This window comes from Sus scrofa, chromosome 16 (assembly GCF_000003025.6).
Source record: "Sus scrofa isolate TJ Tabasco breed Duroc chromosome 16, Sscrofa11.1, whole genome shotgun sequence".
NCBI classification, from domain to species: domain Eukaryota; kingdom Metazoa; phylum Chordata; class Mammalia; order Artiodactyla; family Suidae; genus Sus; species Sus scrofa.
In genome coordinates, this window is record NC_010458.4 from 37,306,553 (window position 1) to 37,378,641 (window position 72,089).

Here is a 72,089-nt window from a genome sequence, read left to right on the forward strand (position 1 = left end):
CCGTGGAATATAGTTAGAAAAAAGGGTTGTTGGCTGCAGTCCACCATTAAGTTTAGTTATGCATGGTATAAGTTAATTAGGTATGCGTGGTTTCAAAGACATTCTATCTAAAATACTTCCAACTTGATGTAGAAAAGCCATTCCTTGCCATTACTGAGTAGAAAGGGAAAATCTTCCTTTTTGATTCTGTGAACAGCTCAGGGCAAGCCCGGGCATGTTTCTCATAAGTGAAAGTGGACTTTACTCCAAGATTATCAGGGCAGGACTAAGGGGTGGACTTGGAGGTGGAAATGAAGAATTACCTAATCCTTCTCTTTATTCATAAACCCAAGGGTGACCTTTACTCACCAGGCTTATGCAGACGTATTTACTAGCCTGTAGTAGGCTTGCTGGTTTAGAAAATACTACCTAAATTTCCAGAATTAAATTTATAACTCGCCTTTATTTTATCAGCGCATAATGAATTTTTTAACCTGTATTTTTTATAACTTTCTAAGATAAAAGGAATGTGAAGAATGGTCATGACATTTTTCATTGTTATTTCCATTCTCTGGTTATCAGATACTACTGGTTATCAGCTTCTTTACTAAATATATTTAAGCTTTTGCTAGCCTGTTGAACAGGCCATGTGAAATTCATATCTATCCTGTAAAACATTTGAGCATTTAATGAAGTATTAACATGTGTATATATTCTGGGGTCTTCTCGCCAACTGTGAAAATCTCACTTTTTGGTTTGTAGTGCCATCGTGTGGACGGAATCAAAATTATTGCCCCTGGACCAAAAAAGGGAAATAAATGTACTTTCCAATGAAGATAAATCTTTAATTACAAAATATTTCTCTGTAATTCTTTAGATTTAATATAATTACTAGTAAGATCCCAATGTGATTTTCAGTTAAACTCGACAAGCTGATTGTAAACTTTATATCAAAGTGTAAGTGATCAAAAATAGCAAAGTAGAATTGGAAGAGAGGTCTTTCTCCACCAGCTATCACGACTTAGAATGAAGCTAAAGCAAGTAAGAAAGTTTAGTCCTCACAAAAATATATTAACCAGTGGAAGAGAATAAAGAGCTTAGAAATAAATGAACTTTGATAAATGGCAGAGGAGGAACATGATAGATCAGTGAGAAAAGGAGACTATTCAGTAAATGGAACTAGAAAAAAAAAAGCTTTTCCATATTTAAAAAAATGAAATCCGTATCTCATGTTGTATTAGTTTTCTCTGGCTACTCTAACAGGATACCAAAGACTGGATGGCTTAAACAACAGAAATATATTTTCTCACAGTTCTGGAGGCTAGAAGTCCAGGATCAAGATGTGGGCAGGCTTGGTTTCTCCAAAGACTTCTCTCCTTCACATGTACACGTCTGCCCTGCCTTTTCACCTTGTCCTCTCATGATCTTTGCTTTGTGAGAGAGCATCCCTGGTGTCCTCCTGTGTATCCAAATTTCCTGTTATAAGGGCAGCGGTTAGATTGGGTTAGGGCCCACCTGGATGACCTCTTTTAACCATAATCATGTCTTTAAGGCCTTAAATACAGTCACATTCTGAGGTACTAGGGGCTAGAGCTTCAATATAAGAATTTTAAGGAGAAATAATTCAGCCCATTACACACACTATGTACAGAAAATCTACTGCAGATGGAGTAAGGACTTAAAGATTAAGGATGAAACAAAATGGCAGTAGGAAATACAGGCAAGCAACTTTCTGAGCATAGTGTAGGGAAAGATTTTTTTTCTAATTGAGCTAGTGTTGACATATAACTACATTGGTTTTAGGTGTACAGCATGATTTGGGATAGGTATATACTGTGAAAGGGCTAACACAGTTTACCTTACACATATGGTTACAAATTGTTTTTTCTTGTGTGATAAGAAATTTTAAGATCTGCTCTCTCAGTATTGTTAACCAGACTCTCCATGTTGTACAATACTTCCCTTGGGTTTATTTTTCCTATAATAGGAACTTTGTACCTTTTGACCCCCCCCCCCTTTACGTATTTTGCCCACCCTCTCTGACTTCTGTTAACTACCAATCTGTTTCCTGTATCTATGTGTTCGATTTTTTATTTTAGATTTCACATGTAAGTGAGAATATACATTGTCTTTCTCTGTCTTATTTCACTTAACATACTTCCCTCAAGTTGCATCCATATGGTTGTAAATGGCAGTTTCCTTGTGTTTTATTGCTGGATCATATTTGTGTGTGTGTGTTTGCCTTATCCATTCATCCATTGATGGACACTTTGTTCATACCTTAGATGTCATGAATAATGCTGCAGTGAACATGGGATATGGATATTTCTTCAAGCTTATGATATCATTTCCTTTGCTTATATACCCAGAGTGGGATTGCTGAATATGGTAGTTCTGTTTTTAATTTTTTGAGGAATCGCCATTCTCTTTTCCATAGTGATTACACCAATTTATATTCCCATCAACAGTGCATAAGGGTTCCCTTTTCTCCACTTCCTTGCCAATGCTTATTATTTCTTGTTTTTTTAATAAATAGCCTTTCTAAACAGATGGGAGGTGATATCTCATTGTGGTTTGAATATGCCTTTCCTTGATGATTAGTGATATTGTGCATCTTTTCATGTACCTGTTGGCCATTTGTTATGTCTTCTTTGAAAAGTGTCTATTCAGTCTTCTGCCTGTTTGTTTTAAAATTGAAGTATAGTTGATTTACAGTGTTGGATTAATTTCTATTGTACAGCAAAATGATTTTCTTATATACATTACATACCTTTTCATATTCTCTTTCATTATGATTTGTTATAAGATATAGGACATAGTTTCCTGTGGTATACAGTAGGTCCTTGTTGTTTATCTATTTTTTTATATAGTAGTTTATATCTACTAATCCCAAACTCCTAATTTACCACCTCCCCTTCTCCCCTTTGGTAACCATAAATTTGGTTTCTATGTCTGTAAGTCTGTTTGTTTTGTAAATAAGTTCATTTGTATCATACTTTAGATTCCCCATGTGTTATCATAGGTTATTTGTCTTTCCCTAATTTACTTCACTTAATTATCTCTAGGGACATACATGTAGTTGGATGGCTGAGTAGTATTCCATTGTGTATATATACTCATCTTCATTACCCATTCATGTTTCAATGGACATTTAGGTTGCTTCCATGTCTTCACTATTGTAAATGGTGCTACTGTGAATATAGGAGTGCATGTATCTTTTTTTTTTTTTTTTTTTTTTTTTTTTGTCTTTTTTGCCTTTTCTTGAGCCGCTTCCTTGGCATATGGAGGTTCCCAGGCTAGGGGTCCAATCAGAGCTGTAGCCACAGGCCTACGCCAGAGCCACAGTAATGCACACCACAGCTCACGGCAATGCCAGATCCTCAACCAGGAATGCATGTATCTTTTCAAATTAGGGTTTTCTCTGGATAAATGCCCAGGAGTAGGATTGCTGGATCATGTATGTTTTCTTCCCCTTTTTAATCAGATTGTCTCTCTTGATTTGTATGAATTCTCTGTACATTTTGTATGTTAACCCCTTATCATATATACAATTTGAAAATGTTTTCCTTCATTCTGTAGTTTACCTTTCATTTTACTGATGATTTTTCCTTCATTGTGCAGAAGATTTTTAGTTTGATATATTCCCACTTGTTTACTTTTTGCTTTAATTACCTTTGCTTTTGTTGTCAAATCCAAAAAAGTCATAGCCAAGACCAATGTCAAGGAACTTGCACCTATTTTTTCTTCTAGGGGTTTTACGGTTTCAGATCTTACACTTAAATCTTTAATCTATTTTGATTTTTGTGTACAACATAAAGATAGTGGTCCAGTTTCATTCTTTCATATGTGGCTGTCTGGTTTTCCCGGGACCATTTACTGAAGGGACTATCTTTTATATATGTCCAAAAAAATATTATGAAGAAAGGATAGTCTCTTCAGTAAAGGCAATGATTTCTTAACATGCAAAGCCCATTAACCATGTAACAAGAGGTTGATAAATTGGGGTAAATTAAAATTAAGAATCTGAGGCTTCAATCTGGAAGGGTAAAAGAGTCCAAACCTCATTTTATATTCATCACAATGTATCTAATTGATTGGACATTTAAATTTAATCCCTATCTTTTTGAGAAATAATTTAATGAAAATAAAAGGTTAATTTTAGGATTTAAGTTTAAATAGTAAATATGTTAAGTATCTTTTGTGTTATGTTCATTTTGACATTTTGTAAGTGAAAAAAAACTGGCAATTTCTGTCAGTAATCTTTGATGAAGGTTTATATAACACATTAACTAAAATAGTTGACCAAAATTTTATTCATTCATCTGTCAGTCTAGCTACCTACTTACCTATCCATCTCTTTGTTTGACATGATACTAACTGTGCTTGAAAGCAACTCCCCTTCCCACTCATTTCCTTTTGCACAAACTGAAACTATTTCGGTGGACTTAGATCTCCCTCTACTGGTAGAAAATGATGATGGCAATCAATGCTGTAAAGTTTCAAAAGCTGCTTAATATGTAGCTGTTCCTTGAAGTCATACCCACCATTTCATTGTGTTGTGTAGCACCAGCATAAGAAATAATCTCACTTTTGAATCTGTCTTAAAGGGTAGAATTATTTTCTAAAATGATTAAGTTAACATATTTTAAAATGATTTTTATTTTTCCATTATACTTGACTTACAGTATTCTGTCAGTTTCTACTGTATAGCAAAGTGACCTAATCATACATATATATATATTCTTTTTTTCCCATTATCCTCCATCATGTTCCATCACAAGTGACTGGATATAGTTCCCTGTGCTATACAGTAGTATATCATTACTTAAGATATGAGATCTCATTGCTATGGCATGTCAAATGCCATAGTTTGCCTATATTAACCCCAAACTCTCAGTCCATCCCACTTCCTCCCCCTCCCCTTTGGCAACCACAAGTCTCTTCTCCAAGTCCATGAGTTTCTTTTCTGTGGAAAAGTTCATTTGTACTGTATATTAGATTCCAGATATAAGTGATATCATATAGTATTTGTCTTTCTCTTTCTGACTTATTTCACTTAGTATGAGAGTCTCTAGTTCTATCCGTGTTGCTACAGATGGCATGATTTTGTTCTTTATGTGGCTGAGTAGCATTCCATTTTGTATATACATCACATCTTCTTAATCCATTCATCTGTTGAGGGACTTTGAGGTTGTTTCCATGTCTTGGCTATTGTGAATAGTGCTGCAGTAAACATAGGGGTGCATGTATCTTTTTCAATGAAAGTTTTGTCTGGCTGTATGTCCAAGAGTGGGATTGCTGGGTCATATGGTAGTTCTATATTTAGCTTTCTGAGGTACTTCCATACTGTTTTCCATAGTGGTTGTACCAATTTATATTCCCACCAATAATGTAGGAGGGTAACCTTTTCTCCATACCCTCTTCAGCATTTGTTGAATATAACATAAATAAAATAGAGGTGTTTTAGTTTTTCCTCATTCTTGGAATTGAATGAGGAATTTTTCCTCATTCTTGAGGAAATTCTTGAGAATTTTTCCTCATTCTTTTGTCTCATTGACATCTTTAAAAAATTTCTTTTGAAGAACAGCTTTCTGTCTTTGTGAATTCTTGCAGTTTGCTTGTCCTCTAACATGTACTTCTGAATTTCTTCTTCATTTAAGACCTTTTTAAATTCCTCTTTTACTGAGATATACAGTACTGTATAAGTTTAATGTTAACAGCATAGTGATGTGACTTATACACATCCTGAAATGATTATCACAGTAAGTTTATTGAACATTGATCTCACAGAAACAAAATTAAAGAAAAAATTCTTCTTTGTGGTAAAAAAAATCAGGATTTACTTTTTAACAACTTTCATATATAACAGCAGTGTTAATTATATTTCTCATGTAGCTCATTATACCCTTAGTATTTATCTTATAACTGGAAGTTTCTAGCTTTTGACTGCCTTCATCTAATTCCCTTTCCCCCTACTCCCTACCTCTAGTAACCACAAATCTGATCTCTTTTTCTATGAGTCATTTGTCTTTGAAGTATAATTGCTTTACAATACTATGCTAGTTCCTGTTACACAACATATTGATTTGATATTTCCGTATGTTACAAAATGATCACCGTAAATCTAGTTAGTCTGTCACCATACAAATTTATTACATACTTATTGAGTATATTCCTCACATTGTACACTTCATTCTTGTGATTCACTTACTTTGTTTACCTCTTAATCTCCCTCACCTGTTTCTTTCCTCCGCCCCCCCCCCACGCCCCCACGCCCCCACGCCCCCACGCCCCCACGGCAACTATGTGTTTGTTCTCTGTATCTTATGTCAGCTTCTTTTTGCTTAGGCTTGTTTGTTTTGCTTTTTAGATTCACATCTAAGTACAATCATAACAGTATTTGTCTTTCTCTGACTTATTTCACTTAGTATAATACCTTCTGCATCCATCAGTGTTGTCGCAAATGGCAAGATTTCATTCTTTCTGATATCTGAATAGTGTTGCATATGTATGTTTATACCACATCTTCTTCTTCCGTTCATCTATTGATGGAAATTTAGGTTGCATCTGTGTCTTGGCTTTTGCAAGTAATGTTGCAGTGACACAGGAGTACATGTATGTTTTCTGTTTAGTGCTTTCGTTTTCTTTGGATAAATACTCAGGAGTGGCTTGCTGGATCATATTGTAATTCTGTTTGCAGATTTTTGAGAAACCTCCATATTGTTTTCTGTAGTGGTGGTGCAATTGAAATATTGCATGAAGTTTCTCCTTTCTCCACAGCCTTTTCAACACTGCTTACTTGTTGCCTTTTTGCTAATAGCCATTCTGACAGGTATGAGGTGCTATCTCATTGTGTTATGCATTTTCCATGATGATTAATGATGTTGAACATCTTTTCATGTGCCTGTTGTCCATCTGTATATCTTCTTTGGCGAAATGTCTACTCAGATACTCTGCCTATTTTTCAGTTAGGTTATTATTATTATTTTTTAATGTTGAGCTATGTGAGTTCTTTGTATACTTTGGATATTAACCTCTTATCAAACATATCATTTGCAAATCTCTTCTTCCACTCAGTAGGTGGCTTTTTCATTTTGTTGATAGTTTCCTTCACTGTACAAAAGCTTTTCATTTTGATGTAGTCTCAAATTGTTTATTTGTATTTTTATTTTCCTTGCCTGGGGAGACATATCCAAAAAATATGTTACAAAGACCAGCATCAAAGTGCATACTGCTTATGTTTCCTTCTGGATGTTCAGTTGTTTCAGGTCTTACATTTAGATCTTAAGTCCATTTTGAATTTGGTTTTATGTGTGGTGTGAGTGATCCAGTTTCATTCTTTTGTATGTAGCTGTCCAGTTTTCTTTCCCAACACCATTTATTGAAGTGACTGTCTTTTCACTACTATACATTCCTATCTCTTCTGTCATAGATTAATTGCCCATATAAGTGTGGGTTCAGTTCTGGGCTCTATATTCTGTTCCATTGATCTATGGGCATGTTTTTATGACAGTACCATACTGTTTTGATGACTGTAGGTTTGAGTATAATTTGAAGTCAGGGAACATAATACCTCTAAATTTGTTCTTTATCCTCAAGATTGTTTTGGCCATATAGGTCTTTTGTTTCCATGCAAATTTTAGAATTATATTAGTTCCTGAAAAATTCTATTGGTGTTTTCATAGGGATTGCATTGAATCTGTAAACAGACTTTGGTAGTATGGTTATTTTAGCAATATTAATTTTTCTACTTCACGAACACAGTGTATCTTTCAATGTGTGTCATCCTCAGTTTTTTAATCAACATCTTATAGTTTTTTAAGTACAGAATTTTTAAAAAAAACTTTTTATTTAATTTATACCTAAGTATTTTTATTCTTTTTAATGTGATTATAAATGGAATTGTTTTCTTAATTTCTTTTTCTGATAGTGCATTGTTAGTGTACAGAATTATAGCAGACTTCTGTATATTAATTTTGTGTCCTGTAACTCTACCAAATTCATTGATTTTTGATGATTGGCTTTAAGATTTTTTTGTATATAACGTCATGTCACCTGTAATAATCTGTCAATGGATAGATCATCCAAGAAGAAAATCAGTAAGAAAACACTGGCCTTAAATGATTAGACCAAATGGACTCGGATATATAGAACATTTAGGGATATGTAGAACATTTCATCCCAACACAACAGAATACACATTCTTTTCAGGTGCACATGGAACGTTCTCCAAGGTAGATTTTAGATGCTAGGCCACAAAACAAGTCTCGGTAAATTGAAGAAAATTGAAATCACATCAAATATCTTTTCTTTCTCTCTCTCTCTCTCTTTTTTTTGAGGAAGACTCGTTTATTTTATTTTATTAATTTATTTTGCTTTTTAGGGCTGTACCCACAGCAATTAGGCTAGGGGTCTAATTGGAGTTATAGCTGCCAGCCTCTGCCACAGCCACAGCAACATGGGATCCAAGCCACATCTGTGACCTACGCCACAGCTCATGGCAATGCCAGATCCTTACCCCACTGAGCAAGGCCAGGAATCAAACCCACATGCTCATGGATCTTAGTCAGGATTGTTAACTGCTGAACCATGGAGGGAACTCCCAAACATCTTTTCTGACCACAATGTTATGAGACTAGAAATAAACTACAAGAAAAAAACCACAAAAAACACAAATATGTAGAGTCTAAACAATAAACTACTAAACAACCATTGGATCACTGAAGAAATCAAACAAGAAATTTAAAAAATACCTGGAGAAAAATGAAAACAAAAACACAGTGATCCAAAATCTACAGGCCACAGCAAAAGAAATTTTTTGAGGGGAGTTTATAGTGATAGAGTCCTATCTCAGGAAACAAGACAAATCTCAAGTAAACAAGTTAGCTTTACACCTGAAAAAAAATTAGAAAAAGAATAAAACCCAAAATAGTAAAGGGAAAGAATCATAAATGCCAGAGTAGAAATAAAAAGAAACTGAAAAAATAGCAAACAACAATGAAACTAGGAGCTGGTTCTTTGAAAAGATAAACAAAATTGATAAATCTTTAGCTAGATTCATCAAGAAAAACAGACAGCCCAAATCAATAAAATCAAAAATAGAAGTTCAACTAATACCACAGAAATACAAAGGATCATAAGAGATTACTATGAATAGTTAGATGCCAATAAAATGGAAAACATAGAAGAAATGGACAAATTCCTATATGTGTAGTCTCCCAAGACCAAACCAAGAAGAAATAGAAAATATGAAGAGCTCAATTACAAGTAATGAATCTGAATCTGTAAAAGTAATGAAAAGTTCAGGACCAGACAGCTTCACAGGTGAATTCCATCAAACATTTAGAGCAGAGTTAACACCTATCCTTCTCAAACTATTCCAAAACAATTGAAGGAGAAGAAATACTAGCAAATCATTCTATAAGGTCAGCATCATCCTGATAACAAAACCAGACACACATAATCACTTTAAAAAAGGAAAATTACAGGCCAACATCACTGATAAATATCAATGCAAAAATCCTCAACAAAATATTAGAAAACTGAACTTAACAATTACATTAAAAGTATCATACACCGTGCTCAAATGGGATTTGATCCAGGAATACAAGGATAGTTCAGCATCTGCAAGTCAATAAATGTGATATACTGTATTAAAAAATTGAGGAATGAAAATCTTATGATCATCTCAATAGGTGCATAAAAAGCTTTTGGCAAAATTTAACATCCATTTATGATTAAAAACTCTCAACAAAGTGGGTATAAAGGAAACATAGAGGAAGACTCCAAAATATTTATAATGTCTCAAATACAACATAGTTGTTGAGAATTTGTATTTAAAAATCTGTCTTAAATAGCAATTAAATCCCATAAAAATGCAAACCTAAATCTTAGAATATACAGAAAAAATATATATAAAACACTAGCTATCAGGACAGTCAAAGCAGTATTCTTAACTGGAACAGTTTTGTCTCCCATAGTGGGACTTTTGTCTCCCATAGTGAGACTTTTGACATTTTTCATTTTCACATTTGGGGTAAGGCGTGTTGTTGGCATCTAGTAGGTATAGACCAGTGAAGCTGCTAAACATCCTGTAATGCACAAGAAAGCCCTTCACAACAAAGAATTACCTGCCCTAACATGTCAGTAGCCCTGAGGTTGGGAAACTCACTTTTTAAATAGATGTTAATGCTTGAGCGAAGATGATAGATTACTTATTTAGAAATAACATTTACTAATATTTTTAATATCAAGATTCAGCTCCTCAAAGAGGTGTTCCTAGTCTACCCTCTCTCTCTTATTGTCTTTTATCTGAACAAGATTTCTGATGCATACTGTGCTTTGTCTTATTTAATTATTTGGTGGTTATTTTTCTTTTCTACAGGTGTGAAAGCTCCATGAAGACAGGTTCATTACTTTCTTCAGTTCTGTATTCCTTGTGTCTACAACAGTACATGGCACAGGATAGGACCTCAATTATTTTTTGGATAAATTTATAAATGTAAACTTGTTGAGGAGACTAGACACTTTCTAGATCTGATCATGTGTAAGTTACTGAACCTCTCTGTGCCACAGTTAACATGGGGATTACAATGTTTTAATAAGGTGATTGTGATTAAATAAGCCAATACCTGGAATGTGTTTAGAGCAGTACCTGACATACAGTAAGAGATCAATAATATTTGTTATTATTTAACATTCAGGAGAAAGGAAAGGGCAAGACAAAGAACTAACAGAGGCAACAAGGATAGACAAGGAGTTTAACCCAAGACCTAGTGGAAAGATCTTCACTCTGGTTTACTGAGTGGAGTTGAACAAAAATGAATGAAACTAACAAGGAGGAAGAGTGAGCATATAAGCACTGTTTCTGTTTACCTTTTCGGTTTGTTTTTGCCTTAGGGATGTGTAAAGAGAGAACCATCGAGGAGGCTCTCACCACCAGCCAAGGGAGAAGATGTCCCAGCTCTGGACCCAGGACATGACAAAACCCCAGTTTAGCTGCTCTGAAGGATTCCACTATGGGCAAGGATGTTTTCATTTGCATGTTTATATATTTTAAAATATAATTGTGGTCTCATGAATTTTACAAGTTGAAATTACATTTACTGTAATTTTAAAATGCAGTTCTATTCAGGCAAGAGGTAGGAAATATATTTTTTAAATCGGGATTTAAATTGACATTTGTCAGTTCAAATTTGGCTTATAGGGTTTTATTTAATTCTTTTGATTTTTATACTCATCTCTTAAAATGAAAATTTTACTTTATGTGGATAATCATTTGTTTTGGCTGTTTAATGTACATAAAACAACTTCACAGTAACAATGCCAGCATTACTATTAGCAATAGAACCACTGAATTTGGAACCCTTTTTGATTTAAGAATATATCCTTCCAAAGGTTTTCAGCAAGAATACAATATTCTAGCATGATCTAAAGTAATTCTTTCTTCTATCTGGTTATATTAAGTTTATTCTTAGTATAATATTAAGTTATATTAATAGTTATTAAAAATAGAGTTAGTATATTTCCTTTTAAAATATTTTCATTTTAGGGATTATTTTTTGAAATGTAAAACATTTGCATGATTCAAAAGTCAAAATTACATAAAAGCATACTCCAAGAAGTCTTGCTTCCATTTCTGTTCATTTAGTATTATAAATTAACAGCCCCCCATCCCTAACCAGTAGATATTTTCATTATATATGTTGGCTTTACCTTTCAGATTCTCCTCTGAAAATAGAAGCAGATATGTCTGTCTATCTATATCTACTTACATGCTTAACCTATATATTATCTTCAAGTCCAAATACTTTTATTTTTTATTTCTCCTCCTTTCTCACACAAAGTGTAACACACCCAGTCCTAACTTTGAATCTGCATAAGGCTAATTGAATCATCCAGCAGTTAGGCAGACAGAAGAACCTGCTAGAAGATTGTTATTTTGCCTTGGGCTCCAGCCAGAGACACGTAGGTTGTTTTTTTACAGCAATTTGCTTTTTAACAATTTGATTGAGGCATAACTAACCTACAGTGAACTGCAGATATTCAAAGTGTACAATTTGATAAGTTTTGATGTATGTGCATAGTCATAAACCCATTACCACAATTATATGATGGAACATATCATTCCTCCCAAAATGTTCATCTTGCCCCTTATAGGTCCCTTCTTCCCATCCCTTCTTAACCCCTTCACTTCCTCAGATAACCGCTGATCCGCCTTATTTCACTATAGGTTAGTTCACACTTTAAAGAATTTTATAGAAAGGGAATCATACAGTATATTCTCGATTTTTTTCTGGTTTTTACTCATTGTGTCTATTTTGAGTCTGTCGATAATTTGTTTCTTTTTATTGCTGAGTCACATTCCATTGTTTGGCTGCATCACAATCAATTCATTTACCTGTTGATATTTATTCATTTACCTGTTGTTTCTAGAATGGGGCTTTTGAAAATAAAAGTTTCTAAGAACACAGTATAAAATCTTTATGGACATATGCTTTATTTTCTCTCTGGCAAATACCTAAGTGGAATGGCTAGATCATCTAGTAGATATTTGTTTGACTTTATATTTAAAAAAAAATTTTTTTAAACACAAACTGTGTTCTAAAGTTATGTAATTTTAAATTCTCATCAGCAGTGCATGAGAATTCCAGTTCTTCCACTTCCTTATCAACACTAATATTAACTAATATAGTTACATGGTTCACTCCTTGTGTTGTACATTCTACAGGTTTAGACAAATTGTAAGGACATTTATCCATCATTATGGTATCATAAAGAGTATTTTTACTGCTCTAAAAATCCTCTGTGTTCTACAAATTCGTCCTTCCTTCCACCATCCTTTACCTGGCAACTCCTGATCTTTTTACTATCTCTATAGTTTTCCAGAATGTCATATAGTTGGAGGCATATGGAATATAACCTTTTCAGATAGGCTTCTTTCATTAGGTAATATGCATTTAAGGTTCCTCCGTCCATAGCTTTTCATTACTTGATGGTTTTGTTTTGTTTTGTTTTTTGCTGAATAATATATCAAACAATGGTCTGAATGTACTATATTTAAATTTTTTTCATTCACCTGCTAAAGGACATCTTGGTTGCTTCCAGATTTGGCAGTTATGAGTAAGGCTGCTGTAAATACTCATGTGCAGGTTTTTTTCTGTGGACATAAGTTTTCGTTTACTTTGGGTAAATACCAAGGAGCATGAATGCTGAATTGTATGGTAACAGTATGTTTAATTTGGTAAGAAACTGTCATGTTGACTCCAAAGTTGCTGTACCATTTTTCATTCCCACCAGCAATGAATGGGCATTCCTGTTGCTCTGTAATATTGCCAGTGTTTGGTGCTGTTGCAGTTCTGGAATTTGGACATTCTAATAGGTGTCTAGTATCGTTATTTTAATTTGCATTTCCCTGATGTCATATGACATAGAATGTCTTTTTATATGCTTATTTGCCATCTTTGTATCTTTTGTGAGGTATCTTTTAAGATCTTTGGCCTTTTTTGGGAGGTGGAGGGGGACTATGGAGCTACAGGCTTTTTAAAAAGTTTTATTGAAGTATAGTTGATTTATAAGGTTGTGATAATTTCTGCTGTACAACAAAGTCTTCCATGTCTTGACTATTGTAAATAGTGATGCAGTGAACAATGGGGTGCATATATCTTTTCGAATTATGGTTTTCTTCGGATAGATGTCCATGAGTAGAATTGCTGGATCAAATGGTAGTTCTATTTTTAGTTTTTTGAGGAAGTTCCATACTGTTTTGCACAGTGGTTGCACCAATTTATATTCCAACTGACAGTGTAAGATGGCTTCCTTTTCTCTGCACCCTCTCCAGATGATGGCCATTCTGGCTGGTGTAAGGTCATATCTCACAGTAGTTTCGACTTGCATTTCTCTAATAATTAGTGACATTGAGCATCTTTTCATATGTTTTTTGGCCATCTGTATGTCATCTTTGGAAAATTATCTATTTATATCTTCTGCCAATTTTTTAGTGGGGTTGTTTGTGTTTTTGATATTGAGTGGCAGGAGATGTCTGTATATTTTGGAGATTAATCTCTTGTCAGTTGTTTCATTTGCTAATACTTTCTCCCATTTTATGGGTTTCCTTTGCTATGCAAAAACTTTTAATCAAATCCCATTTGGTTTTTGTTTGTTTTTTCATTACTCTAGGAGGTGTATCTGAGAAGATACTGCTTCAGTTTAGTCAGAGAGTGTTTGGCCTATGTTTTCCTCTAAGAGTTTTATAGTATCAGGTCCTACATTTAGGTCTTTAGTCCATTTTGAGTTTATTTTTCGTGTATGGTGTTAAAGAGTGCTCTTTTACATGTAGCTGTCCAGTTTTCTGAACACTACTTATTGAAAAGGCTGACTTTCTTCTCTATGGCCTGTTTTTTAATCAGGTTTTTTTCTTTGTTTTTTCTTTCTTTCTTTCTTTCTTTTTTTTTTTTTTTTTTTTTTTTTTTTTGTCTTTTTGCCTTTTCTAGGGCTGCACTTGCAGCATGTGGAGGTTCCCAGGCTAGGGGTCAAATCGGAGCTGTAGCCACCAGCCTACACCAGAACCACAGTAATGTGGGATCTGAATTGCGTCTTCGACCTATACCACAACTCATGGCAACACTGGATCCTTAACCTACTGAGCAGGCCAGGGTTCGAACCCACAACCTCATGGTTCCTAGTCGGATTCGTTAACCACTGTGACACGATGGGAACCCCTGTTTGTTTTCTTATTTTTGAATGTTCAGAACTTTTTGCAAGTTTTACTTGGCAGTCCTTTATCAGACGTGTATTTTGCAAATATTTTCTCCCAGCCTGTGGATTATCTTCTCATTCTCTTTACATTGTCTTTCAGAGTTAAATGATTTTATTTTAATGAAGTCCAGCTTATTCTTTCTTTCTTTCATGGATTTTGCCTTTGGTATTGTATCTAAAAAGTTACCACCATACCCGAGATCATCTAGGTTTTCTCCTATTTGTTTTCTAGGAGTTTTTAGGTTTTGCATTTTACATATAGGTCTGCAATTTATTTAGTTATTTTTGTAAAGAGTATAAGATCTGTGTATAGATTTTTTTTTATGCAGGTGGATGTCCAGTTATTCCAGTACCATTTGTTGAAAAGATGTTCCTTGCTCCGTTGTATTGCCTATGCTCCTTTGTCAAAGATCAATTGACCATGTTTATGTGGGTTTATTTATGGGCTTTAGTTGCTCTCTATTGCATGCACGTACTCACTCTCTCTATATATATATCTATATATATATACATGTACATACACACACACACACTTTGGCAAAGTGTCTTTGAAACTTTTTGCCATTTTATTAGTTTTTAAGTTTTTTTCTTATTGTTGAGTTTGAGAGTTTTTATATTCTCTGTAAATCACTCTGTAAAGAGAGTGATTTTTATCATATATAGGCCTTGCAATAATTTTTCCCAGATTATAGCTTGTCTTTCAAAACTTTCGTCCATTTTTATTAGTTTTTAAGTTTTTGTTTGTTTTTCCCTTTAACCCTCTTTATTCCCCAGTATGTCCTAGCTGGAGACAGAATTATTTGGTTGCCCTATTTATAGTGCACTGACTATGTGTAAAGTTCTAATATAAAACCTATGATCCAGAAATAAACTAAACAGACTCACTGCCTTTGTTTGACTTAATCTTCATGGGAAGAAAAAGATAGTAAGTAGAGCAAAGAACTTGTAACCTCTCATACAGAAATAACTGCTGTGTTCAGTGGTAAGGCAGAGAGAGAGAGGGAGAGAAAGAGTTTGAGTACGAGTCTCTATTCATTTTTAAGTCTTTTTCTGTGTGTTTTTTTTTGTTCGTGTGTGTGTGTTTGTTTATGTACACGTGCTGCCAGGATGGGATGGATCACCTCCTTCTGGGGTGTGGTTAAGGCTCCTATGCCTTGGAGAATTTCCTTCAGATGTATTTTTTGGGGACCTTATTCATGTGTATCAATCAGTAAGGCTTCACTAGAAAAACAAAACTAATGGAATATATACTGTGTAGAAGAGCTTTATTTAGGAAAACACCCACATGGTTATGAGGCTAAGAAGCACCACAGTCTGCCATCTGCAAGCTGGAGAAGCAGAAAAACCAGAGGTATAATTCAGTCCAAAACTATCTGAGTCTACAGGAGGGAAAAGATGGATGTCCCAGCTCAGGAAGAAAGAGTGGATTCCATTTTTTAAGTTTCTATGATTATTCATTGCTAGTGTTTATAACTCATTTTTTATGTTGAACTTAAAACTGTGGCTTGCCTATCTCATTTATTAGTTCTGGTAGCTTTTTTGGAGGTTGAATTGAATGTCAGGCTTGGGGTAGTTAAAGAATCACCTTCACACAAAAATTTATAGATTTTACTGTCACACTGACTATGATGTGAAAATCTAGTTAAATGTGAGATCGTCAAATAGAAACATCTGGTTGGTGTTTCTAAATGCAAAAAGAAATCAATAGGTTTCTGAGTCATATAGCTAGAGGTGATAATTGGATTTTTTGAGTCAATTCTCCAAGAGAAGAAAATGTAGAGAAAATAACAAGTAGCAATTTTGTAGAAAAGTCAATTCAAATGAGGATATGCATATACTGGAATATTTCAAGGAGTGCTGTGGCACACAGATAGTTTCAAGGAAATAAATTTGCAAATCCCCTAATGTTACATGAACTCTTTCCTAAAACTCATCTGCTTGCAATTACCCCCGTCTACTTGTTCTCCTTCCCCAATTTCTCTTTTACAATTGCCCTTTTCCCATTCTACAGTAGAAGAGCATACCTCTCATCTGTGCATCCATCCTTCCATCCATCTATCCAGAATTGTACTCTTGTGCATTTCCTACAGGTGTAAATGTTACCAAACCAGGTTCATCTGCCTGATGGACAGCAAGGTTTGAAGCAGAGAAAGGGTTTATTCATGAGGCCGCCAAGCAAGAAGACAGGAGAACAAGTCTCAGATCAGCTTCCCCAAAGGTAAGGAGCTTGGGATATTTTAGGACAGAGAAGAAGAGTGATCCCTAGGCAAAGGGAAAGGTGGTAGGAGATAGGGAAAAGATGAGCTAGTAGATGTTCTGTGCAGGGCATATCTGAGTTACATGTTTTCCATAGGATGCATGATCAGAAAATGGTGGCATTAGCATGATCTGAGGGTGAAGTTTTTGGCCCTCTGACATCAAAAGGTCATCTATGGGACACTCATGCAGACCTAGTTAGAGGGCCAGTGGTCCCAACCAGCCTTAACCAGCTTAAATTTGAATTGAACAAAGGGTGACTCCAAGTTCCCGAGAAACAACTTAAGCAACCATTACCATAGCAGGCAATTAAAGGAGTCTGTGCTATATTGTGTAGGCTAGGTGAAGCTTGGAGGGTATGGAACAATTAAAGTGAGCTTAGTCAATGAAGACATGTTACAGGGTATCATTTATTAAACAAGTTAATAGTTTATGGGATCTAATTGATGACTATGCTCAGTTAAATAAATACCTCTGGGGTCCCCAGAACAAACAGAAAACTTGAGACTATAGACTTTTGCAAGAAGCTTCTTCCAAGTGGCAAACCTGTGACAAGGCCTCATGCCTCATCATGTCCTTTCTTTTTCCTTTTTTACTTCTTTTTTTCCCCTCTAAGAATTTAGAAGCAGACAGTTGTCACAGATACAGGTATTAACACATTTATTTGAGTTAAAACACAGTTTTCCTTTTTTTTCCCATTCTTCTTTTTGGACCACAGCTGCCACATATGGAAGTTTCTGGGCTAGGGGTCAAATTGCAGCTGCAGCTGCTGGCCTACATCACAGACACAACAATGCTGGATTCAAGCCACATCTGCAACTTATGCTGCCGCTTGTGGCAATGCCAGATCCTTAACCCACTGAGTGAGGCCAGGGATCAAACCCGCATCCTCATGGACACTGTTGGGTTTTTAACCCATAGAGCCACAACAGAAACTCCCAAAGTCAATTTTCTGATTGATTGAGTTGGCTGTGAGAACTGTTTGCCAATTAAATTATATAGTGGAAGTTTTCCATAAACTGAATGTGTAGGTCCATAGTTTTGGCAAAAATGTGTTTAAGGCACATATACAATATTGACTGTGTCAGATGTTATATTCCTTGTGACCCTTAATCTTATTAAAAAATTTACATATCAACTTAAAAATTTGTGAGGTGGTACATAATTTTCAAAATTATTTTATTAAGGAGTACATGGACCAAAACATCTGAATTAGAGGACCTAAAGGAACAGAAAAGGACCAGAAAAAGTCATGGTCAAGGAAAAGAACCAGAAGAGAAGACCAAAGAGACTCCTGTCCAGGAGGTAAGTATGATGGCAAAAAAGAGAGGAGATGAGAAGTGCTGAGCACTGCAGAAAGGTCAAGGAAACTAATAACTAGATACAAATGTTTGTGAGTACAGTTTCTGCCAGTGTGATAGTCAATAGTCTGTTTAGATCATTCAGAAAGTTTTGGGCTGTGATGATGAGGAAACTATAATACTATTTGCCAGATCATTGAGGTTAAAATGGCTTTTGTAACTGAAACAGCAGTTCAGGATATTGGACAGTGAAGACTATTTGCCAGAATACAGTGGGGGAGGGGAGAAGAAGCTTGACTTCAGGTTAAAGAAGACCCCTCTTCCTCTAAAACTGTCAGGACTGAGGAAAAGCTGTGAAAATAGCATGAGAGGAGGGAAACAGCCAGAGCTTCTACCTTCAGGCAAGGGGCTCAGTGAAGCAGTAAGTGAGGTCTTGTGCTGAGAGCAGCCATCTGAATGGAGTCATCTGGGCGGAGGAGTCAAATGACTGCGTGGATGCTATACCAGGAAATCCACAAGAGAAGAGTAGGAAAGAGGGCAACTTTAGGATTATTGCTCATTGTATTTTTCTTATGAATTCTTAAGTTACCGTTTTTATCAATACTCTCACCTTTAAAAAAGGCTTCTAGGAAGTTCCCATTGTGGCACAGCAGAAATGAATCCGGCTAGTATCCGGATGTGGGTTCAATCTCTGGCCCTGCTCAGTGGGTTATGGATCCAGGTGTTGCCGTGCGTGAGCTGTGGTGTAAGTTGAAGATGCAGCTTGGATCCCGAGTTGCTTTAGCTGTGGTATAGGCTGGCAGCTGTAGCTCCAATTTGACCCCTAGCCTGGGAACTTCTACATACTGCAAGTGTGGCCCTAAAATGCAAAAAATAAACATAAATAATAATAAATAAATAAACAAAAAGGGTTTCCGTATTTTTAAAATTTCCTGCAATGAATAAGGAAGAAAAAATTTTTTTTCAAAATAAGTGTTTAAAAAATAAAAGATCAAGGAAAGTACAGATAAACAATGTCCTTAGCCTACATCATACTAAAAGGCTTCTGCACAGCAAAGGAAATTATCAATAAAATGAAAAGACAGCATATGGAATGGGAGATAATATTCAACAACCATTTATTTGGTAAGACAATAATAGTCACAATATACAAGGAATTCATATAACTCAGTAATTAATAATAATAATAAAAACCCAATTAAAGGTAGGCAAACAAACTTAAATAGACTTTTTTCCAAAGAAGACATACAAATATCCAGCAGGTACATGAAAAGGTGCTTAAAATCACTAATCAGGGAAATGCGAACCAAAACCACAGTGTAATGACATCTCACACTTGTAATGATCTCTGTTCTAAGAAAGGCAAGAGACACCAAATGCTGGCAAGGATGAGGAGAAAAGGGAATTTTTATATACTCTTGGTGGATGGTACAGTCACTATGAAAAACAGTATGGAGGTTCCTCAAGAAGTTAAAAATAGAACTGCTTATATGATCCAACAATCCCACTTCTGGATATATATCCAAAGCAAACAAAATCATAATATTGAAGAGATATCTGTATTCTCATGTTTACTGCAGCATTATTCATGATAATCAAGGTGAAAATGTGGTATATGTAGGCAATGGATTGTTAAGTGCCTTAAAATAAAGAAGGAAATCCTGTTCTTTTTCGATAGCATGGATGAACCTGGAGGTTGTAAAGCTAATTGAAGTAACTCAGACAGATGAAGACAAATGTTGCCTGGTATCGCTTATATGCACAATCTAACAAAAATGCAAAACTCATAGAAACAGTTAAATGGTGATTCCCAGGGTATGGGGGTTTGTGGGGGAAGTGAGGAGAGGTTGGTAGAAGAGTACAGACTTTCAGATATAAGATGACTAAGGTCTGAGGATCTAGTGTATACTGTGGTGACTATAATTGACAATACCGTATCATGTAATTGAAATTTTCTAAGAGAGTAAATCTTGTATTCCCACAAAAAATAGTAAATATGTGAGTGATGAATGTGTTAATTCAATTGAAGAATCCTTTCACAATGTATTATAAGATGTCAATTACACCCCAGTAAAGCTAAAAACAAAAAATTTTTAAACAGTGTCACCAGCACACTCCCTTGATACTGGAATGCTATAATGTAAAGGACAAGTCATTGCATTTGTGTGTTTTGTGTTTTATCAGTCTAAGGAGGCTTTGTCAGTCTAAGGAGGCTTATATAGATGGTTTTTGAAATGGTAGGTGAGTACTTTCAAGCAGTCTACTCATAGCTGAGCAGACCAGTTGGAATAGACAGCTATACTACCTGCTCGAATTTTTCTAACCCTGAGTATGATAGTTTCTAATAATCAGTTGCGTAGAAATCATGTTTATAACAAAGTTAGGGATAGCTTGGCATGTATACAGGAACTGGGTGTGGGAGAGAAAAAAGAAGTTCATTACCAAACCAGATTTTTGGCCAGTAGAGGGCAGTCTTGTCTAGGTTCTTGGCTCAACAGCATTTGTTCCAGGAGCATGTTGGCTCTTAAGCTCTGGTTTCTTCCTAATGGTGATATGGGTATCAAAGACAGCTAAAGCCAGACACTGGGTAAAGTGATAAGGACAGATTATAATCAGTAATATACTACTGCAGCAGGGAAAGGAGTTCATCATGAACTAAACTCAACTTTGATTTTTACAGAAGTAACTGGGTGTTTTAAAGGGAGAATAAGAATGGAGGAGTTGGTGAGCAGAGACTCAGAGTCAGAAAGGTGAAAGCTTACAAAAATCAGGAAGGTGGGAGTTTCCATTGTGGCTCAGTGGTAATGAGTCCAACTAGTATCTATGAAGACGTGGGTTCAATCCCTGGCCTCACTCAGTGGGTTAAGGATCCGCTGTTGACATGAGCTGTGGTATAGGTCAAAGATGCAGCTCAGATCCCGTGTTGTTGTGGCTGTTGCATCAGCCAGAAGCTACAGTTCCTCTTCTACCTCTAGCCTGGGAACTTCCACATGCTGCAGGTACAGCCCTAAAAAGGAAAAAAAACAAGGAGTTCCCATCATGGCTCAGTGGTTAATGAATCTGACTAGGAACCATGAGGTTGCAGGTTCAATCCCTGGCCTCGCTCAATGGGTTAAGGATCCGGTGTTGCCGGGAGCTGTGGTGTATGTCACAGAAACAGCTCGGATCCCACGTTGCTGTGGCTCTGGTGTAGGCCAGTGGTTTAGACCCCTAGTCTGGGAACCTCCATATGCCACGAGTGCGGCCCTAGAAAAGACAAAAACAAACAAACAAAAAAGCAAACACAGCAAAAAAGGCAGAAAGGGATGGGGGTGGGGGGGTTGGCCCATGTGAAACCTCTGTTTTTATTAACTGGCTCTTATCAAAATTAGGCCCTACCCTCCCACAGAGACCAGGAGAGGGGTTCTATTTTCATGTCTTGGCTGGAATAAACAATAAATTCTTTTGGCAGCCATGAGTTTTCCCAGCAGGTACTTTAAGAGGGCATGAAAGTCATTCTAGGAGTTCAGTCTTAAGCTACTAGAAATGTTGGTATTTGTTCAACCTTTATAGGCTAAGGTTGAAGCCTCCTTGCAGTTGGGCTTGACTGAAGCCTGACTAGAGTCTGGTCAAGGAGTGAATCTTTGTCACAGGAAATGGTATTAATACTAGATTTACTGACAAAAATATAACTGAACACTTCCTCCTACCAGTGGGACAATGTTGGTACCTCTCAACTTATTGAAAAGAATTATGCATTGGAACCACCTTAAGATCTCAACAGAATTTGGAAGTTAACTTGAGACATAGTTCTTTGTCCTGAGAGAACTGTTGTCTTGTCCCTGTCCTTTTTCTCTTCAAGAAGAGAAAGAGTCACTTGTGTTTCTCCTTTCTGGCACCCATTCCTCTTCTTGTAGGCAAAACTCCATGATGTCCTTTCTTATACTATGCATCAGCTGTGGAAAAGAAGCGATTAGCTTCGTTTGTCAGCTCCACTCCAGGGGCACATGCAAGCCTGGCCTAACCCATCAGAGCATATCACACCTTGAATCAAACAGTTCTTCCAGGAATTGGCTTGAAACCTGACTCAAGCCAGTGGTCAATTCTGGGTCTTCTGGAACTGTTGAGAAATTAGGCACTCTTTCTACTCAGCTGCCAGCTGTAAATAAAGCAGCCCTGGAGCTGCAGGGCTTCTGGCTGCAGTGGGAGGAAGAGGGAGTCAACCAAGGAAAGGAGGGGCCAGTGCCAATAACATTTCTTGGGCTGCTGCACCCAGCCACTTCATGTTTGCTTTATTTTGGTTTGATTTATTTTGAATTATTTCAGATATTCTAGACGACACGAGCATTTTTAAATGATTTTTATTTTTTCCATTACAGTTGGGTTTTAATATGAGAATTATTATAATGAGCATCCATGTACCCATCAGGCAGTTTGAGAAATAAAGGATTACCAGTGAAATTGAACCGATGGACTATTCCACTATATAGGCCAACAAATCTATTTTTTGTAAGACACTTTGAGTTGTGGCTATGTCCCCTGCAACAGGAAGGTTCCAATGTATGTCCAGTAAAGTATGTCTTGAGATAATCTGAAAGTGTAGGGCATAAACAAATATTAAAAAAATTAGTAAATGTACAGTGTGTCAGTCACAGTTTTAGTTGACTGTAGTAGATCCTGTTGAAGTTGATTTTTCACCTTTTAAAAAAATTAAGGCTTTCTTTTTTTAGAACAGTTTAAGGTTTATAGCAAAATTGAGGGGAAGGTATAAAGACTTCCTACATACTCGCCCCACATACATGAGGGGCCTCCCCAGTTATCAACATCCCCCAACAAATGTGCAATGTCATTTATCTATAATTAGGGTATCATAAAGAGTATTTTCTTTGCCTTAAAAATCCTCTGTACTCTGCCTATTCATAACTCCCCCCTGCTCTAACCACAAACACTGATCTTCTTACTATCTCCACAGTTTTGCCTTTTCTAGAATGTCATGTAGTTGGAATCATAAAGTATGTAGCCTTTTCAGATTGGCTTTTTTTCTCTTTTTAATTTTATGATTTTAATGTTTTCCTCCATCATGTTCCATCACAAGTGACTGGATATAGTTCCCTGTGCTATACAGTAGGATCTCATTGTTTATCCACTCCAAATGCCATAGTTTGCATCTATTAACCCTAGGCTCACAGTCCATTCCACTCCCTCCCCCTTCCCTCGGCAACCACAAGCCTGTTCTCCAAGTCCATGAGTTTCTTTTCTTTAAAAAGGTTCATTTGTGCTGTATATTAGATTCCAGATGTAAGTGATATCATATGGTATTTGGCTTTCTTTTTCTAACTTGCTTACTGTGAGGATCTCTAGTTCCATCAGTGTTGCTGCAAATAGCATGATTTTGTTCTTTATTGTGGCTGAGTAGTATTCCATTGAGTATGTGTACCACATCTTCTTAATCCATTCATCTGTCAATGGACATTTGGGTTATTTCCACATCTTGGCTATTGTGATTAGTATTGCAATGAGCATACAGGTGCATGTATCTCTTTCAGTGAAAGTTTTGTCTGGATATATGCCCAAGAGTGGGATTGCCAGGTCATAAGGTAGTTTTATATTTAGTTTTCTGAGGTACCTCCATACAGTTTTCCAAGGTGGTTGTACCAGTTTACATTCCCGCCAGTAGTGAAGGACGGTACCCTTTTTCTCCACACCCTCTCCAGCATTTCCTATTTGTTTATTTGTTAATGATGGACATTCTGATGGGTGGTTTTGATTTGCATTTCTCTAATTATTACTGATGTTGAGCATTTTTGATTTACATTTCTCTAATTATTACTGATGTTGAGCATTTTTTCTTGTGTTTGTTGGCCACTTGTATATCTTCTTTGGAGAAATGGCTATTCACATCTTCTGCCCATTTTTCAATTGTTTTTTTTTTTCTTTTTTCTTTTTTTTCCACTGTTCAGTTGTATAAGTTGTTTGTATATTTTAGAGATTAAGCCCTTGTCCATTGCATCATTTGGAACTATTTTCTCCCATTTCCTAGGTTGTCTTTTGGATTTTTTTTTAATGGTTTCCTTTGCTGTACAAAAGTTTGCCAGTTTGATTAGGTCCCATTGATTTATTTCTACTTTTATTTCTGTTGCCGTGGGAGACTGACCTAAGGAAACATTTGTACAATTGATGTCAGAGAATGTTTTGCTATGTTCGCTTCTAGGAGTTTTATGGTGTCTTATCTTAATGTTTAAGTCTTTAAGCCATTTTGAGTGCCTTTTGTTCATGATGTGAGGGTGTGGACCAGTTTCATTGATTTATATGTGGCTGTCCAGTTTTCCCAGCACTACTTGCTGGAGAGACTGTCTTTTTCCCATTTTATATTCTTTCCTCCTTTGTCAAAGATTAATTGACCATAGATGTCTGGGTTTATTTCTGGATTCTGTATTGTGTTCTTTTGGTCTGTATGTCCATTTTGATACCAGTACCACCCTGTCTTGCTTACTGTAGCTTTGTAATATTGTCTGAAGTCTGGGAGAGTTATGATCCCTGCTTGGTTTTTGTTCCTCAGGATTGCTTTGGCAATTCTAGGTTGTTTACAGTTCCATATAAATTTTTGGATTGTTCGTTGTAGTTCTTTGAAAAATGTCATGGATAATTTGGTAGAGATTGAATTGAATGTGTAGATTGCGTTGGGTAGTATGGCCGTTTTTACAATGTTAATTCTTGAAACACTGGAGCATGGGGTATCTTTCCATTTCTTTTAATCTTATAGTTCTCAGCATAGAAGTCATCTCCTTGGTGAGATAGTCCTAGGTATTTAATGTTTGGGGGCGTGATTATAAAGGTATTGTATTTTTATATTCCTTTCCTAATATTTCATTGTTACCATACAGAAATGCAGCCAATTTCTGAATGTTAATGTTGTATCCTGCTACTTTGCTGAATTCATTGATCACTTTGAGTAGTTTTTATATGGAGTCCTTAGGGTTTCCTATATATAGTATAATGTCATCTGTGTAGAGTGACAGTTTTATCTCTTCTCTTCCAATTTGAATACCTTTTATTTCTTTTGTTTGTCTGATTGCTGTGGCTAGGACTTCTGATACTATGTTGAATAAAAGTGGTAAGAGTGGGCATCCTTGTCTTTTTCCAGATTTTAGTGGGAAGGCTTTCAGTTTCTCTCCATTGAGTATTATATTTTCTGAGGGTTTATCATAAATGACTTTTATTATGTTAAGGTATGTTCCTTCTATACCCACTTTAGTAAGAGTTTTCATCAGGAGTGGATGTTGGACTTTGTTAAATGCATTTTCTGCCTCTATTGAGATGATCACATTGTTTTTGGCATTTCTTTTGTTAATGTGGTGTATGACATTGATTGATTTGCATATGTTAAACCATGCTTGAGAGCTTGGAATGAATCCCACTTGGTCATGGTGTATGAACTTTCTTACATATTGTTGGATTCATATAGCTAACATTTTGTTGAAAATTTTTGCACCTATATTCGTCAAAGATATTGGCCTATAATTTTCTTTTTTGGTAGTATCTATGTCTGGTTTTGGTATTAGGGTGATGGTGGCTTCATAGAATCTCTTCAGGAGTGTTCCTTCTTCTTAACCCTTTTGGAAAAGTATAAGAAGGATGGGTATAAATTCTTTGTATGTTTGGTAGTGTTCACCTGTGAAGCAATCTGGTCCTGGACTTTGTTTGTAGGGAGTGTCTTTATTACATATTCAATTTCATTTCTAATGATTGGTCTGTTCAATTGGTCTGTTTCTTCTTGATTCACTTTTGGCAGACTGTAGGTCTCTAGAAAGTTATCTTTTTCTTCTAGGTTGTCATATTTGTTGGCAAATAATTGTTCATAGTATTCTCTTATGGGTTTTTTGTATCTCTGCATTATCCGTTGAGATTTCTCCTTTTTCATTTATTTTGTTTATGTGAGTTCTTTCTGTCTTCTTCTTGGTGAGTCTGGCCAGAGATTTGTCCATTTTGTTTACCCTTTCAAAGAACCAGCACTTGATTTTTATTGATTTTTTTCTATTGTTTTTTGAATCTCTATTTTATTGATTTCCTGTATGATCTATCTTCCTTATGCTAATTTTAGATTTTGTTTGTTCTTTTTCTAGTTCATTTAGATGGTTGGTTAGGTTGTTGATTTGTGGTTTTTCTTCTTTTTTGAGGAAGGCCTGTATTGCTATGTATTGCTTAGAACCTCCCTCTAAGCACTACTTTTTTGGCATTCCATGTATTTTGAATAGTTGTGTTTTCATTATCATCTGTTTTGAGTATTTTTTAATTTCCCTTTTGATTTCCTCATTGATCCATTGGTTTTTTAGTAGCATGTTTTGTAGTCTCCATGTAGCCAGTTTTTTGTCACTTCTTTTCCTGTGGTTGATTTCTAATTTCATGCCATTGTGGTCAGAGAAGATACTTGAAATAATTTCTATACTCTTAAATTTGTTGAGGTTAGTTTTGTGCTCCAGTATGTGGTCAGTCCTTCAGAATGCTCCATGAGCACTTGAAAAGAATGTATATTCTGTTTTTTAGATGTAATGTCCTGAAAATGTCAGTGAAGTCTAACTTTTCTATTTTGTCATTTAGGATTGCTGTTGCCTTATTGATTTTCTGTCTAGAAGATCTGTCCATTGATGTGAGTGGGGTGTTAAAGTCTCCTACTATGAGTGTATTCCCAATGATTTCTCCTTTTATGGTCTGTTAGTATTTGTTGTAGGTATCTGGGTGCTCCTATATTAGGGACATATATATTAATGATTGTAGTATCCTCTTCTTGAATGGATCCTTCTATCATTAAATAGTGCCCTTCTTTGGCTTTCTTTATGGCCTTCATTTTAAAGTCTATTTTGTCTGATATGAGTATTGCAAACCTACTTTCCTGTCTTTTCCATTGGCATGAAATAACTTTTCCCATTGCCTCACTTTCAGTTTATATGTGTTCTTTGCCCTAATGTGAGTCTCATGTAGACAGCATATTGTAGGTTCCTGCTTCTTTTAATCCAGTCTGACACTGTATGTCTTTTGATTGGAGCTTTCAGTCCATTGATATTCAAGGTAATTATTAATAAATACGTATTTATTGCCATTTTAAACCTGTTTTCCAGTTGATTCTGTGTTTCTCCTTTGTTCCTTTCTTTCTTTCATTATATGATTTCCTTTTGTTTTTACTCAATGAATTTATTACATGTATAGTTGTACAATGATCATCATAATCCAACTTTATAGGATTTCTACCCACAACCCAGCACATCCACCTACCCCCCTAACTGCCTCCTTTGGAAACCATGAGTTTTTCTAAGTCTGTGAGTCAGTATCTCTTCTGCAAAGAAGTTCATTGTGTCCTTTTTTCATATTCCACATCTCTGTGAAAGCATTTGATGTTGGTGTCTCGTCTGACTGACTTCACTCAGCATGATAATTTCTAGGTCCATCCATGCTGCTAAAAATGCCAGTATTTCGTTCCTTTTAATGGCTGAGCAATATTCCATTGTGTATATGTACCACATCTTCTGGATCCACTCCTCTGTTGATGGACATTTAGGTTGTTTCCATGTCTTGGCTATTGAAAAGAGTGCTGCAATGAACATCGGAGTACATGTGTCTTTGCAAGTCATGGTTTTCTCTGGATAGATGCCCAGAAGTGGGATTGCTGGATCAAATGGTAATTCTAGTTTTAGTTTTCTGAGGGACCTCCATACTGTTGCACCACTTTACAATCCCACTAACAGTGTAATAGGGTTCCTTTTTCTCCACACCCTCTCTAGCACTGATTGTTTGTAGACTTTTTGATGATGGCCATTTTGGCTGGTGTAAGGTGGTACCTCAGAATGGTTTTGATTTGCATTTCTCTAATAATGAGTGATGTTGAACATCTTTTCATGTGTTTTTTGGCCATCCATATGTATTCTTTGGAGAACTATCTGTTTAGATCTTCTGCCCACTTTTTGATGGGGTTTCTTGTTTTTTGGTATTGGGCCATAGGAGGTATTTATAAATTTTGGAAATTAATCCCTTGTCAGTCGATTCATTTGCAAAGATTTTCTCCCATTCTATGGGTTGTCTTTTCATTTTGTTTAGGATTTGCTTTGCTGTGCAGAAACTTTTAAGTTTAATTAAGTCCCATTTGTTTATTTTTGTTTTTACCATCATTACACTAAGAGGTGGATCTGAGAAGATGTTGCTGTCATTTATATTGGAGAGTGATTGGCCTATGTTTTCCTCCAAGAGTTTTATAGTATCTGGTCTTATATCTAGGTCTTTAATACATTTTGAGTTTATTTTTGCATGTGGTATTAGGAAGTGTTATAATTTCATTCTTTTCCATGTGGCTGTCCAGGTTTCCCAGCACCACTTATTGAACAGGCTGTCTTTTATCCATTGTATATTCTTGCCTCCTTTGTCATAGATGAGTTGGCCGTAGGTGCGTGGGTTGAATTCTGGGCTTTCTATCCTATTCCACTGACCTATATTTCTGTCTTTGTGCCAGTACCATATGATTTTGATGACTGTCGCTTTGTAGTATAGTCTGAAGTCTGGGAGCCTGATTCCTCCAGCTCCATTTCTCTTGTTCAGGATGTCTTTGGCTATTCTGGGTCTTTTGTGCTTCCAAAAAAACTTTAAAATATATTGTTCAAGTTCTGCGAAAAATGTCTTTGGTAATTTGATAGGGATTGCATTGAATCTGTAGATTGCCTTGGGTTGTATAGTAATTTTGATAATATTGACTCTTCCAATCCAAGAGCATTGTATATCTTTCCACCTATTTGTGTCATCTTTGATTTCTTTCATCAGTGTCTTATAGTTTTCAGAGTACAGGTCTTTTGTCTCTTTAGGTAGATTTACTCCTATGTATTTTATTCTTTTGGATGTGATGGTAAATGGGATTGCTTCCCTAGTTTGTCTTTCTGATCTTTCACTGTTGATATATAGAAATGCCATTGATTTCTGTGCATTAATTTTGTATCCTGCAACTTTGCCAAATTCATTGGTGAGCTCCAACAGTTTTCTTGTAGAGTTTTTAGGATTCTCTAGGTTGATTTCCTTTTATTTTATACTTGCGTCCTTTTCTTTTTAGTTTTTGTGAATGTATCATTTGGTTTTGATTTGTGGCTGCCCTGTTTTTCAACTATGTTAACTCCTTCCTGTATCTGCTTGCTTTAACCTGATAGTCATATAGGCTCAAAAAAATTCTAAAAAAAAGTCTAGATTTTCTTACTTTCTTTCCCCACATTCTATGATTTTGAAGTTCATTTTTAAACATCTTCATGTTTGTCTTTTTGCTGTTCCTTGAATTTATCATCACTTTTACAGTAGGTTTTTTTTTCTTCTAGATCTGTGTACTGGCTTATATAAGTGATTACTTTCCAATTGTGATTCCTCCATCCTATTTATTCTTATTTATTCTTTATTTAGAAAAGCCCATTCAGTATTTCTTTTAGAACGGGTTTAGTATTGCTGTACACTTTTAGTTTTTGTTTGTTGTAAAATTCCGTATTTCTCTTTCTATTTAAATGATATTCTTTCAGGGCAGAATATTCTAGGCTGCAAATTTTTCCCTTTTAGAACTTTGAATATATCTTGCCACTCTCTTCTGGCCTATAGTGTTTCTGTAGAGAAATCATCTCATAGCCTCTGGGGCTCCCTTATAATTCACACTTTGTTTTTCTCTTGCTGCCTTTAGAATCCTCTCTTTAGCTTAACTTTTACTATTTTTATTATAATGTGTCTTGGAGTGGGCTTGTTTGGATTCAACCTGTTTGGGGCCTTCTCTGCTTCCTGTATCTTGATATCTGTTTCCTTTAGATTTGGAAAGTTTTCAAACATAAGTTCTTCAAATGTATTTTCAATCCCCTTTTCTTTTTCTTTTTCTTCTGGAATTCCTTTTACGTGTAGATTGGCCCGCTTCATGTTATGCCATAGATCTCTTATATTCCTTTCCTGTTTTTTCATTTGGTTTTCTGTCTTTTGTCCTTATTACATGATTTCCATTATTATGTCTTCCAAGTCACCAATTCCTTCCTCTGCATTATTCATTCTGTTCTTTAGTGCCTTTAACACAGTTTGTGTCTCTGCAAATGAATTTTCTTTTTTCTTCATTCCTCTTTATATTTTTTAGTTCCTTTCTGACATAATCTGCATTACTGTTTATATCCGTTTTTAATTCCTTCGTAGTCACCCTTCATTCCTTCAGTATTTTTACTATCTCACTTTTGAACTCAGTGTCTATTAGACTGAAGAGGTTTGTTTCATTGTTTGCTTCTTCAGGTGAATCCTCCTGTTCTTTTAACTGGGAATGGTTCCTGAGCTTCTTTATTTCCTTTATATTTTTCTTTCTCTGTGAGTTTAGGAAAACCAACTACTGTAGTCTTGGAGGACTATTTCTATGCTAGAGCACCCCTTTGTGTTTTTAGTGTGGGATTTTGGATATTTGCTGTCTCTTTCTTCAGTGTGAGCAGGCTGTTATCCCCTTGATAGGGTGCTGAGTGTGTTTCCAGAGAGAGGGAAGCAATCGGCAGGGCTAGTAATCAGTGCCTGGTTCCTGGGCTCTTGACAGAAGCAAGGACCTGCAGGAAGATGGAACAGGCTACTCCTAGTTGCAGGGTCATGGGAAGTGGTGATGAGCCTTAGGCAGATTTAGGCAGTGGCAGGGTGTGTGCATTCCCAGAGGAGTGAGAGCAACTACAGGTGGTGTTCAGTTACAATGCCCTCCTCTCTGGTGCCCTCTGAGGTGATTGGGGCCTGTTCACAGACTCCTAGTGGTGGTGGGCTATGCCCACCTCTACAGTCAGAGATACTATGGTGGTTTTCCCCTACCACCTGTAGACCACACAAGAAGCACCCCATTGTGCTTAGTTCATGCAGGAGGTGCTGCACAGGCTTCTCCTAGTTGCAGGGTCCTAGGGGGTGACAGTGATCAAGCATGTGTGGTCACTGCCTAGAGTTTTGGCACTAGCAGCAGCAGGGTGGTTGTGTTCCTAGGGGAGTGAGAGCATCAACAAAGTGGTGCTTGGTTGCAGTGCCCATTTTTTTGCTGACCTCTGAGGTGACTGGGGTGAAGGTGGAGCCTGTTCACAGACCCCTAATGATGGCAGGCCACCCCCTCCCACCCCAGTTTCCAAGATGACTGCTTTGGTTTGTTCCTGCCACCTGTAGATCACACAAGAGGTGCTGCATCACACTTAGCCCCCCACTGCCCTTAGGGCATGCAAGGGGCACCTGGTCTCCCATTGCCTGAGGAAGTGGCCTTTTGCCACCCATAGCCTGTATCAGAGCCATCCTACCCTCTGAGAGCCTGTGCATGCACAGAAAAAGAGATTCCTATGGCAGTTCTCCCCTCCTCCACTCACCCTCCCCAAGAATTGTGCCTTGCTTCTCCTAAAGGCCCAGGCCTCCTCCGGGTTCCCTCGGCTATGGTGCTTAGTTCCCCAGCCCGTGGCACACTGCTCCCTAGCCCCTCAGTCTCTCTCCACACAACCGACCCTAGTCCACTCCCCAGAACTAACCTACAGTGCCTGAATCTCAGCTCCCAGCCCACACAAGTGTCTCAGGCTGTGCCATCTGGGGTGGTGGTGCAGATGATATGTGTGGCTCCCATTCTGCTTTGCCTTTCTCAGTCTAGCTGCTCCACTTTTCTCAGTGACTTTGAGGTCCCTATGTCTCAGCTGATCTCCTTGTCAGTTATGTGGCTCCCCAGGGTGTGGGTTCCTTTTCTCTTTCACAGCTCCCTTTCAGAAGTGCTAGTCCTGTCCTGATTCCTTTTCTCTCTCTCTCTCTTTTTTTTTCCCTTTTGTTCTACCCAGTTATGTGGAGGGTTTCTTGTACTTTTGGGGGTTTAAGTTCTCCTGTCAGCATTCAGTAGATATTCTGTGCAAATTGTTCTATATATAGATGTGTTTTTTTGATGTGTTTTTTGGAGAAGGTGAGTGCCATGTCTTACTCCTCTGCCATATTGATCCTTCCTCCCAGATTGGCTTTTTTCACTAACTGATATACATTTAATTTTCCATCATGTCTTTTCATGGCTCGATAGCTCATTTCTCTTTAGCACTGAATAGTATTCTACTGCCTAGCTGTTTATTTATCTGTTTAGCTACTACAGGACATCTTGTTTGCTTCTAATTGGTTTGTTGTGTTTTTTTGGCGGGGGATATTTTCATATTTTATTCTTTAAAAATTATCTTTATCAAATGAAAGATTCTTTAAATCTGTAGTGCTTTACAATTTTCAGAAGTTTCACACACGTGATTTCATATAGTCCCATCATAACCTTTTTCCCCCTACTCTTATATTGCCCCTCACTGCTTCACTCTTCCCACTGGTAACCATTAGTTTGTTCTCTGTATTTGTGAGTCTGCTTTGTTTTGGTTTTGTTCACTAGTTTGTTGTATTTTTTAGATTCCAGATATAAGTGATGTACAGTGTTTGTCTTTTCTCTGTCTGACTTATTTCACTTAGCATAATACCCTCCAAATCTATCCAGGTTGCTACAAATGGCATAATTTAATTCTTTTTATGGCTGAGTTTTATTCCATTGTGTTTGTGTATAGATATATCCACATCCATACACACACACACATACACACACACAGACACACACACCCACATCTTTATCCATCCATCTGTTGATAGACACTTAGGTTGTTTCTGTACCTTGGCAATTGCAAATAATGCTACTGTAAACATTGGCGGTTCATGTTTCTTTTCAAATTAGTATTTTTTTTTTTTTGGATATATACCCAGGAGTGGAATTGCTGGCTCATATGGTATTTCTATTTTTATGTTTTGAGAAATTGCCATCTGCTTTCCAAAGTGGCTGCACCAATGTACATTATAATAATAGAATAAAGCTTCTATAAACATCTTTATACAGGTTTTTTTTTTGTGGCCAGAAGTTTTTAACTCCTTTGGGTAAATACTAAGGAGCATGATTTTATGGTAATTGTATGGTAAGAGTTGTTTGGTTTTGTAAGAAACTGTGAAGATTATGCACCCTTTTAAGCCTAAGCCCAGTGAACCTAGCCCTGATATTTTCCTAAACTTGCCTTGTCTTGAAAATATGCTTCCAGGATACTTGAAGCCCTCTTTTAATCCACAGAAATGCACTATTTTGACTTACTCCTAAAGCCCATATTTTAGAAGCAGAAAATAGAAAGTACTCTCTGTCTCTGGCCTTGTCTTCACTGAACATCCATGTCTTGTCCACACTAGAGCCCTACCAGCTGCCTGATGACGAACTGTGTATTTTCCTGGCATTTTCTAGACTTGTCCTGGGGACTGCCAAGCCCACCAAAAGGAGCTTTGCATTTACTCAGGGAGGCTGAGGCAGCCAGTGATCTTGAGGCTCAATGTAGCTTCTCCTCTGGAGAGCTTTATCTAGCTATGAAGCTTTTGCCATGTTTCTGTGAGCTAAGTCTGTGCTTGTTTTGCAGGTTTCCAAACTATTTAAGGATATGTAGGTATGTGGTAAAACTATAAATAAAAGCAGGGAATGGTTAACAGAAAAACCTGGATTGTTGTTACTCAAGAGATGAGGGAAGACACTGTCTGGGGTGGGGTAAATTGGGGGCTTCCAAAGTAGTGGTGATTTTCAGTTTCTTTACTTGAGTGCTGATACATTGGTGTAATATCATGCTAAAGGGAGCAGCTGATGCAGGCCCTAAAGGCAAGGACGAACTGGATGTATTAGAAGATTAGAAAGATGGTGAAAGTGTCTGGGGTTTACTGAGAAAGGGAGGATGAAAGAACCAGATTATGAAAACCTTTATTGGAAAGGGTTAGGTTAATTCCAAGACTATAAGAAGTCACTCAAAGGTCTTAGGCAGAGAGTTGATGTAATCTGATTTATATTTGAGAGAGATTACTCTGACGGCCTTAAGGACACAGTATTGTAGGATGACCAGGGTAGGCTAAAGAAGACCAGAAAGAGGCCATTGCCTTTGTTCAGGCAGAGATGGTATAGTCTGGAATAAGGACATGTCCTTATACATACAAGAAGAGGAAAGACTTTATTTGGAACAGCTTAAGTCCAGTCAGACTAAACATGAGGTCTTTCTGTCACTCTCCACAGTAATAAAAGAGTCATTAGACTCTGGCCTCATTTTGAGCATGTCATTTCCCTTCTGTGAATTGTACAGAAGAAAGATTCTTAATAATGAGCTTCATGAGCTTCCACTTCAGTCTCTTATTTTTAACCTCCTTTAGCACTTAGAAAACCCCCTCAGACTTCATTAAAACCTAGGTAAGAGCTTTGCACCAGCCCTCAAGCCCCCTGCAGTCAGGGTCACCATATTTAGCTCAGGTCAAATATTCTGGATTCAGATGTACACCATTTGGAATAAAGAAAATTTTATCTGGGATATCACAGGCATTTGGTTACATGAAGAGTAAGTGGGCAGTTTATAAATACCATAGAGCACTTGCTCTAGATTCAGGTAACATGGTGTGAGTTCGAATTCAAGTTCTGGAAAGAGCTATGTGGACTTGGATAAGCCTCAGTTTCTTCATTTCCAAACTAGTGAGTGAAAAATACCCATCCCTGTCCTTGCAGCAATTTTTTTTTAAATTTAAATAAAAAGATTAGAGAATGGTCTGACACATGCCTAAGTGTGCAGTTAGTGTGTACTATTAGTGCATTATGTCCAACATGAAAATTCCTGGCAGTTTTTAATAACATATGTTTTTTGATGAACTTTGAGCACTTTGCAGATTTTTTTTAAACACTGTATTGGCTGCACCCTTGGCATTTGGAAGTTCCCAGGCCAGGGATTAAATTCAAGCTGCAGCTGCAACCTATGCCACAACTGCAGAGACACTGGATCCTTTAACCCACTTCACTGGGCCAGGGATTGAACCCCCATCTCCCCAGCAACCCAAACCTCTGCAGCTAGATTCTTAACCCACTGCACCCCAATGGAAACCCCTAAAGTTTTCTTATAATGAAGAAAAGTGAAGTAAAGAGTTAAGTGGTTCTCACAATCATATAGCATAGAGTTCATAGAATATTTATTTGAAAGAGGCCTAAGTGTATAGTACTGGCTTGCCTAGGGACTTTAAGTACCTAAGGCCCTTTTAAAAATTAGTAATGCTTGAGTTACACCCTTAGATATTTTGCCCCACTTTTTGTGGCCTGGAACTCAAGCATCAGTATTTTTAAAAGCTCCTTAAGGAGATTCCAATGAATAGCTACAGTTAAGAACCATTAAACCATTAAAATCCATTTTACAGATAAGAAATTGAGGCTGCGATGGAATGACTGGTTCAAGCTAGTTAATGTTAGAGATAGGATAGACTCTGAGGACAAGAAGGAGATGGTCTTCAATTGCTGATAAATTAACTGATAAAAAGAACATATCATGGTGATACTTGTCTCTTAAGAAAGATCAATAGGACTTAAGCCTGGTCTGCTGAAGAGAAGCCAGTGGTCTGCAAGGGAACATAAAAAATGGGTTTTGGAGATGCTGGCTCAGCTGGGTCATAGCACCGGCCTGTCTGAGACAATGAGCAATTTATGCCTCACACACTAAATGTCCTTATGCTCTGGGTGCATATTCACCAATATTTACCTGACGATGAATTGGCCTCCAAGATCTTTTTTCCCCAAAGGGAGAAAGAGAGGCCTTCATTATCAAGACCTTTTTAGACAGGTCCCTGGCCCCACCCACTCTTTTTTGTGTTTGTTGTTTTCTTTACCCTCTATTCCTCCTGGGAATAAAGTTATACAGGGTGATATCTCAGTTTGGAGGGAAAAAGTGACTCACAGTCTATGTAATCCCTTATTCCTGTAACTCAGAAATTCCTTGGTATTGTTCTTAACTTTTAAAATGAAGATCCCTGGGCTCTGCTCCAGACATAATGAAGTAGAATCCTCAGGGCTGTAGGGATTTATATTTTTTAAAATTTCATGAGTTATCCTAATAGACCTCCAGGTTTGGGAATGAATTCCTTGACTGGATCATATCTTAAAACTCTTCTAGTTAAAATCCATCCCCACCCCCTCAAAATTATATGATATAAATTTGCCAGCTACTGACAGAATTGACCCTAAGCAATACCATTTTGGTATTCCACAGAGATTTTCTCTGAGAGATGCTCTTAAGTAAGAGTTCCATGTTGGACACTTGTCATTCAACCTGACAAGACCGCTGGTACGGTGGCTTTAGCATACAGGTGCTGGAGGCAAGCTGCCAGGCACACAAGGGGAGTGATTATCTCATCACCCTGCCTTCATTCCCTCTTTTGTGAGGGAGGACACATGGAGGCCTCTCTCTTCAGCTTGTTGTCAGGATTTACTGAGTAGCACACAAGGGGTTTAGAGTACATAGTAAGTGCTCAGAAAATGCTGGCTGCTATTACCAGAGAAAGTTAAATGGTTTTTCTTTCATATTTGGTTTTTGGTTTTTTTTTTTTTTTTTTGTATGCTATAGGACTGCCCACAGCCTTTACTGTGCTGAGTGCCTGCAAGTCTCCAGGTAATTAGTGTTTCCTTGTGAGTCTCTAGGTAAGTAGGTTTACTTGATGCAAGACCTACTAGAAAATCCCAGAAGCAGCACACTTCTAAATCCTGTCTTATCAGTTTAAAAGAATATTAACATACTCTGAACCAAAACTGGGACACTTATTTGTCAAATATAGATGTAACCTGGGGCACTGGGACATAGTATTGGAACAAGAGCTGTTGTTCCAGCATACAAGCAAATAAATAAACAAAACCTATGCATTACTGTATTTTAAAATATTCCTTTGGAAAAACTTTGCAGTGCAAGTAAAATGACACATTGATTTTAAAGTGAAGACTGCCTGACAATTACATACAGCATAAAACTTTTAAAAAGTTATAAAAAGTACAAGGTAAAAATGCATACTCTTTCAGGTATTGTGGTGGGTTGAGTGGTGACCTTCTGAAAGATCCTTTCACAACCTAATTTCTGGAGACTGTGAATAGGACCTTATTTGGAAGTAGGGTCTTGACAGATGTAATTAAGTGAAGGGTCTGAGAAAAGATCATTCTGGACTATCTGGGTGGTTGTACATCCAAGTGTCCTTATAGGAGACAGACAGAGGAAAAGACAAGCAGAGACGCCATGAGACAATGGAATGGAGGTGGATGTGGTGCAAAGTGATGCAGGGATCACCAGGGATCAACAGGAAGCACCAGAAGCCAGAAGAGAGACCTGGATGGATTCTCCCCTGCAGCATCCAGAACTGCCCCTGCCCACACCTTGATTTTGGACTTCTGGCCTCCACAATGTGAGAGAATAAATTTCTAATGTTTTTTAAAAATAAAAAGTTTTAAATAAAAAATGTTAAAAAGTGAAGGCTGCAAATATCGCTTAAATAAAAAACCACCGAGACTGTATGTGTTGTTTTCTGATACAGTTAGAGAATTATTACTGGATGAAGATGAAGGGCTGGACTTCCTTATTTAGAAACTCTTGCAGTTTATCTTAATTCTGGTGCATCTGATAAGCACTTCCTTTAGAGCCAGGAAGCTTTGCAACTGTGAAATAATCTGAAAAGAGGGAGTAAAGAAGGAAGTAACTGACCTCCATAAAAAGAGGAACAAGTTCTAAACCAAAGTGGGTAACCAAAAGAACAAGAGAGAGCTCAGCATATCAATCTCAAGGTAAGTAAGAACCTGATTTAAAGTGTTTGGGTAGTTAAAACTATTTTTTAAAAAAAATCTAGTTCATTAAAAAAATTGATGTTTTTTTTTTTAATCTTAAAGCAAAATCTAGTTCATTTAAAAAATTGATTTTTTTTATCGTATCAAACACAGCTTGTAGAAACGTTGCCTTATGTGGCTATATGGTGAAAAACCAGCTTACAAACTGAGAGTGAGGTTAATGTTTCTTTATCAGTATAGTCTCACAAGTATAAAATTATGCTTTGTTGTTGCCTTGTTTCCAAAAGAAAAGGCAGTACCTTACTGAAAATTTCATAAGTTTGGCAACAATTTGTGATTTTAAGACAAATGAATAATTGTTAGGTAACCTGTTGAAATTATCTTCCAGCTCAGAAAAAAAAAAAAAAAAAGTGTTCTTTCAAACTGGGGTAAATGAAACATGTATTTGAAGGACTTTTGTTTAACATATGTCTCCCATTCTAGTGGGATTTTGTTTATGTCTTGCAGGGTTTTTCTTCTTATTTTGAAGAAAGGAAAGGGATGCATTTATTTTTCCTGTAAAATGTCTTCTAGTCTTTATGTCAGTGAACATTTCTTTGACAAACTGTTTTAATGTTTGGAATCTATTGTAATGTCTACTCTGTATAGGACAACACAGACGGTTAAAAATAAGTTCTCCTCTTAGAAATCCAGAGAGCCATTTATTACTTTTATCCTCAGAGGACAATAGTTAGCTTTCCCCACTTCTGTTGCAAACCTAGCACCTATTAAAAACCTAATTAATATTTGAAATTTAGTTCAAATATGCTGCCAAATATTTGCTTAAACGAGTAATCATTTTTACAATAAAATATCTTACATATGGTCAATTCTCATCTGTTGAAAAACAAGTAGGGTCCTAATGGTTAAAGTCACTGGCCAGATTTTTCTCCTTGAACAAAGCACTGTGTCTGTCCTTATGAAGGATGAAAACTACACAAGTTCCAAAGAGATTAAAAGATGTCCTGATCTGGGGTGTCTCTCCCGGTAGTGGGTTTTTTCATTTGTTTTTGTTTTTCGCTTTTTAGGGCTGCACCCACAGCTTATGGAAGTTCCCAGGCTAGGGGTCAAATCAGAGCTATAGCTGCTGGCCTAGGCCACAGCTACAGCAAGGCCAGATCTGAGCTGAGTCTTCGACCTACAACACAGCTCACGGCAATGCTAGATCCCCAACCCAGATACTAGTCAGATTCTTTTCCACTGCACCACCACGGGAACCCCTATCCCTATAGTTTTATCCAAGAAATTTTATAACTGCATTTCATATTTAATTTGGCATTTTATGTTAAATGCCAGATTGAAAATTTGCACATTGATGTATTCTACCGTGAGCAAATTTAGAAAAGTTCACTGCTGTACATGATTGCTCACTGAGAGCAGGGCATGATTTCATTGGGTTTCTTTTTTCCTGTTTATTTTTTTACTATCATTATCCTATTGATAATGATAATAAGCAGGTTACTCCATTCATTAACAAACATTTAATAAACTAGTTATTCTGTGTCTAGTACTGCTGCTGGTAATATAAAGATAAATAAGATACTCCAAACCCTCAAGAACCACATAGCTAATGAAGCTATAAAAATTTACTCATGGATGTGCTTTAGTAGACATTCATAGAAACTTGAGTAGGAATAATATTGGGGGGGGAGATTTTACTTGAATCTGGTTCTGATTAATACTTAGTTGTTAAAGAAGTTACTTAACCCTTTTAATCCTCTCTTTTCTCATGCATGAAATGGGCATAACAGTAGTATTTATTTCACATAACATTTGTACATGAGATAATCCATGTAAAAGTATTTGGAAGCTGACCTAAATTATTATTGATGATGACATTCAGTAGATGATGATAACCACCCCATAAATAATATTAGAGTGGATGACTAAAAGTTACAATACTATACTATATATTTGAAAGTTGCTAAGAGTATCATAAAAATTCTCATCACAAGAAAAAAATTGTAACTATGAGCTGGTGGATGTTAACTAAATTTAGTGTAATGATCAATTCACAATATATACATATATTAAATCATCATGTTTTATACCTTAAACTTATACAGTCTTATATATTCATTCTATCTCAAAACTGGAAGGAAATAATAATAATGAAAACAATATTGGATGTTAAGTATTTCTGTGTCTAGGCTAAAAACATACGGTAATAATGTTTTGTTGCCAAAATCATTATAGAATGTTTAATCTAGTTGAACACTGCCAGTTTCTCTCCTCTTTGCCATTTTAAAGAATTGACAGATAACATTCTAAAATTATCTTTATTAAATGAAAGTTATTTGCTGGAAGTTGTGAGAAGATTAATGATAGGAATGCTTTTGAATTTTGTTTTAAATATTTTGATTATAGGTAGTTTATGTTACATCAAGAAACTCTTTGTTTAAGTCTGCAGCATACCCTTTAGAAGACATGTCTTGAGTTTTAAACTATAGACTTAAATAGATGCTGAAATTTGGAGTCCCATGTTTATGTAATCATTCATTCAATAAATTTTTTTTTATTATTTTCCCACTGTACAGCAAGGGGGTCAGGTCATCCTTAGATGTATACATTGCATCATTCAATAAATATTGATTGTCTTTCTGTGCTAGGTGTTCTGCTATTCTCTAGGAGTATATAGAGGAAAAGACCTGATCCCTTTTCACTGTTTAACCAAGTAGGAAGACACAATTTCCTATAATTTTGATTATTGTGAATAGAAGAGAATTAACTCATTAATATGGAGATACAGATAAAGGAATGATTAAGGAAAAGACATGGTCCCTGACCACTGCAAAGGACATATGAAGCTTCACAGAGGAGCTGATATGTAATGGAAATGATTGCACATCTATATTCTTGTCCCTTTCCTCCTATTGTTCAAAGCATTATCTTTCTCTTGAAAATTATTAGGCTTATTGTCAAAAACCATGTTGAAATCTAAATGATAAAACCACCTGAGCTTGGCAGGGACAGATTTTTTTTTAACTCTTTTTCCCTTGTCATGACAGCTAGTAGTGTATTCTATATTAAAGCAAAAACTCACTAAATACAACAGCTAGTACTGTATTTTATACTGAAGGAAGAGCTCACTAAATTCTGATGCTTAATGTGTGGTAGAAAATAGAAGATTTTTTGAAATTATGCTATGTAATAAATATACAATTAAAATTTTTTAATTTATAGCAGAACCTGGATGGCAGATTGTTCAACCTTCCCTTTCTTGATTTTTCTACTCTGCTGCTCTCGTCCACTCATTTGTGCTTCATTTTGTGATTCGTTGATAAAAAGGACGTGGAATTGAATAAAATCTCCTCTGACACAGTGCAGTTATACAGAAATAATTATATAATCATCAGATACAAAAAGAACGATCTTCTAAAACGAAGTTTACTCAATCTCTCCTCTAATTACATCAGGGCTTTGCCTGATGATGTTCTTTCAGATCTGCAACAGAAATGCTTAAACAAGCTTCTGAAATTACTTTTGAACCATACCGTATGAAGAGTTACTGTGGTCTGTATCTGTGACTTCGTTAAGGGCGGCACCATTCTACTAAACAACGCTGTTTGAGCAGAAATGCTGAAAAGCTGTGGAAATCATTCAGTGGGCATTTCTATAGGAATTTCCCTCCTTTTGCTGTTGGCGATCTGTGGAATTGGGTGTGTTTGGCACTGGAAACACTGTAACACAATGCGATTTACCCTACCAAAGATTTTGCAAAGGAGAAAAAGCAAGAGAAAAGACTGTACTGAAACACTGTCCCAGGTTATCAGGCATAGAATATCAGTTCAAACTCAAGATCACAGTTTTTCTGGGAAGGACACTAACATATGTGACAACTATGAAAATCTGGAAGTGGGTCCTCCTGAAATTAAAGAAAAAGCTGATAAGGAACTATATGAGAACACTTGCCAGACCAATTTCGAGGAGCATATCTATGGAAATGAGAAACCGTGTGACTATTATAACTTCCAGGATCCTAGTACTTTTGAAGTATCTCAAGATGAAGACATATATATTCTTCCAGATTCATGTTAACTTTTCAAAATGTATATTTAATTATTTGAGGATAAATATTCACTGGGACTTTTATTGTCCTGATATCGTTATTAATCAAGTTCTTCTGATGAAAATTAATGGTCTATTTTCTATCTCTACCCTTCTGAATCCTCTCTGTATCATTGTGGATTAATTCTAGGATCTCCTCGCCACCCTCTCTGATGTGGATTCATTCTGCATTATGTTACATTAATTCTTCCTTCTGAATGTTACTTGTTATCTTTTTCTTCTTCTATCTCCACCATCCTTTCTGGCTCAGGATAGTTGTCAGTCAGTTAACCAGCTTTTTCTGGCTCTAGTTTCTAATGTAGATGATGATGGTGATGCTGCATCAGTCCCCACGATGCTGCCAGATTTACCTTCTGAAAATATTCCCAATGGCCACATCACTCCTTTGCATAAAACCACTTAATGTCTCCTCTTCGTAAAAGACATAATACTCATGATATTAACTCCAGAATTCTTGATTTTCCACTCCTTGTTCAAGTTACTTTTCCATTGACTTCTAATAACCCTTCACTTCTCTGTTTTCATTAGAATCATCTCAAAACCTGCCAACCTCATCCCTCCTCCACAGCTTTGTTTGTCTGCCCACCCCCCATGTTAAGCATGCCTCAGATCATAACTTCTTCCCCAGGTCTTTTGAATCATTCCAAACATACATTTACCTTTTTCTTTTTCTGATGTCCTATAGATTTTGTGCCTGTTCAGCTCTTTGGGCATTTAAAAATATTTCCAGGAGTTCCTGTCATGGCTCAATAGTTAATGAATCCGACTAGAAACCATGAGGTTGCGGATTTGATCCCTGGCCTCACTCAGTGGGTTAACCATTTGGCGTTGCCATGAGCTGGGTGTAGGTCCAGATGTGGCTCGGATCCCGCGTTGCTGTGGCTCTGGCTTGGGCCAGAGGCTACAGCTCCGATTGGACCTCTAGCCTGGGAACCTCCATATGCTGTGGGTATGGCCCTAGAAAAGATGAAAAAAGACAAAAAAAATGTTTTCAATGACATTTTATTATTTAAAGTCATATAAGAATGTCTTAAATTCCCTACTAAATAGTAAGGAACTGCCTCATATTCATATTTTAGTCCCAGTGCTTCATCATACGAGGCACTCAGTGTTGTTCAATTGACAAAAAAAAAAAAAAAAAAATTGTACATTTTGCTAAGCAGTTTTCAAAAAAATCTAATAAATGTGTCCATCCAAGGAATATTTACTGAGTACCTTCTATCTACTTTATTACCATGCTGTGCACATGAGGGGGTAAAATAGTGAAAAGAAAGACCTGAGACCTAAATATGTACTGTTTAGTAGAAAAAGACAATAACCAAACATAAATACTATAAATAACAAACATAAATACAACACTATTTATTTAGCTATGGTATATCTAAACCCACCCTTGGAAATGCTGCTCTAAATTACTTAGGCTAGAATGCTACAAAATACATTTTTCCTTTGCCAGGTGGATCCATGTTAGGGGCTGTCAGTAGGAGGCGGTGAGGAAGACTGGGCAGCAGTAGGCAACAAAAGGGATTTGCTCCTTCTTACTCTCCTTGTTGTCCTGAGAAGATACTCTTGTCATTTAATTTACTCCAGTATCATTGGTTGATTACAGTTTATAGTTTCTGCCAGCACTCTCAGAATCAGCTTCTTTGCACCTTGTCAGACATGCCAGCACCAACCCGGCAGCACTTTCCCCTTAATACCTGGGAACAAACTCCTCAGGGACCTGCAGGAAACAAATAGCACCCTCAAGCTCTGGTTCCCAGCCCTACAGGGCAGTTCCTTCTAGTTTCTGATGATCCCCAACCTTAGGTATGGTGGCTATTTCCTGCATTTCCTATCTCTGTGGTACCTCAGTGACCTCTTTTTGTCTTTTCAATCTACCAATACTTTTTTTTTTTTTAACCAATGCTGTATACTCAATTATCCCTCTTACAAATGGGTATTGTTTTCTGTTTCCCCAAGTGGACCCCAGTGATACAAATAAAAGCAAAGTAAGTGCTTTGAAGAAAGGAAGATCTGTTTTGAGAACAATGGAGTTGGGTACGGAAGAGGATTTGATTTTTAATAAGATGGCCAAAGGAGGCCTCTCTGAGGACATAGTGGAGACCTGAGGTTGAAAGGGGTTATCCGTGTAAATGTGGTGATGGACAGGAGTGGGACCAGCGTAAGTAAAGAATCTGAGACATGAAAGAACTTATGGTGCTCCAGGAACTTAAAGAAAGCTGTGGTGGCTGGAGACTAGTGAGGGAGGGCTGAAGTGACACTAATGTATTGGTAAAGAAGGGAACAGTAGACAATGCAGCTTTTTGCAGGTCTTGGTGTATGACTGAGACTCTGATATGGATGTGAATGGTTTTAAGTAGAGGAGTGACATAATAACACATTTTTTAAAGAGTTGCTGGGTTGAGAAATGACTGGAAAGGGTCAAGATGGAAATGGGTAGGACAGTAAAGAGTACTGTTCAATAACTTACTACTCATTAATGAAAATTCACAAAGCATGACGAGGTTTGAAATGACTTCTGTTCGCCTTCTAGACAAAAAAAGGATTTATGTTGATCTCAGCTTCCAGACTGGTCCTGGAGCAGTTGGTCATTTTGAGGTCTCAAACAGGAAGCTTTTTTCTAGAATAATCAATAACCATGCCTACTTAGGACTCAGTCATAGAAGCTGAAAATAACCTGAGAGTATCTTTGTCTTGGTAGGATCCTGGGAATCATGCTGGAATGAGTAGGGGAGTTAATCCAACACAGCTGAAGTGATATTATCTAAGGGGAGTGTGAGACTCACCATCAGGGTGACAAGCCACAGGTGGGTCCTGGAGAAGAGCCACCTCTTTAAATGTTTGGTCTGAGCAGCAGCTGGGAAGTGGTAACGCAAGGTTTTCAGTGGCTAAGCAAGGGCTTATTTGCTGTGGAGATCAACTGTAGTTTGGGGCGTATTACTTTACCTTGTTACTGGGGTAAATTATCACTGTCTTCATGTTGAAGTTTAAGTCAGATTGAAGTGAAATGTTGCAAGTTGCAGGCTGAAGGCAACGTCAGGAGCCAAGTGCTCCATGCTGCTGGATGCTGGCCATGAAGTCCTACAGAGACTAGCTATAGGATGCGAACATGCCAGACATTTCTGTGAGTACAAGGCATTATATTTGATGCTACTCTATCTTTTTTACCAACTCCTCAACATCCTTCCTCTTTTAATTGTGGTACATGTGGTTACTTTTGCCAATAATACAACAGAAAGACAAACTGCTACTCTCAATTGACATAAACTTTGTTCTCCTTATCTCTCAAGGACGATTTACACTTTTGAGATTTTAAGAAAGAGAAATATTGAATCAAAGGATGCAGATAGGAGGTAGAAATTTCAAAGGGGAAGTGGGGAATAAGGAGGAGGAAAAGTGGGGTTGGGGAAAATGAGGAGGGAAAGAAGAGAGAATAGGAAATAGGAGAGGGGATAGAGAAGGGAGAGTATGTAGAGTAAAAGAAGTTGAGTGATGATTTCCTTTATTCCTTCTGTCGTACCCCCCCCCCGCCCCCACCGGCAAGAACTGCTGGTAAAGTGAGTAGAAATAAAAAGACAGCAAAGGTGTCTGACTCTTCTGCCTTTGTAACATTGTTGAATGTAGGTTACAACTGGCAACTAGTAAATACATTGGTAGTCACACACATCCATGTTGTGGAAGTGTGCTTATGTGAGCATTAGCCTTCTTGCCAGTTCTCAAACTTGGCTGAATTTAGAGATATTACCTTCTCTCAGCATTTCTTCCCCCAGATATTCACACTGTGAACTCATTTCACGTTAACTCTCAAATCAAAGGACACCTGCTCGCAGCTGATAACCCCATCTACAATGGTCCCATACCATTAATCTCAGACCCTTTGCTTGGCTTTAGTTTCCTTCATAGCACTTATCAATGCTGACAAGCAAGTAGTCATGGGTGTTTATAACCTGTTCTCTTTGCCTAGAATGTAAGCTCGGTGAGGGTACAGGGTAGAGACATTTTCTGTCTTACTCCCTGCTTGGTCACCAGTACTTTGCATATAGGAATTGCTCAGTTATGTTTGCTAATCAAATCATTAAGGTTTTTTCTTGAAGAATAACATTATTAGCGAAACTGCTGAAATGTTTTGAAAAAATAATATAGTGGGAAAAGTTATAAATATTGCTTTGAACATCACTAATATGCAAGGATATATTAAGCCATGTTTTACGTAAATTCAAAGCTGTAAGACTTCTTTGCCATTTTAATACAATCCAGCTTTGTCTCTGTGCTCCCAGTGGTGGGGTCAGGTGGTGCCCACCGGGTAGAAAGAGAGGAGAACAGATGGGGCACTTAGGCTAGTGGGGTCTGTGGAAGAGAAGGAAAAGAAAGAAACCACGAAGGGGAAGATGATGCCTATTTCCACATTTTTAACTGTTGTTCTAAGCTGCAATTACCAGTTGGTTTTTACAGTTCAGGGAGTGGTAAGTCCAACATCCCCTTTTTAGTGTTTATGTTGTGTGATCACTTTACAACTCGGTATTCTTGCTCACTCTTTCCCCTTCTCAGCTCCTTTGCAAGTTCCTTGCCCTTTGCCTATCCATTCAGCACAGTGGTTCTCCGTGATGCTTTCCTTGGCTCCTGGCTCCTTCTCCTTATGCTCCTCCAGGTAACTTAGATATTTGTGCTTGAACTCTCTTTCCCCAATGTCCTTTTGAAGCATTTGGCACACATATTAGCTTACTCTCTAATGCTTATTTCTATGCAGTGTCCTTCAGACATCTGAAATTTGGCATGTGCCAAACTGATGGCCAGGGGTCAGGTTTTGGGTGTCACTCAGAAATAGAGATGGAATTAATGGTACACAGATCATTAACATCAGCCTCAAAATATCATGTTATCAGTACACCATGTACTGAGTTGCTGCCTCTTTAGCATCAGTGCCTGGCTGAAGCATTAAGGTCGACCCTGTGACTCCCAGTCCTGAATTTAGGTGCTGTCCCCCTTGGAAAACACTGTGTCTGTCTTGCTCTTCCCCTGACTGCTGAGTAATGAGCTCTGAAACATAACACTGTGTATATAGTAGTAAGAAGGGGTCCAGGGCCTGCTGGGCATCAGGCTAGTGGACTTGTCTGATGACAGGAGATGTATGGCACAGTAGTTCTACTTACTTCATTTACTTCGACACTTTTGTTAGTTACTTATTTTTAAATCTTTTTAAGATAAATACCATGAAATGGACCTAAAAATCAACGTTTAATGGACTAAGTCATGAAAAAAGCACAGACCAGGGATTTTAGAATTTGCCCACTTTGAACAAATGCTTATCCACTAATATCCATGTGAAGAATAGGGAGATTGCAAATATATCTTGAATAAAAGCACTTTCTGGTAGATGCTTACAGTTGGATAGATAGGAAGCTGCAGAACATCAGCATCGTGAAATTTATAACAGTAATTTTAATGATTTATTAGGATAAAGTGACTTCAGCCATGTACCAAATATTTATCAAATACCTGTGATGCATCAAACACTGAAGGAGCACTGGAAATTCAGCAGTGGAGTTGTTGGATGGAGGGTATAGAGACAACACTGTCTCTGCATTAAAGGGGCTTACATAGTATTAAGGAGCTCTGATACTTATACAGCTTACTGGAATGTATTGAGATAATAGCAATGTAGGGAAGTAGACGGTGTTCTGGAAGATTAACCAGACTCAGAGCTAAGAGCTTTCCTGCAGAAAGTGACACCTAAATTGAAACCTGGAGACAGTTAAGAGATAGCCAGGCAAAGAGACTGAGGGAATGATGTTCCAAAATGAGGGAACAGCATGTGTGAGGACCCAGAGTACATGATGTGTTAAAGAACCTGAAAGAAGGTAAATATCCTTTAAATGTAGAGGAGGAATGTAGAACAGCAAGAGGAAGACATAACTATGAACAATTGTCAGATGGTACAGGGCTTTGTCCTAACAAAGCTGATAGCTATGATATCAGAATGTGGTCTTGGAACACAGAAATGACATTGATCTTTCTAAAAACCATACAGTATTGCAAGAAAAGAATTTCCCAGCTGCAACAGAATATGCGAAGCAAGATTCTGAGGTTCGGGATATAGGACTTGATTCCAGGAAGCACATGTCTATAAGTTATAAAATAAGCACTGCTCTCCAGTGTTTTATTAAGGCTCCTATAGCTTTTAATTTAAATTCAGCTCCTGTAGGTTTGCATTTTGCAATTCTCCCAATAGAGATGGGAATTAAGCAAATGAGAGAGGCTCAAACAAAAGGAAGCACAGAAGATGGTAAATTGCCAGATGCAATCAAGGCTGATGAAGGTGTGACTGCAGCTATTGATCTATGCTGTTACCATGGAAACAAAAGCTCCATGGTCTTAGAGTGCTTTTCCTTTTTAAGGACAGACTGGCTTTAAAGAATAGTTAAGACTGCAAATTACGAAATGTGGATCATCCATTGCCACATGTATTCTAAATTCTTGTTCGTGACAGAGACAATGGCTAGCAGGGTCTGAGGTGAACACCGCAGAAGCCCAGAAGGTGTCAAAGGCGTACAGTTGGGCTCAATAAAAGGCAGATTTTAGCTGTGGCCTCAGGCCTACTTCCCCAGCTCTACTCTATACTAAACTGAAATATAAATAGTGATACTCAGAATTTAGAAACAGGACTATAACTAACTAGGCTTTATCTAGTAACATATGATTTTTTAAACATCAAATTTGATGTGAAACTCATCAAGCAAATACACACAAAATACATATTTTGTATTTTCTTCTTATTTAAAAAGAATGAAAAAAAATTTATGTTTCTTCTTAGTTGTTTCTGAGAAGTCTATAGTTGACATTACATTTCTATAGAATGGCTTCTGAGCACCAAACACCATGATAAGTGCTTGTCATGATATGTGAATTATCTTTCTTAATTCACCAGTAATTTTACCACATACATACTATTGTTACCCCCATTTTACAGATGAGAAGATTGAGGATTAGGGAAGTTAAAATCTGACCAAAGATCTTAGTGTAAATGAAAAAAATGGCGGCACGATTTGAATACATTCTGATGAGAGACTTGCTCAGGTTACTACAGTACTATTAGTAGATGATAGCTTCTATCTTGGCATCATGGAGTTTCAGACGTAGAAAATAACTTGGAAATTATCTAAATTGACTCCCTCATTTTGCAGATGTTCTGAGAACAATGAGTTCCAGGAAGTTTATGTGACTTCCCTAAAGTAAAAGAGTGATTCAGGACTAACCAGGATCAGGACTCAGGGCGTTTTCAGGATACCTTGCTGCCTTTCTTATCGACTGAAAATAGAAAGGTTTTGTGCGTTTGTAATCCACGATTGCTCGTAGCATCCTTTCAAGTCTCATTTCCTAAGGCCTTTGCTTTTCTCTGTTTTAGCTGTGTCTTCTCTGCATCTAGAAATGAAGTAGATTTTTCTAAACATTAGGCTAAGATAGTCCTAAGAGAGCGAAGTATACAGATTTCCTAATGCACGCAGCTCTTGTGTGGCCGAAGCTAAGTAATGAAGGCAATCAATCAGGAGTGAAGTGGTGCACGACATGTCCTCTTCTGGTCATTATTTCTTAAAATGTACTCTTTTGTCATCTTGTCTCATCTGGCAGAATCTGTCTAGACTATATACACTTTTAACTCAATTATCTGATAAGAGGAGCACATGACCAAAAGAAGAGGAACATTCAGGTGAAGGGGAAGGGGGAGGAAGTGGGGAAATGTCTCTGACAACTGCACTGCAGTGAGAGGCGAGAGAGAAGGAAGAGCTAATGACAAAGTAAATACCCTCTCTGGGCTGGCATGGCAAGGGCCTAGAAGCTATTTCCAGTCTGTTTGTTTCAGGAGAAGATCAAGGAGAATATTGTGAAGTATTTGAGCAAGGAAAAATCTGATGTTACATTTAAGGGAGAGTCTCCTTTCAAAATCAAAAGATGCAGAAGCAAAGCATAATTTTTTAATTTGCTAAATCAATTAGTTAAATCTTAGCACAGAAGTTTGGAAGAGGACTGGAACAACACTGGGGAGGGAGAACATTTTAAAAAAGAAAGAATGAAAGACGCACAAAAAAGGAATCCTTGACAGAGTTACATAATTCTCTTGATAGTAATCAAAAGAGAAAGTTCTGTCAAAGTTGAAAATTCAGACATCTACAAGGGCTAGGCAGAGTCATCCAGTTATGAATTAGGCTGCTGAAAGGCAGTGAGTGGTGAAAGTCTTGTATGTTGAGCAAGTGAAACAGCTGCTTGAGTGTATTGCCTTTTCAGACCCTCCACAGTACAGACAGTAATGAAACCAGTTGTGTCCCTTAGCTCTAAATCAAGATGTAGTTCTAGTTTCTACTGTTTCTAATGCATCATACAGAATTGTAGAAATGGTTTGATTTTACCATTTAGTAACCATCCTTTCGAATGAAATACTTTTATAGTTCAAGGATATATAGTAGAAAAGAAACGAGAGAGGAAGTGAGACTCTTCTTTTAAGAACGTTTTCATTTCCTTCTTTAATTAGTTGTGTTGCTAAATATAACAATACCTTCTCACCCATATGTGTTGAAAAAGAAAGCTGTGAGGCTTAGTTTAGGATACATATCCTCAACTGCACTCAATGGGAAGAAAAAAAAACTGCTAAAAGTGTATTTTTTTTAATTGACGTGTTAAGTATTTTCCCCCCCTTTTAAGAGCCAGACTAAATCCCAGGTCATATATGAAGACTTCTTAAATGCCAGCAGTCCACAATGACCTATTTCCATCCCGATTTTCTTCCTCTGTCTATCCATCCATCCATCTAGCCATTACCCTTTCAACAAAGATTTATTGGGGACCCATTAGCTGTTAGGGATTGAAATAGGAGTTCAATGGTGAATAAAAACATATAGTGCAATTGTCTAGATGAAATACAAAACAAAACCAAAACCATACAAACTAAAGCATAATTAGAAACATAAATAAATGCTATGAAATAAACATGGTGATATTAAAGCTTGTAATAGAAGATCTTGAATTTATTTGAGCAGTCAAAGCAGCATACTTAGACCGGATTATTAAAGCACTAATTATATAAGCAAAATTTACCTAGAAAGAAAACAAGAATTAATGACTACCTTTTCTATAAAAGAGGTTAAAAGGTGCTATGAAGGAATAATCCAATTATTGTTTCTATATTCCTGTCTTCTGGTCCTCCTGTTCTTTGTAGTCCTTGACTTTCAGTCAAGATGCTGCTTAATTCACAGCATCTCTTACAGCCCTCCAGGTCTTAGCCTCTACCCTTGAATAGTTTGTAGTCTTCTTGACCTTATAACCATTTGCCACTCAAATTATGGACTCATATTGCTACTCACTTGTTAATTTGCATTATTAAACTTGCAACCTTTGGAATTCATTGTCATTCTGGTTAAAACATGCATTGCTTTATTTTACAAAAAAGTATTTACATACCAGGACCATTCTCGACAGTAGTGACATAGAGGTGATGTCAAATAAAATGATTATGAAAGCCACATAAATAAACAGTTATAGTACAATGTAATAAATTCTATTTTTAGTAGAAGTGCAGATTCATAGCTATGTGAACAGAGATGAGGAATTCTTATTCTTCCTGAGAGGGTACAGTATGTCTTCAGAAAGAAGTGGTAAGCTAAGATTGGGGGACAGTACAAGATTTAATTACGCTGGAAGTCCCAGTAAATATTGGACACAAGATAAGAAAAATGATTTGAGCATAGTACTATGTGTACCCAGTAGGGCATCATGAGAAAACCAGAGACATAATGATAAATTCTGGGCAACCAGAGGTCAGAGTTTTGATGTTTGGAAAACACTAGAAGTAGGAGAGAAACTAAAGAAGGTGAGGTGGGAAGCTTGTAAAATAAATATACACACTTTTCCTCACTATTTTGTAGAAAATGTATATGTGAGTGTGTATAGGCATTTCAAATAGAGGATTTCATAAAGGAATTGGTTACAAAGGTGTTGCAGGACTGTGAGGAAAAAAAGGAGTAGGTAATTTTACTCACAAGATTAGTAACTGCAGGAATCCATTCCCTCCCCTACAGGGAGGAGAGTTAAAGCAAAATGGAACAGACTAGAGCCCACAATTCCCACACTCTGGAGGCTGGTGCTGGGGCTCAAGCTATGTGAGCAGGAACCCAGGAAGTGATGCTCATCAGCACTATTGCTGCTGCCTTCACTGCAGAAAGTACCTCCAGAAGGCAGAACTAAGAGCTTCTCCCTTCATCCCACCTTCCAATCTAACAAAAAGCCAACTGACAAGGGAGTTTGGGAGTTTGAGAAATGTAGCATGCAAGTTGTCATCCCCCATGGTATAGAGTAAGCTATAGGAAAATGATTATGGAGCCGAAAGAAAAGAGACACTATCTAGCAAGTGCATGTTCTGACAAGAATCTCTTGTCCTTACCTTCTTCCCTCCTCCCTCCCCCTATCAACAAAGAACAACATGGGGGACTCTCATGTACTTATTTCATTTTCTTCATCATTACCTACATATTCACGTCTACTCTTGGGAAATAGGAAATTATTCTGAGTATGTACTGGTAATAAGTGAGGAAAAGTTGGAACAAATAGGAGAGAATGCAGGTGCTGTGGAGAGCCTTTAAAAACAAGCAGAAAAGCTGGTAGTAATTTTCTAGAAAATAATAATCTCCTCTGTTCCCAGTCTACTCTTTACTAATGTAAAATTTAAATTTAAAAAACCCACTTATTTTACACATTTATGCTTTCCTTTTGATTTTTTTTTTAGGTCACCATATCTGCTTCATTCCCACTATTAAATATTTAAGTAGAAAATAAGTTACATTTTTTTCCAACCCAACAGTTTCTAATGATGAAATATGACAAGCTAACTCTATCAAGCAGCTATTCAGGTGGTTCAAATGTATTGTGCATATTTGGATAGGAAAATAAGCTGTATCTCTTTCAAAAGGAGATTAAATGGCTAAAGATTAGAGAACAATGACAACTGGAAAACTCAGTTGGAGAACAAATATAGATGTGTAGCCAGAGAGAGAAGCTTGGGTTTTCAATTTAATTTATGGTATAGTTCTGTTTTTAATTTTAAAAAATTGTATTTGTTGACCTTTAAAAGATTTAATATAAAAAATTAAAAGAGTAAAAAATACTTTTTGCTTTTGCTTTGCATTGCTATTTCCTCTATGTAACATTTAACTTGTAAAGGCAGTGCACACTAGTGGTCCACAAATAAGCAATATTATTTAGGGTATATTTTAAATTGTACTTTGTGTTACTTAATTGAAATTTTAGGCCAGGAAATCAGGAGATTTCAATACTTAAGAGTATAAAGCAAAATTCTGGTCCTTCGATTAATTTACAAGGTTGCAAAAAGCATTCTGTACTATAATTTTAGGGCCAATTTGCATGGCATTAGCTGTTAATATTCATATTTATGGAGGAATTTCACCATAATCTCCTATCTACGAAGATTTCACACACCCAGGAACAGAGTCCATCAGCTCCCTTTCCTAGCTGCTTCCTCCTCCTGGAATGCTCTTCCCCTAGATACCCACCTAAATGATTGTCTCACTTTCTTCAAGGCAAGTTGCCAGAAGTTCCTCATTCACTCTATGATAGTAGCTAAGACTTTCCTAATATGGCAAGAATTGTAAAACATCTATTAACCAGAAGGTGCAACTTCACTAGACTATAGACTATAGAATATAGACTATAGACTATAGAATATAGACTATTTATTTATTTATAATGATTTTTCCATTATAGCTGGTTTACAGTGTTCTGTCAATTTTCTACTGTACAGCAAGGAGACCCAGTCACACATACATGTATACATTCTTTTTCTCATGTTATCATGCTCCATCATAAGTGACCAGATATAGTTCCCAGTGCTATACAGCAGGATCTCATTGCTTATCCATTCCAAAGGCAATAGTTTGCAGCTATTGATTTACAATGTTCTGTCAATTTCTGCTATACAGCAAAGTGACCCAGTCATATATATTTCTTTTTGTCATATTATCCTCCATCATGTTCTATCTCAAGTGACTAGGTATAGTTCCCTGTGCTATACAGCAGATTCTCATTGCTTATCCATTCCAAAGGCAATAGTTTGCATATACTAACCCCAAATTCCCAGTCCATCCCACTCCTTCCACCCCACCACCATGCCCCTTGGCAACTACAAGTCTGTTTTCCACGTCTATGACTTTCATTTCTGCAGAAAGTTTCATTTGTGCCATATTCAATTTATTAATGTAATGGTTATATACTTAAATGGTTCAGAATTCAAAAGATACAAGAGGATTTACAGTGAAGTTTTCCTTCTAGCCCCATTCCATATTTTACCCTCTCACCTCTTGACACTAGAAAAAGCAGGGAGATCCAGAAATGTAACCTGTACATAAGCACTGGATCACTCCACAGGATGAAGCTCACAGGTTGTTCTTTGTTAATAAAAATATGGAGAGTTTACACTCTTAACAGGACACATGTCCCTGAGATATGTTACAGAGTTAATGGGGTATGACATTTCATTTTCTATCTCATGTGGATTATTACTTTAAAGAAACTCTGAAGCACCAAGACACTGTGTTGTGATGTGAACTGAGCCTTATTCATTGGAGAGCAGTAATCAGTTCATTAATATCTGAGGGGAACACCTCACGGAGAAGAACATCCATGACTATTTGTATTTTGTTTATGTCTCTATTAGTCAGGATTATTCAGAGAAAGAGAACCAATGGGATATATTGTCTGCAAGCTGGAGACCCAGGAAGACAGGTGGTGTGGTTCAAAGCCTGAGAGCCGGGGTAGATGGTGTAGATCTGAATCGGAAGACCTGAGAAACGGGAGGGCCAAGGGTAGATCCATGTTCAATCAAGCAGTGAGGCAGAGAGAACAGGAATGCAAACTTCTTCTACCCTTTGTTCCATTCAAGGCCTCAAAGGATTGGGTGATACCTCCCCACACTTTGTGGCCCATCTGCTTTATTCAGTCTACCAGTTCATATGCTAATACTTTCTGGAAACATCTTCACAGGCATAGCCAGAATAATGTTTAATCAGCCATGTAGGCATCCTGTATTCCAGTCAAGCTGACACATAAAATTAACCATTATAATGGCAAATTTATTAAACATATATTTAATTTAAAAGGATTTGAAAATAATGTTTCATAAATATTTAAATATAAATAAGACATGAACATTCTCATTTCAATTTAAATGGGAAATTCAAACTTAATATGACTAATTCTTTTGAATACTCCAAACCCCTAAAAAGACAAACTTACATAACATACAAACTCAGCAGATTTATTATTCTACTAACTCTTAAAAATATTCTACAGTTTCAATATCATGGGCTTAATGAATTCCTTTGTTATTTCACACTTAATGTTAATACCTTCCTAGTAGTATAGCTATACTAATTTTGATACATACTTAGAACTATACTCATTTTTTTAAATTACTTCTTGGGGTTGGAGTAACCTTAACAGATGCAATAAAAAAATAATACCTTCCCTCAGACCAGCCAAGGTGATTTTTGTTATCAACAGATGAAACAAAGAATTGGGCTGATTTTCCAAAGTGAGCTTTACTTTAGGGCACACATTTTATCATTTCAATAATTCTAAGTCCTCACTTCTTGTGTGGATACTTTTATTGTGATTATTTGTCTCGTTGTCTTTCCCCAGACATTATGTACTTTTAAATAATGACTTAGCTAGCATTTCATAACCTACTGTCTTGTCATTATGATATATTGACCTAGTCTGTTAGCATTATTACAAACTGATATATTCTTTGATATAATTACATTATTATAAATAATGCTATCTAGGAGCTTCACCTTCTAGGCATTAAGGGATTAATGGTAAGTAGTTAGCTCACCTCATTAAGAACACTGGTTTATCATTTATTTTCCTGGAATAATGTTGATTTCTTTCTCTACTTACTTTTGTGTGTGTCCACTGATACTGACTCCCTGTTGAACTCCTTTTCCACCTAATTTCTTAAACTGGATCATCTGTTAATATTCATTCCTTCCTAGTTTTGGTATAGACCCCCTTTTTTTCCCTAGGCATTCTCCATCTTCTCTCTTCAGTCTTTTCATTGTACACGGATGCAACTACATGTCTATTCATTATAAACAGACGTATAACAAATATATAAAAATATAAGAAACTGAACACTTATATATTGTAATAACTTTTCTGTATTTGTAAATATTGTCAAATCCAAGTTTGTGAGCCAAACTCATAGGCCAAACAAATTAAAACATTAGAGTTGGTAGCAGAGAAAGGTTTATTGCAAGGGCTAAGCAAGGAGTACAGGCAGCTCATGCTCAAAATACATGAACTTGCTGATGGATTTCAGGGAAACATTATTTTTTTATTTTCATTTTTTAACAATAATATTCCTTATTTTTTGTAAGATTTTTATTTTTTCCTATTAGAGTTGATTTACAATGTTCTGTCAATTTCTGCTATACAGCAAAGTGACCCAGTCATATATATATTCTTTTTGTCATATTATCCTCTATCATGTTCCATCTCAAGTGATTGGATATAGTTCCCTGTGCTATACAGCAGAATCTCATTGCTTATCCACTCTAAATGCAATAGTTTGCATATACTAACCCCAAACTCTCAGTCCATCCCACTCCTTCCCTCTCCCCCTTGGCAACCACAAGTTTGTTCTCCAAGTACATGAGTATGTTTCTTTTCTATAAATAGGTTCATTTGTGATGTATATTAGATTCCAGATATAAGTGATATCATATGGTATTTGTCTTTCTCTTTCTGACTTACTTCACTCAGTATGAGAGTCTCTAGTTCTATCCATGTTGCTGCAAAAGGCATGATTTTGTTCTTTATTGTGGCTGACTAGTATTCCATTGTGTATATATACCACATCTTCTTAATCCATTCATCTGTTGATGGACATGTAGGTTTTTTCCTTGTCTTTACTATTGAGAATACTGTTGCAGTAAACATATGGATGTGGGTATCTTTTCCAATGAAAGTTTGTCTAGATAGATGCCCAAGAGTGAGATTGCTGGATCATTTGGTAGTTCTCTATTTAGTTTTCAGATGTGCCTCCATTCTGTTTTCCATCGTGGTTGTACCAGTTTACATTCCCACCAACAGTGAAGGAGGGTACCCTTTTCTCCATACCATCTCTAGCATTTGATATTTGCTGGCTTGTTAATGATGGCCATTCTGACCAGTGTGAGGTGGTATCTTATAGTAGTTTTTATGCATTTCTCCAGTAATTAGTGATATTGAGCATTTTTTCTTGTGCTTGTTGGCCATCTGTATATCTTCTATGCAGAAATGTCTTTTGGGATCTTCTGCCCATTTCTCATTTTTTTGTTGTTGTTGTCATTGTTGACTTGTACAGGTCGTTTGTATATTTTGGAGATTAAGCCCTTGTCAGTTGCATCATTTGAGACTATTTTCTCCCATTCCATAAGTTGTCTTTTTGGTTTTTTTATGGTTTCCTTTCCTGTGCAAAAATCTTGTAAGTTTGATTAGGTCCCATTGGTTTCTTTTTGTTTTTATTTCTGTTGACTTGGGAGGCTGACCTAAGAAAAGATGTGTAAGGTTGATGTCAGAAAATATTTTGCCTATGTACTCTTCTAGGGGTTTTATGGTGTCTTTTCTTATGTTTAAGTCTTTAAGCCATTTTGAGTATCTTTTTGTGCATAGTGTGAGAGTGTGTTCTAGTTTCATTGATTTACCTATGGCTATCCGGTTTTCCCAGCACCACTTGCTGCAGAGACTGTCTTTTTCCCATTTTATATCTTGCCTCTTTTGTCAAAGATTAATTTACCAGAGGTGTCTGGGCTTATTTCTGGGTTCTCTATTCTGTTCTACTGGTCTGTATGTCTGTATTCTCTTCTACTGGTCTACATGTCTGTATCAGTACCACTCTGTCTTGATTACTGCAGCTTTGTAATATTGTCTGAAGTCCAGGAGAGTTATATCTCCTGCTTGGTTTTTGTTCCTCAGGATTGCTTTGGCAATTCTGGGTCATTTATAGTTCCATATAATTTTTGGATTGTTTGTTATAGTTCTTTGAAAAATGTCATGGGTAATTTTGTAGGGATTGCATTGAATCTGTAGATTGCTTTGGATAGTGGCCATTTTAATGATATTAATTTTTCCAGTCCAGGAGCATGGAATATCTTTCCATTTCTTTGACTTCTCTTTAATTTCCTTGATTAATGTTTTATAGTTCTCAGCATATAAGTCTTTCACCTCCTTGGTTAGGTTTATTACCAGGTATTTGATTTTTTGGGGGTGCAGTTTTAAAAGGTGTTGTATTTCTGTATTCCTTTTCTAATACTTCATTGTTAGTATACAGAAATGCAACTGATTTCTGAATGTTAATCTTGTATCCTGCTACTTTGCTGAATTCATTGATCAGTTTGAGTAGTTTTTGTGTGGAATCCTTAGGGTTTTCTATATATAGCATTACGTCATCTGCATAAAGTGACAGTTTTACCTCTTCCAATTTGGATACCTTTTATTTCTTTTGTTCATCTGATTGCTGTGGCTAGGACTTCTGATACTATGTTGAATAAAAGTGATGAGAGCGGGCATCCTTGTCTTGTTCCATTTTAGCAGGAAGGCTTTCAGCCTTTCTCCATTGAGTATTATATTTGCTGTGGATTTGTCCTAAATGGCTTTTATTATGTTAAGGTATATTACCTCTATACCAACTTTGGTAAGAGTTTTTATCATGAAAGGATGTTGGATTTTGTCGAATGCTTTTTCTGCATCTATTGAGGTGGTCATGTGGTTTTTACTTTTCTTATGTTAATGTGGTGTATGATTGATTTGCATATGTTGGATCATGTTTGTGAACTTGGAATGAATCCCACTTGGTCATGGTGTATGATCTTTTTTATATGTTGTTGGATTCCATTGGCTAAAATTTTGTTGAGAATTTTTGCATCTATATTCATCAAAGATATTGCCCTATAATTTTTTTTTTTTTTTGGTGGTATCTTTGGTTTTGCTATTAGGGTAATGGTGGCTTCATAGAATGTCTTTGGGAGTGTTCCTTCTTTAACCTTTTTGAAAAGTTTAAAAAGGATGGGTAAGTTCTTCTTTTTGTGTTTGGTAGAATTCACCTGTGAAGCCATCTGGTCCTAGACTTTTGTTTGTAGGAAGTGTTTTTATTACATATTCAATTTCATTTCTACTGATCGGTTTGTTCAAATTTGCTGGCATATAATTGTTCATAGTATTCTCTTATGGGTTGTTGTATTTCTGCAGTATCCATTGAGATTTTTCCTTTTTCATTTCTTATTTTGTTTATTTGGGTTGATTCTCTCCTCTTCTTGGTGAATCAGACCACAGGTTTGTCCATTTTGTTTACCCTTTCAAAGAACCAGATCTTGGTTTCATTGATTTTTTCCATTGTTTTTTGAATCTCTATTTTATTGATTTCCTCTCTGATCTTTATGATTCCCTTCCTTCTGCTGATTTTAGGTTTTCTTTGTTCTTCTTTTCCTGATTCTTTTAGGTGATGGGTTAACTTGTCTATTTGAAGTTTTTCTTCTTTTTTGAGGAAGGCTTGTATTTCTATGAACTTCCCTCTAAGCACTGCTTTTGTGGCATCCCAAAGATTTTGAATAGTTTTGTTTTCATTATCATTTGTCTTGAGGTATTTTTTAATTTTCCCTTTGATTTCTTCATTGATCCATTGTTTTTTTAATAGCATGTTGTTTAGTCTCCATGTAGCCAGTTTTTTCTCACTTCTTTTCCTGTGGTTGATTTCTACTTTCATGCCATTGTGGTCAAAGAAGATACTTGAAATAATTTCTATACTCTTAAATTTGTTGAGGCTGGTTTTGTACCCCAGTATGTGATCAATCCTTGAGAATTTCCATGTACACTTGAGAAGAATGTATATTATTATTTTTTTGATGTAATGTCCTGAAAATTAAGTCTAACTTTCCTATTGTGTCATTTAGGGTTGCTGTTGCCTTGCTGATTTTCTGTCTAGAGGATCTGTCCATTGATGTGAATGGGGTGTTAAAGTCTCCTACTATTATTTTATTCCTATTCTCATTCTGTGAGTTTAGGGAAAACAACTATTATAGTCTTGGTGGGTTATTTACATGCATGAGCACCCCTGGGTATTTTGTGAGAGCTTACTTTTTATTTTTAGGGTGCTGTGCATGCTTCCATGGAGATGGAGGCAATGGGCAAGGCTAGTAGCTAGTGCCTGCTTACTGCACCTTGACAGTGGCAAGGACCCACAGGAAGGTGGCACAGGCTGCTCCTAGTTGCAGGGGCCTGGACAGTGACCATGATCAAGCAGGTATAGGTAGTACTTGGAGCATTTGGCAGTGGCAGCAACACGGGAGGTGCATTCCTAGGGGAATGAGAGTAACAATGGGTGGTGCTCAATTGCAGTGCCCTCTTCTTTGCTGACCTCTGATTTGCCTGGGGCTACAGGTGCTGCCTGTCCACAGACTCCTAGTGGTGGCAGGCAACACCCACCGCTGTCTGAGATGACTGATGTGGTTTGCCCCGCCACCTGTAAGTCATGCAAGAGGCACTATGTTCTGCCTAGTCCCCCGCTGTCCTTAGCCACACAAGAGGTACGCAGCCACCTGCAGCCTGTACAAGAGGCACCCTGTTGCCTGTAGCCCACACAAGTTGTGCCTTGCCACCCATAGCCTGCACCAGAGGTGCCCCGCCATTCTGAGAGTGCCCACATGCACAGGGATAGATATTCCTATGGCAGTCCACCCCTCTTTCTCTAGCCATCCCCAACAATGGCGTCTTGCTTCTTCTATGGTCCCAGACCTCCTCCCAGGTTCCCTGGGCTGTGGTGCTCATCTCCCCAGCTTGTGGCACAGCCCCTCAGTCTTTCTGCACACAGCCAACACTAGTCCTCTTCCCAGAACTGACCTCCAGAGCCTACATCTCAGTACTCAGCCCCCACCTCAGCATCTCAGGCTGTGCTGTCCGGGGTGGTGGTGCAGATTATCTATGTGGCTGTCACTCTGCTTTGCCCTCCTTAGTCCAGCTGCTGCACTTTTCTCTGTGACTTTGAGGTCTCTCCATCTTGACTCATCTCCCTGTCAGTTAGGTGGCTTCCCAGGGTGTAGATTCCTTTCCTCTTTAATAGCTCCCTCTCAGAAGTGCTTGTCCCTTCCTGTTTCCTTTTCTTTCCCTCTCTCTCTTTTTTTCCCTTTTGTTATCCCAGTTATGTGGAGGGTTTCTTGCCCTTTTGGAGGGCTAATGTCCTCTGCCAGCATTCAGTAAGTGTTCTGTGCAAATCTTTCTACATGTAGATGTGTTTTCTTGATGTGTTTTTAGGAGATGGTGAAAGCCACATCTTATTCCTGCCCTCTTGATCCTTCCAGGGAAGTGTTTTTTTAAGAGGCAAGATGAGGGAGAGAATCACAGATGCATGATCACCTTGTGCACAATTTTCTCATATTGGTTGATGGTGAAACACGTAGGAAGGTGATGTAACAGGGGTTAACATCATCAGTTCTCAGCCTCCAACAAGTCTGGAGCTTATGTGCTCATGGTCATCATACAGTTAGCTTCTCCCATCTGGTGGGGTTTTATTACATGCAAAACATCTCAGGAATGTGCATCAGACACTCTTACCTATGTCCTTTAGGAAGGAAGTAATGAATCTCTGATTCTGCTCTATGGCTGATCAATTGTTTAAACTGTTGCCAGTTTCCCTGGCCCATCTCTATTTTATTTTGTAACTACATGCTCATATTCTTAAAATCATTAACACCTGGAGTTCCCGTCGTGGCGCAGTGGTTAACAAATCCATGAGGTTGAGGGTTCGATCCCTGCCCTTGCTCAGTGGGTTAACGATCCGGCATTGCCGTGAGCTGTGGTGTAGATTGCAGACTCGGCTCGGATCCTGCGTTGCTGTGGCTCTGGCGTAGGCTGGCAGCTACAGCTCCGATTAGACCCCTAGCCTGGGAACCTCCATATGCCGCGGAAGCGGCCCAAGAAATGGCAAAAAAAATAAAATAAAATAAAAATAAAAAAACCATTAATTCTGAAAAAAAAAATCATTAACACCTGAGCCATCCTTTTGTGACTTAGGGGAGACCTGGGAGACTAAGCTTTTCTGTAAACAAGAGGCAGACAAAGGATGTGTGGGGGTCTTTCCTGGGGAGGCCTCATAGTGTCCAGCTTTGTTAAAAAAACTATTGTAAATTTAAGTATATTATACCTTTCTTTTGCATTGTATTTTTAAAATAATGTTTATACAAATGGTTCTCTTTGGAATGGCATTAAGAACTCACTGAATTTCATAGCAAACCTTGTTCAAAGTAACACAATAATAATATTATTATTATTGTACTATTACTGTGGTGATGGTGGTGGTTTAAGTTCAAATTATCACCGCTTGACTAATGAGACTTTTTTGTGCAGATTCTTTGTTCTTTCAACACTGCCCATTTTGGATAAGAATTAGACATACTCTCATATTTCTCTTCCTTAAGATATGGAATCCATTACTTTCCTTTAATACCCCTTGCCTTTTAGTTGAGAACAGTATTAAAATAAAATACTGGTTTCTTGGATTGTACAAGAAGGTTGATGATGACCAAAAATATTTATTCTGTGTTTGATCCATTTTCATTAGTGGTAGAGGTAAAATATATATTTATGTATTATGTAATAGATATGTATATGTGTGTATACGTATACACATATATATTTATGTATATGTACTTTTTTATTGAAATATAATTGACATACAGTATTATATTTCAGGTGTACTTACATAGTGACTTGATGTTTGCATATACTATGAAGTGATCACCATAATAAGTTTAATAACCATCTATCCACGTACAAAATTATTATATTATTGAATATATATATATTTCTTTTCAAAGCCTAAGTCGACACTGATTTTTTAATTTTAAACATATGAATTTCATCAACAACTGACTCTTCCATATGAACAGAGAGAAGAATTTGATGTTCCTGCCCTATAGTGTATACCATATTACTAGAGAGGAAAATGCTTAGCTAATGATGATATTGAGTACTTTACACTATATCTGGGAAATGATTGTCTATCCTTAATCCTGCCAGCAATTCAGTTTTTGAATCTGATGACTTCATTTACAGAACACATTTTACCAGAGGCTTAATAACCCCATCATCAGGTGCTCCATGTGTGTACCATCCATCCAATTAGATAGAACCTCCTGCTTAGAACAGCCCAACACTTGGTTTACTGCTCTGTTGTTGCTGCCTTAACATTCTCAATCATTTTTGAACAAGAGTCTGTGCATTTTCATTTTTCTCTGGCTCCTGCAAATTTATATCTCCTGTCCTGCCCATAATGTATGAGCTGTTAGATTAGAATTTCAGGTCCTGGGTACCTTACTCTTTTATTTATCTAAAGTAAGGGCCAAATTTTTAGTATATATGCCCTTCCAATAACAAATTATATTAAATCCAAGAGACTTACCATTTCCCCCGTGCGATTCAAATCCTGTACAAAAAGTCTATCACAGACAGAGGAAAATCAGCCTAAATATTTGACCAATCACTAAAAGTCCCCAGGAGACTTAAAATTACAAATTTCTGGGAAGCTCCAAAAACTGAATCCAAACCTTTTGGAAAGAAACAGAGAAATCTTCATGTTTATAAATCTCTAGACTTCTTTTTTAACAGATTGGAAGTGAGTTTTGGAAGCAAGAGGCTTCGTTACATTAGGCTATTAAAATTCACAATGTGAGAGGCTCCTGTTACCAAACTCAGTTCCTGTCCAGCATTAACCTGATATGGTTTCTGCCTGTTTCCAATCCACCAGGAGGGACCTCACAGCTACTGCTTACAACCACCGTGGATGTGAGACCTTTTAGCTCTTATAATCCTGCTCATCTCCCTTCCAAAAAGACATGGGCAGCGTCCTTTCTAATTTCTAATTTTACCTCCTCCCCACTTGTCTATTTCCTGTGGTAAATATATGGGCTCATTTCATTATAACTTATTCCCCTTTTTCTTTCCTGAGTCTGATCTTAATTACAGCTGTTAACTTTCTTCTGTTCAGCCTTGCCCCTTTGTGGGAAAGAGAGTAAAAAAGACAGGGGTAAAGCAGAAGCAAAAGTACTATCTTAACTTAGACACCTGGGGAGTTACTGGTGCTACCCAGACAGTTGTTCTGCATAATCATCACACAAAGGATAGATTATTTTCTCCTGCATGCTTTCCTAAAGTTATTGAGTGTAGGGCTGGCAAGCTCTCAAGGAACCAGGACTTGAGACGAACAACCAAAAAGGAAGTATATACGCTAAAGTGCACAAACAATACTGCAAAAATCAAAATCAGTAATTACTAACTAAACCTATACTGTATCTACTTGTTAGTATTGATAATCATAAGAATTTGATTATATTTGAAAACAATGTGTAGGTTAGCTCTCCCTTGCTTGTAAGAGTTCCTGAATAGGAGTTCCCGTCTTGGTGCAGCAGAAATGAATCCAACTAGGAACCATGCAGTTGCAGGTTTGATCCCTGGCCTTGCTCAGTGGGTTAAGGATCCAGCGTTGCCATGAGCTATGGTGTAGGTCACAGACATGGCACGGAGGCGTAGGCCATTAGCAACAGCTCCAATTCAACTCCTAGCCTGGAAACCTCTGTGTGTCTCGGGTGCGGCCCTAAAAAGACAAAAGACCAGAAATAAAAAAAAAAGAATTCCTGAGTATTCATGACAATTTCTGAGAATTAGAGACAAATGTTAATGAAATGCATTATCTTTAACCCAATACTTTCAAAAATAAAGTTTAAAAATTTCATTTCAATATTTTTAATGAAAAAAATGCTTAGGGCCTCAGAAGCTAACTTACAGATCTCCAAGTAACCAAAACTGGAGCAATCTGAGCAATAAAATAAATAGTATTCAATTATAATCTAAAGTATAAAATAAATATCTGCAAATCCATATTGGTGCAAGTAATTTAATAAAAATTTTAAATATATTTAAAGTAGGAGGTGAGTGATTTTTAAGTGTTTAAATGAACACCATCAAACTTAAGGATGTCAAAATTCTTAAGGTCTTCAAACATCCCCATTAGAGCAAATTACCGTGAGATTTATATCAGCACGTTACATAAGAGTTTAGGAAGTCAGATCACAGTTGACTTGCTAAATAGTTAACACAACCTGCTATGGTATAGTGGTAATTTCAAATGTTTTACCAAAGTAAAATCTTTGTAGTATCCTAATCTTAAAAATATGTAAATGGATAGAAAGGCAGGCAGATCAATAGTAGAACTACTCTTACCCACCTCAGCAGCCCCAGGCAGCTCTGAGAATTCTGATTATTTTTTTTTTTATTTTATTTTCCCACTGTACAGCAAGGGGGTCAGGTTATCCTTACATGTATACATTACAATTACAGCTTTTCCCCCACCCTTTCTTCTGTTGCAACATGAGTGTCTAGACATAGTTCTCAATGCTATTCAGCGGGATCTCCTTGTAAATCTATTCTAGGTTGTGTCTGATAAGCCCAAGCTCCCGATCCCTCCCACTCCCTCCCCCTCCCATCAGGCAACCACAAGTCTCTTCTCCAAGTCCATGATTTTCTCTTCTGAGGAGATGTTCATTTGTGCTGGATATTAGATTCCAGTTATAAGTGATATAATATGGTATTTGTCTTTGTCTTTCTGGCTCATTTCACTCAGTATGAGATTCTCTAGTTCCATCCATGTTGCTGCAAATGGCATGATGTCATCCTTTTTTATGGCTGAGTAGTATTCCATTGTGTATATATACCACATCTTCCGAATCCAATCATCTGTCGATGGACATTTGGATTGTTTCCATATCCTGGCTATTGTGAATAGTACTGCAGTGAACATGCGGGTGCATGTGTCTCTTTTAAGTAGAGCTTTGTCCGGATAGATGCCCAAGAGTGGGATTGCGGGGTCATATGGAAGTTCTATGTATAGATTTCTAAGGTATCTCCAAACTGTTCTCCATAGTGGCTACTATAGAATTCTGATTATTTATGGAATTCAGTTTGTATTTTTTTTTTTGGTACAGTGGGAAATGTTGAGTCTTTGAGGGCAAGTCACAAAGAGTTGAAAAAAGTATTGGGAATATTCCTGTTGTATATAAGACACGTATCCAGAATATACAAAGAACTCTTACAATGCAATAAGACTAAAAACCTCACTAATAAAAATGACAAAAAATAAGAGGAAATACTCAACTAGAGAAAAATATATGAATGACTAAGAAGCATGTGAAAAGTTTCTCAACATTATTAGTCATAATGGGGAAATAAAAATTAAACTAATAGGTTACCACTATACACCTTCTAGAATGTATGTTAAGGACTTCACAGCAAGTGTTTGGTGGTTTAGGAGCAACCAAAACTCTCACACATTGGAAAAATGCAAAGTGGTACAACTACTGTTGAAAATCGTTAAGCGCTTTCTTGGAAAGTTAAACATATATTTACTCTAAGACTCAGCATGTACCCTCCTAGGTGTTTGCTTAAGATTACAGAAAACACGTGTCCATACAAAGACCTATAGGTGAGTGTCTATAGCAGCTCTGTAAACCTCTGAATATTTATTTGCTTCTGAGGAGAATGTGAACTCAAAAGCAAGGAGAAATGTTCACAAGTAGTCTTTGCTCTAAAATCAGAGATTCAAAAGTCTGAATTTACTACAGAATATTGTTTAAAAGTCAAATACTTTCAGAACAAAATATAGAATGACATTGTATTACACAACCTAGGCTTTTAAATTCACAGACTTGTTACTTATTGTTTTCAGTAGGATGTGTAGTGCTACTGATTTAACGCATGCTTTCTTAAAAATAGATGGTATGACTTATTAATACTATTCTTTCAAACTACATTAACTTGAACACCTATCAAAAATTATAACATTTATATTTTAGAAGTTCTGATCACTAGTTTTAGATGACCACATTTACATGGATATCACAAAGTGAACTGCCATATTAAATGGTAATGGATTTTTACCCACCACAACTCAGAATATTGTCTCTTAGACTTCAGACACCAAGAGAGAAATGATAGTCCAAAAGCCCTCAGGAGGCAGTTTTCTCAAAGGAATTTTCAAAACTTTACATAGTAGAGATGCTCTGTTAGAATCTTTTCAAAATGGAATTGTTATATGATAAGCACTCATACCTTCTGCTTTCTGTGTCCTCCACTAGTGCTAGAAATGTTTCCATAGGACCTTTGAGACAGATTCCTAAAATTCCCTGCACTTATTTTTAGTGAGATAGTTGTGCCATTTAGTTATGAAAGCTGTTTTTCCTCTGGGAATCTTAATTTGCCCACCATAGTGATTTTCTAGCACAGTGTTTGCCGCACCTTGTCTTCTCCCTGCTAACTTAATTCTGATTAATATTTCTTATTTTCTACCTAAAAATTACCCACAGTAACTTTAAAGGTTGAAAATAGAGAGTATGCTATTTTAAATCCATACTCAATTATCTTAGGCAAAATTATGAAAAGAAAGCAAGCATTTTTATATTGTGGTTCAGCATGGCTCACCTCTTCCCTCCCTCTCTCCGTCTCGGTGCCTTTTCCCTTATCTTTTCCACATCTAACTTGTAAGCACCCATATGCCAACTTCTGTATAAATTAATGCGTTTACTTTCCACCAAGAGAAATAATTTTTATTTGAGAGGAACTCAACCAACCCATTGTGGAATTTGAACTTCTCTAGCAGTTGATAGTGAGTTTTTGGAGAAGAAAGTAAAGGGGTAGAAAAGGCAAAGTGATTTTTGGTTTTCTTATCTCAATTAGATATATAGATTATTAACTACATAATGCATTAGACTGAGCCTAAACCTTGCCAGAATAATTAGAGAATGGATTGAGGTCACCACTGTAATGAAAATGTGGTTAAAACACACCATTTATATGGCTCACAAAAAAGACTGCAATTGAATGTATATCATGTAAAAGAAAAAAACCCTTGCAAAAAGTTGATGGGACTGTGCTATTATCCTGATTAGTTCTTGTACATTTGTTTCACTTCTCAAAAGAAATTAAAATTCAGTATTTCTCTCTCTACACCTGCATTTGTTTACTCCCTCTTCCGTATTGACTACATGGTTCCACCAGGAAGGAACACTTACCTCTTCCTCCAGCTGCCTGTTCCAATTCAGGTTACTTTTACTCATCTTTTAAGTTCATATAACCACTAAAATCACACAAACAAATCTCTTTGGGTATAATGAGAGAAAATAAATTTAGCTAAGTGCATGAGCTTTAAAGTCAAATAGACCTGAATTTTTAAGTGCTAGCCCTACTCCTCTTTGATTATTTAACCTTGGTTAGCCTCTGTTTTCTCATCTATATAAAACAAGGTTGGTAACATAGTCTTCTCACAGGGTTATAAATGGTGCTATAAAAATTCTATCACAATTTCAAAACAATTCCGAATCATTAGGAAAATCTCCAAAATCTACGTAAAAACCTGGAGCTCTGCAGGGCAAATATTGTAGCTGATAGGATACACCCTGGATTCTTTACAATTTCCTTAAAATTTCTCTGCATGCTTCCATTCTGTAGTGTAAGCTTCCTGAGGGCAAGGAACATATGTCTTTGGTTTAGCCAGTTTCTAGTTGTATCCAAATCACCAGACTTATTCTTCTTGTCTTTCTGACTTCTCTATTTTCTGTCAATAGTTCTGGAGGCCATCAAGAGGGAAGGGGCAGAGAGGAAGGGTGAGCAGTGTGAATGGCAAGGAGGGTGGGGTCAAACGCGGTTTAAGCAAGATTGGCCATGGGTTTAAATTATTTTATTTGTGGAAGATGAGTGATGAGTTCATCGATTTTATTATACTGTTTTATCTTCTTTTATATAGATTTGAAGTTTTCCATTATATGTAATATATGTGTATATATATATGTGTGTGTGTGTATGTGCATACATAGATGTATATATACACATACGAAGGATGGAAAGAAGAGTGTGTACATGTCAACAACAAAGGCAGGGGAGGGGTAGGAAAAACAGGGTGACCTCTTAACATATAATTAACTAGACTTATAGTTCTGATTGTATCTTCAGGAAAACATAGATGGCAATCTTATGCCTGACTGTTTACATTTGGTGACAGATCCTTGTTGGGTTTTAAGGGAACCCAATAAATATCAGTCCCTTTCCTGTCCAAATTCTGTATTGATTTGAGAAAGTCAGAATTATAAGGAATATGGAGAGCAAAGTCCATCATTTATTACTGATATTGGAAATGTGGTTTTGGATCTATTAGTCAAGTCTGCTTGACACTAAAACCTGGAAGATTTACACACTCAGTCACAAGCATACCTAGATATTCACACCCCTTCCTTGAGGGCGCTTATCCCTATAAATCAATGGCTTGGGACAAAGTAAAATGTGTGGGTCTCTGTGGGTAACTGGATATCGAAGGAGGGAACAGAAGAAAAGGGCTGTAGATATGCATGCCCAGTTCCTCTTCCCTGGCCTACCAGTATCCCTGAAGAGTGAGTGAGAGAAGAGCTAAGGGAATGGCTATCTGCATGTATCGTGAGCGAGATATAAGAATGCCTTCTTAATTGACCACTGAAAACTTTTCCATGGGAAGTGAGTCAAAAAGCTGGAACAACCATTCTAGCCATCAGCCTTATTAGATTTGATGCTGTGTTTAATATGATTCTATTTGAAGACTCTTCTGTTGACCCCATTAAAAGTACCTTGAGTTTTGCATAACTTCATGACCATACTTCTGTGGAATATGGAAGCTTTATGGCCTAAAAAGAGCAGGTATCCCAGAAGTATATTTTTCTTGGGCCTGGTTTCAAGCTGGATTTAATTATTAGTTCAAGCAGATTCATTTGAAACTCCAGGAGAGAATTTTTCTATTATACTGATGGAAAAGCGTTTAAAATTCCAATAGATATTTTGGGCATGGGGACTTTCCCATCTATCAGTATTTTATCATATATTTTCAAAATGATTATTTTAATATTTGCCTTTAAAATGCTTCCAAATACCCTGCAGTTATGGATAAGAATTAAGGGATAAACTTTTTCACAGAAATGCTTTGCTGTTATTATATGGCTCTCTTGACCCATGATGGCTCCATGACCTTTAGAATTGGCCCTTGTCACGTCAAGATATTATCTTCTCTTGAGCTCCTACAGAACTTTATTTGTGCCTCTTTGTGATATTTATTCCATGGCTTATCTTGTGCTTCCTGGGGAATATTCTTACCAGTCCTGCAAAATAATAAGTTCCTAAAGGGCTGCAGCCATAGCTAAGTTAGTGCTTTATTATCACAATACCTACCACAAAGTAAATAGTCACTAAATGTTTTCTGAGTGCATGAATAATATGGCAAAAAGCAAATGGAATTTCCTATTATTATTATCTAAATTGTTTGCTCTGTTTTCCTCTTATAATTTTTTCTTTTCTACACAAATTTTTCTGCTACCAAAAATCCTCTGCCTTTGTATATTTTTCAGATAAAATCTTTGTTGATCCTGTTTGATCCTATTCCATCTATTTCTATGTCCCCTAATCTCTAGGTTTATCTAAGCTTAAAATATAGCAACAAAGAGACAGACATTGAGCAGAGAAAATAGATCAAAATAAATTACTTTTAAAAAAAATTTTTTTAAATACTTGCTTTATCAAAATAGTATAAGCCCAGTAGTTTTTAAATAATCCAATAGTGGAGTTCCCATCGTGACTCAGTGGAAACAAATCTGACTAGCATCGAAGAGGATGCAGGTTTGATCCGTGGCCTCATTCAGTGGGTTAAGGACCCAGGGTTGCCATGAGCTCTGGTATAGGTTGGAGACAGGGCTCGGATCCCACGTTGCTGTAGTTGTGGTGTAGATTGACAGCTACAGCTCTGGTTCAACCCTTAGCCTAGGAACCTCCATATGCCATGGGTGTGGCCTTAAAAAAGACAATAAATAAATAAATAAATAATCAATCCAGTAGTATAGAATACCATATAGTACAAACGAATATTTCACCCCAAGTATTATTACCAGCAATATTTCTCTTTTCCACTTGCAACTACCTTTTGATGATTTTTAGATATTTTTGTAAATATTACTACCTTGACCTTGGATTTCCCAGCCTCCAGAATTGTAAGAAACAAACTTCTGTTATTTATAAGCCAACATGTCTGTGGTATTCTGTTACAGCCGTCCAGACAGATGGAGCCCCTATAATTACAGTTGACTTTTGAATAACACAGGTTTGAACTATGTGGGTCCACTTATACTTAGGCTTTTTTCAATAAATACACACAAAAGTACATTATCTGTGGTTGGTTGAACCTGCAGATGTAGAGCCATGGATGTGGAGGGCTGACTCTGGGACTTAAGCTTACCTGTGCTTTTAGTATCCCAGTCGGATCCTTGAACCAATCCCCTGAGAAGACCAAGGGATGATTTACTTTCATTAAGGCCACCTAAGAATGCATGTATTTCTGTCAGGTTAGAGAAGGTGCACTACCAGACAGACTCACCCCAAGCTGGTATGGTATCCCTTGTGCGAACAAAAAGATGCCCCTCTTCACAGATGTTAGCTCTCAGCACCCCCTGCACCATCACATATGTACGTTTGCACAGTGCACAACTGTATAACCATCCACTGAGCCCTGCCTTCACCCTCCTTTCCACCTCTCTTTCGATTTCCCATTATTTTCAAATGTACTTATACTTTTCAATTTTTACATTCTATTTTATAACCATAGTTACATATAATTTGTACATGGATTGAATATTAATATAAAATATTTACATTAATAGACCAACATATTATTCACTGTAGACAAAAGTTAGGGTTACATTTCCTTTTTTTGTGTAGCTCCTTGTTTTTCTAAAATTGCATTTTTCTTTTTAACTATCTTACTCTCTGTCTCCCCTCTTCTCATTTGGGACCCTCTTTCCCTTATTTTAAGCTACATTATTTTATCTTGGCACCTGCTGTGTGTAAGGGTTTTTCTTGGGTTGAAGCCATTATTTCCTGGAATCCAAGTCTTTTTAAAAAATTACTGTGTTGTTTTACCAGATTGG

At 36.9% G+C, this 72,089-nt stretch overlaps 1 protein-coding gene across 4 annotated transcripts; it reads left to right on the forward strand.

The window, feature by feature from the left end:
• On the forward strand, positions 15,327-45,392 carry GAPT (GRB2 binding adaptor protein, transmembrane). Of its 4 annotated transcripts, XM_021076856.1 has the most exons (6): positions 15,327-16,954; positions 18,180-18,297; positions 36,707-36,751; positions 37,330-37,905; positions 40,554-40,618; positions 41,128-45,392. In XM_021076856.1, exon 6 carries the CDS (start codon positions 41,521-41,523, stop codon positions 41,980-41,982), a length of 462 nt encoding a protein of 153 aa, XP_020932515.1. In that variant the 5' UTR covers positions 15,327-16,954; positions 18,180-18,297; positions 36,707-36,751; positions 37,330-37,905; positions 40,554-40,618; positions 41,128-41,520; the 3' UTR covers positions 41,983-45,392. The 4 variants fall into 4 exon arrangements, with proteins under 4 accessions (XP_020932515.1, XP_020932514.1, XP_020932516.1 ...); XM_021076855.1 differs by lacking the exon at positions 40,554-40,618; XM_021076857.1 differs by lacking the exon at positions 40,554-40,618 and having other exon boundaries at positions 41,131-45,392.

Excerpts from the sequence above, each read along its gene's own strand:
- GAPT (XM_021076856.1), top strand. The coding sequence starts at position 41,521 with ATGCTGAAAAGCTGTGGAAATCATTCAGTGGGCATTTCTATAGGAATT.